General features: G+C 41.9%; 3 long non-coding RNA genes across 4 annotated transcripts; 2 read left to right on the forward strand and 1 right to left on the reverse strand.

Moving 5' to 3' along the window:
• The first annotated feature begins 17,207 nt into the window (after nucleotides 1–17,207).
• LOC119876853 lies at nucleotides 17,208–29,592 on the forward strand. Its single transcript, XR_005367499.1, has 3 exons — nucleotides 17,208–17,356; nucleotides 19,960–20,049; nucleotides 29,368–29,592. It is a non-coding gene; the product is annotated as an uncharacterized LOC119876853 (long non-coding RNA).
• Nucleotides 29,593–39,967: 10,375 nt separating this feature from the next.
• LOC119874317 lies at nucleotides 39,968–59,787 on the forward strand. 2 transcript variants are annotated; one of them, XR_005367501.1, is made up of 4 exons: nucleotides 39,968–40,439; nucleotides 42,555–42,702; nucleotides 47,522–47,742; nucleotides 59,523–59,787. It is a non-coding gene; the product is annotated as an uncharacterized LOC119874317 (long non-coding RNA). The 2 variants fall into 2 exon arrangements; XR_005367500.1 differs by lacking the exon at nucleotides 59,523–59,787 and adding an exon at nucleotides 53,581–53,947.
• LOC119874318 lies at nucleotides 56,448–57,781 on the reverse strand. The gene is made up of 2 exons (XR_005367502.1): nucleotides 57,694–57,781; nucleotides 56,448–56,781 (listed from the first exon to the last, which is right to left on the reverse strand). It is a non-coding gene; the product is annotated as an uncharacterized LOC119874318 (long non-coding RNA).
• Nucleotides 59,788–72,089: the final 12,302 nt, after the last annotated feature.

Below are 72,089 nucleotides of genomic sequence, written 5' to 3' on the forward strand. Positions count from 1 at the left end.
TATCAAATCTACTTTCGTTTTTAACCCTCATTTTCTTTTCTCATACTGGAAAAATAGCAGAATCTATCATTTTAAATAAAGCCGATCCCTCAACACACACTGTAAATTTCATTCCTGGTGTTTTGGACACTGATCTGTAATTAATTCCCCTCTGACATATCAACCTTCTCTCTTTCTTACTCCTTCTCATCAGCACTTAAACAAACTCAAATCTTATGACTGCGAAGGAATGACCTTCCCTTTTCCAACATCCTTTTGATCAAACATCCTACTCTTCTACTTTTCATTGTCAATCTTCTTGAAAAACCTGACTATCCTCATTTTGCACTCTCACTTGCCATTCATACTCCTTCATCCACTGTCATCTAATTTTCTCTGCCGTGATTCTACCAGAATTGCTTTTATCAGGCTCACCAAAGTCGACATATAAATAAATTCAGTGGATATTTTCAGTTGTTGTAACACCTGCCTTTTTTTCAGCATTTAAAACTGTTGATCACTCTTGAAAACATCCTTTGTGGCCTCTATGGCTCCCCACACTAGTGTTTTACTATTTACCTTCTGCTTCTTTGTTTGCAGTCTTCTTTCCAAGTTTCTCTTCTTATCCTTATCCCTTAGAAAGTAAATATTAGCCTTTTTCACTCTTTGCATTTTCTCTGGGCTATCTTATTTATTCCCAAGATTCCAAAATCCTCCTAAATCTTCAAGGTTCATCTCTTCTATGAGCACCCAGTCCATATCTCCAACTCTTTCTTGACTGTCTTTAAGTGAAGACAATGAGCAACTCAGACTCAATGTAGGTCCCAAACTAGGGTCATTCCCTTAATCATCCCTTCCCTTTCAGGGTTTCTGATCTCCAAAATGCTGTAATCACCCAGCCAACTGCTCAAGTCAAGACTCAAGAGTCACGTGTGTGTGTGTGTGTGTGTGTGTGTGTGTGTTTCTCACACACACTCAGCCCACCACCAAGTCCTACTGAGTCTCATACTGTTTACTGCAACCTTCCCATCACCCAGTTCATTTCATCTTTTCAACCATCTCAGTGATTGAAACTATTTAAAGTCATGTCGTCTTCCTAAGTCATCCGTGTAGCTAGAAGGATAATCCGTGCACAAGTTTAAAGTTCTGGTTTCCTTTTTATAGGAGATTGAATAAAAATCTAGGAAAGGTCTTTATGTTCCTTCATCCCATCTTTTTTAATGATAGTGTTGGTAAGATGACATCCTCAATTTTTGCACAAAAATTTTTGGCAGGTACACATCATCAGTGTTTGGTCATGCTAATAAAACTGGAAGGAATGTGTTTTCTTTCTGCAAACATAACATTTCTACAACCTAAGAAAATACAGGCTACTGCTATTTGGCTGGGTACCTCAACTATATATGTGTAACAGGCTGAACTGAAATAAATGAATCCGTGTTACAGGTATCTGTTGGAATTAAGAGCAATTGAGAGAATGTCGCAAGGAAATCTGATTATTCATTGCCCTAGTATCTACAAATGAACAACAGATCACCTAGGTAAGGCAAAGGTCACAGGTAGTGCTAGGCTGGTCTTCCATGGTCACTTGCACCTTTTCCACAGTCTCTGTAGAAAGATGTCCACACAGAGACTTCAGTCTAAAGCTTTCCATCTGTCCTTTAGTTAATATGCCTTTGTGGATAATGTCAACCATTTTCTAATTCAGGAAAGACAGGAAAGGAAAGAAATTAGTAAAAGACTAAGTATGCTTCTAGTAGAAAATACGTGTTTACTCATGGGACAGAAAGTCTTTCTTATTTATTTATTTATTTAGATTTTATTTATTTATTCATGAGAGACACACAGAGAGAGAGAGAGAGAGAGAGAGAGGCAGAGACATAGGCAGAGGGAGAAGCAGGCTCCATGCAGGGAGCCCGACGTGGGACTCGATCCCGGGGCCTCCAGGATCACGCCCTGGGCTGAAGGCAGCACTAAACCGCTGAGCCACCTGGGCTGCCCTGGGACAGAAAGTCTTATTTGAGACATAGTTCATATATTTCAAGGGTTTGGAGTATAATATCATTAGGAAGTGGCCGATTTAGCCAAAAACCCAAGTGTAATCCACGATGATTTTTCTCTTTCCTTTGCCTTCCCCACAGCAGCCTTGACAGTTCACCTCCAATCTACATTCTAAATCTCTCCAATTTCTCCCATCTCTCTGGCTGCCCCTCTCATGCAAGCCACCCTCAGCTCTCACTGGGTTGACAGCAACACGCCCTAACTGTCGCATCCGTTTTGACTAACATTAGAATCTCTTTTCCATACAATTGTCAAATTGTCTTTCTAAAATTCATTCAGATCGTATCATCCCTGGGCATAAAACCTCTCAGGTAATTCTCTTTGCCCATAAAGAAAAATACACACTTGCCTCATCCGAAGGGGCCTTCTGTGACCAGGCTCCAGCCAGATTCTAACGCCCCGTCTGATCTCCCCTCCTGCTACTGCCTCATCCGTCTATGATACAACCTTGCTTCCTTGAAGCTCAGACCCTCCTCTTGCTGTTCTCGCTGACTGGGATTTTCTGTTTCCAGATTCTTCATGGCTGACTACTTGTCATTCAGCTCTCAGACCCACTGCCACAGAGACCTCCTAAACTAACCACCTTCACCCTCTATCACCTTGTTCTGTTACATTTCCTTTGTAATACATTCAAAGACCTGAAATTATCTTGTTTATTTTTTTAAGATTTTATTTATTTATTCGTGGGAGACACAGAGAGAGAGGCAGAGACATAGGCAGAGGGAGAAGCAGGCTCCACGCAGGGAGCCCGATGTGGGGGACTCGATCCCAGAACCCTGGGATCAGGCCCTGAGCCAAAGGCAGACGCTCAACCGCTGAGCCACCCAGGCGTCCCCTTGTTTATTTTTCTTAAGTTCCTGTTAGAATGCAATTTCATAAGTACAGAATTATTTTCCCTATCGTTCTCATTGTTGAATTCCCAGTGTCTACAACAGTGATCAGCAAACATTTTCTGTAAAAGGCCAGATAGTAAATGTTTTAGACTTTGCAGGCCATATAGTATGTGTTGCAACTACCCAGCTCTGGTTTGGAAGCCTGAAGGCAGTCATAGACAACAGGTAATTGGTGCATGTGTATGTTTCATTAAAATTCCATTTCTGAACACTAACATTTGAATTTCATATAATTTTGATGTTTCATAAAATATTATTCTTCTTTTGATTTTTTTTTACCCATTTAAAAATGTTAAAACCATTCTTATCTCATGAGCCATCCAGACTTGGCCTGTAGGTCACTGTTTAACAACCCCTGATCTGGAATGATTATTGCTATCCAAAAGAAGCTTGCAAAAAAATTCTTAACTGAATGAATGAATGAATGAATGAATAAGGAAATGGATTTTCCTTGTAAACTTTCATAGACTTGCCATGGGCCAAGAGTTAATATGATTACCCACTCTACTATTTCAGTCCTCAAGATGGATTTATTCTATCTGCTTGGCTGTTATTTGTTTATGGGAATGCCTGATTATTAGCCTGAATCACCAGGACCAATGTAAGATGGGGGGTTCTTAAAATGTAAGACGACAGTTAAGACCTTGTCAGTACTTTGGGTATAAAGGCCAACTAAATCGTATTGGGTTCTACATTCAAGATTAAAACTTATATATTTGGCTTTCAAAAGCTTAAACACCAAAATGACAAAAATGAATAATATATTGCTCTTAAAAAGTATACCTATGGGACACCAGGGTGGCTCAGCAGTTGAGCGTCTGCCTTTAGCTCAGGGTGTGACCCAGGGTCTTGGGATCGAGTCCCACGTCAGGCTCCCTGCATGGAGCTCTGCCTGTGTCTCTGCCTCTCTCTCTCTGTCTCTCATGAATAAATAAATAAAATCTTTTTTTTTTTAAAGTATATCTATAAGTCATGCATGAAATAAAAAGACTCTTGAAGGTAATTTTAGAAAGATTATTTTTATTTACCTTTTCCTCAACTCCTTACTTCATATAATTAGAGAGGTTTCCTTAAAAAAGTAAAATTTGAAGAGTTTTAAATAAGGGCTTTGATGGGCAATGCTCTCAGGTCCCCTCCCTCTTTGGAAGCTTTGTACTATAGCTCAATAAACTTTTACTATCGCTCAAAAAACTTTGCCTTGCTGCTCACATAAATAAATAAATAAATAAATAAATAAATAAATAAATAAATAAATACTTTGAAATGGTTCAAGTCATATTTATTCTCATTAGGACTGTTTTCCTAATGAGACCGTGTTTCATGAAACTCTTCACTTTTAACCATACCACCCACCCCCAAACGTTCAAATAAATGGAAGAGACTGAACTTCTGTCCCTAAGTTAAGATTAGGACAAGTAGTAAGTTTAAACAATAAAACAGAAATTACAATGAAGGTAAAATCCTTTCATTTAAAAGGCAAGTGAAAATGGCAAAGGATTACTGTTAAGATACTAAAACGTTCTCAAAGAATGATTTCCTCTAATAAATCAGGTTAAATCACTCATCAAGGGGAAAACACACATCATGCCTTGAAGAAAGTTCTAGCAAAATCTTCAACAGCTCCTGGCAGCAGAAACTTGGTAGGAAAGTTTGGAATGACTGCATGAGCTTGCAAGAGTGCTCAACTGATAGCTGTAAAGAGAGCATTGAGGGCTTGTTAGAAATAACTGCTAGACTGGGGACAGTACCCTACTTTAGAGGAGCCTGGAATTGTCTGCTTCTAAATTGTCACTTGTAAAAGTAAATCACAAGGTGGAGAAGTTTTGAGTGATTTCTGTCTCTAAGAAGTATTTCACACTTCATAGTCTCACCCTGATTAATAAAGAAAGTGCTCAATATCGGGGGCAGGGGTTATTCTTCTGGAAATTCCAACAGATTATACTATTTATGGCCTTTATAAGAAAGGAAGGAAAGAAGGGAGGCGGAGAGGGAGGGAGGGAGGAAAAGGGGAAAGGTTTTCTTTTGATCACTTTCAGTTTGGAGACTGATGTGAAGTGTTCTCACTAGACAGGCCTCGTCTGGGGGTCCCTTTCATTACTTTTCGAAGCTCAGGCTTGAAATGCTGAGAGCATCCCCAAGGCTTACTCACCTTTCATTGAGCCTGGAACTTGAGGTATCTGTATGAAAGCCAAGTTCTGAGTAAACCTAAGACTATTTACGGTTTCAAGTGGGAATCAGGTGCTGGTCAAGACTAAACTTGGCAAGTTTTGCCTGGATTATGCATTTAATGGTACTTGAATTATGAGGCATGTGGGAGTGGGGGAAGCCCCATCACTAAGAAACTGAGTTTAAAAAGCATCTCACCTAGCTTTGTACATCTCCCACCTACGACCCAGCCCCCTGACTTAACACACAGCGGACACTCAATAAATATCTGTGGGCCATGTGCAAATATAACTGATCAGACCTGGAGACATACTTTCAGGCTTCTGGAGTTAAGAATTGGCAGTCTCACCTGAAAAGCCACAGCAATCTTGAGAAAGAAAAATGAAGCTAGAGACACATCACACTCCCTGATTTCAAGCTATATCATAAAGCTATAGTAACCAAAATGGGATGGTATTGGCATAAAAACAGACACATAGATCAATGGAACAGAAGAGAGCTCAGAAATAGATTAATGCACATATAGTCAATTAATTTACAACAATCGAATGCACATCTCTCTGTGTCTCTCCTGAATGAATAAATAAAATCTTTAAAAAAAGAAAATGAAAACACAATTTGGAAAGATATATACACCCTCATGTTCGCTGAAGCATTATTTACAATTGCAATATATGGGAACAACCTAAGTGTCCACTGACAGATGAATGAATAAAGAATATGTGAATATTTTTCATCCATAAAAAAGAAAAAATCTTGCCATTTACAGCAACATGGATGGGCTTCAGGGACATTCTGCTAAGAGGAAACTGAAATAAGTCAGGCAGAAAAAGACAAGTTCTGTATGATCTCTCTTGTATGTAGAATGAAAAAATAAAAATAAAACACAAGCTCACAGATACAGAAAACAGATGAGGGCTAGTAAGCAGCCAGGAATAGGGGTGGGAGAAACGGGTAAACTGGTGTGCTTTTTTAGTTTAAATAAACTGAATAAAAATGAAAAAATAAAGACCCTATGTAGTAGAAATAAAGTAAAATAGTCATAAGGATGTAATGCAGAGCTTGACAACTACGGTTAATAAGGTGGTATTGCATATTTGAAAGTTGCTGAGAGAAGAAATCTTAAAAGTTCCCACCACAAGAAGAAAAAAAAATTGTAACTATGATTGTGATGGATGTTAACTAGATTTGTTGTGGTGATCACCTACAGATGTTAAATCACTATGTTTTACACCTGAACCTAATATAATAGGTATATGTGTAATATAATATGTCCATTATACCTCAGCTATATAAAAATTTTTTTTTAAGATTTTATTTATTTACTCATGAGAGACACAGAGAGAGAGGCAGAGACACAGGCAGAGGGAGAAGCAGGCTCCATGCAGGGAGCCCGATGTGGGACTCGATCCCAGGACCCCAGGGTCACGCTCAACCACCGAGCCACCCGGGTGCCCCTATAAAAAAATTTGACAGTCTCCTCCTTGTCCCCTCTTCTTCCAAACGCATCCTAGTATTTTACTCTGCCAGGAGAAACTTCTCGAATTCCGTATGTGTGCGTGTGTGTGTATTTAGGTATGTGTTTCCTTCACTGCACGAAAGCTGTTGCTGGACACAAACTGAGGGAGACAGAGTCAGCTGAGATTTCCTGAGATTAAGACCAGAAGGCCTATGACGGTGCGACCCAGAAGTCAGGCCTGGCCTTGCTCCCCCTCAAGCTAAGTATCTCTCCCTTACAACAGGCTCTCGAGCTCAGGATGTTATGAAAGAGTAGGAAAAATGACTGTACTCCTACTGCCTGGCTTAAAAAAAAAAAAAAAAGTAAGACTTGATCAAACTGGGGTTAGCTCGTCTCAACTATTGGCAGCCTCAGCCGACTGGTGGAGGCAGAGACGTGGCGAAGGATGCAGAGTCGGAAACAGAGAGGGGAGGTCAAGTGGAGGCTCAGAAGGTCTCTGAGTCCTTCTAGAGAAAGGTTATCACAGATTCGCACAGGGAACAATTCCTCGATAAGAAAGTGCTCAAGGGCAATCGTAGCCAATTGGACTGTTTTTCTAAGATTAGAGTCTGACATTTGGATTCTGGTATAATTAAAATGATCTAGGATAGCCTGCGAGTTGAGTACAGGAAAACCCTGAACGCCAAACACGAAAGTAGGTCCTTGGGGGACAGAAGGAGAGGAACCTGGAGAAACAGACCACAGGAAGCTGAGTGTCTCCCACCCCTCAATTTACAACTGAGGAAATCGAGGCTAAAACAGAGAAATTCGCTAAGCAAGTTAGCATCTGGGATCAGACGGATCACAAAGGAAAGGAAGTTCCAACCGAGGTGACGGGAGGTCCAGCAGAGGTATTTTGGGCACGCAGAGCTTCCAGGGTCCCTCGTCGCACACCGTGTTTCTGCACGCGTGGGGTTGTTTTTAGAGATACACGCGGTATGCAACTCTATCTGAAGATCCCCAAGCCCCCCCTGCGCATAACACGGGGAGAGTTGATGCTCCCATTCACAGCACTCCTTACGTTTGCTAAGGTTATTCGTGTTTCGGGGACACGTTGCCTTGGCCAAAATAAGGCAATTGTCTGACAAATACATAAATTGTTTGTACAGTTCAAAAAAAGGTTGACCCAAACTATCTTAATACAGTAATTGCCTCTATTTTCCATTTTATTGCCATATATTCTTTTTTTTTTTAAGATTTTATTCATTTATTCATGAGAGACCCAGAGAGGGGCAGAGGGAGAAGTAGGCTCCCTGTAAGGAGCCTGATACAGGACTCGATCCTAGGACCCCAGGGGTCACGACCTGAGCCGAAGGCAGACCTCAACCTCTGAGCCACCCCAGGGGCCCATTGCCATATATTTTTTAAAAATTCTTCAAACAGGGATCCCTGTTCGAGGCATCGAAATGGAGTGTCTCCATTTCCATCAAGATCTTTGGGTGGCGCAGCGGTTTGGCGCCTGCCTTTGGCCCAGGGTGCAATCCTGGAGACCCGGGATCGAATCCCACATCAGGCTCCCGGTGCATGGAGCCTGCTTCTCCCTCTGCCTGTGTCTCTGCCTCTCTCTCTCTCTCTGTGACTATCATAAATAAATTAAAAAAAAAAAAAAAAAAAAAGATCTTTCTGTTGCTGCTTCCCAGAGCGTCGAGCTTCCAGTCTACCATGTGCTGGCACAAGTCAAGCTGCCCCTCCCACTAAGAGGAAAGTCAACCCGAAGTATGAAGAGGGAACAAGGAGCCAGAGGTGGGGAGGTAGAGTCAGGATGCTGTCGAAGGTACCGTAATTAGTGCTGTGAGCTGAAGCCTGCTTTCCCACGAGTGATGATCAGCTCAATATGGTTTGTTTTGAGACGTAATTAAGATACTATTTACGTAGGCCACTGAAGCTTGTGTGGCTCTCTTGGTCCCTTGAGTATAAAGAAGTTTCTGTGTTTTCTTCCCAATAAAACTCTATTGCCACTAAACAATTTATCATGTCTTGTCTCCCAGCAAAGTCTCTGAATCTAATTCCTGTGATATCTTCCTAAAATATGGTGAACTAACCACAAGGAGGGAAAACCTCAACGATCTCCACGTGCCTGAACTCAGTTTGGGCTGTTACATTATTAATTAATCTAACTAGGAGTATGAAGCAGGGGAATGAGCTAGCTCTTTGATATTTAAACTCTGGATGATTTCTGACTCAGCTGTATTTATACGCATCAACGAGTCAGCTCGGTGAGGTCGTAAGTGCCTCTCTAGGAAAGTGATGCTCTCTCCATTCCCTTCATGGGGGATGGAAAGTATCAGAACCTCCAGTGGGGAATCTGTGCGTATTACTGGCGGTAACCGGTGTGTTGAGGATCTCCTTAGGGGAGGTTAGCTGGGTACTTACATAAGAACCCAAAGAGATATACAGCTATAAAATGCGTTCTCTCCCTCAATTTAATTGGGAGAGCAAGGCATGTCCATAAAAAAGATAAGAACAGTAATAACACAGTGCAAGGTAACAGACCTCAAGGAAAGTGCTACGGACCATAAAAGTTACAGATGTCCACAAGGCAATGAGTCAGAAGTTACCAAGGGCTGAAGAGGTGACTGGTTTTTATTTGCCTTCATCAAGGGAACCCTACGTAAGGTTTCCCAGATCTCTTCCAAACATTTGTTCCAGCTCCCACAACATTCGATTCCCATCACCTAAGTGACTCAATTGATCCAGGCCACGTAGGGGTCCGGGGGGAGGGGGCGGGAGAACGCATAAAGATAGAAAAAAATTACTCTTGGTTTCTGAATATCATCTCAAACGTACATGATAATTTTTTTTTAAAGGATCGGTTGGCCTTGGGTAAGAAAGCAGCCGCCTTGATGTTGCTTCTTTTTCCCCAGGGTAGCTTTCAGCGGATCCTATAGACGGGTCCTCTCTAGGAATGAGTAAAAGTCACACAAGCTGGTGAGTAAGGGGCAGGTGACGCTCGGCAGGGAGAGGCAGGTAGGGGGCTATGTGACCAGGCTCACAGAAATCCCAGATGCCAAGAAGCGCCATAGGTGAGATATCAGCAAGAAAGAAGGGAGCACAGCACATCCGCCTTGTCTTTTTCTAGATACAGATGAGAGAGTCGCCTGATACTTGCAAATCCACCTTGTTTGTTCTAAATATATGTGGGATCGTTTCATGGTATTTACAGATCCACCTTGTTTGTCTCTAATGTCAGAGGCAAGACATAGGACAAGTTCCCTGGTCAGTTTCCTATGAAAGACGGGCCATCAAAACCCTCAGTGGCAACCCATTTGGGGCTCCTCTGACTCTACGCAGATGTTCTTCTTTCCTTTCTGTTCTCACCTTCACTTAATAAGCTTTCACTTCACCCTTTTGTGTCTTCACCCCTTTTGCAAGATTCATTCTCCGACTCCGCAAGACAAGGACCTGGCAACCCCGCAGCACTGGGACCCCACGAGGAGAGCAGATGAGGATCTGTCCCCAGCAGGTCCCCAGCCATGGTGAGACTCTGAAAAGTGAAAGTTTCCTCAAAAAGAAGCCTGTGAAAACATCCCAAACCACCAGGCGCTTGATGTGGTACTGAGAAGCATTCCCCGAACTTTCCTCACCAGAGTCCTGTCTGCACGAAACCGTTTGTCTGTGTGAACAATTTTAAGCATATATTTCAATCATTTGGGGTTTATAGATTCCTAGATGACTAAAGTTTTCAGTTTTCACTGAAATGTGAAGGTTGGAGTTTATATTATCTACCCAACTAGTAAATTTGGACACTTTGGGGGTTTGTCTTCAATTTAATGGTAAAAACTATCCATTAGAAAGAGTATCCAGGCAGGGCATCTGGGTGGCTCAGATGGCTAAGCATCTGTCTCTGGCTCAGGTCATGATCCCAGGGTCCTGGGATCGAGCCCTGCGTCGGGCTCCCTGCTCAGCTGGGAGTCTGCTTCCCCCCTCCCTCTGCCTGCTGCTCCCCCTGCTTGCTCTCTGTCTTTTCTTCTGTCAAATAAATAAATAAAATTAAAAAAAAAAAAAAGAAAAGGATTCCGGTGCTACAAAATCAGATTGAAGACTAAGATACCATTTTTCAAAAAACAAAACAAAAAAAACAATATAATTTATCCAGAACTATAACAGCTTGTATGATTAAGTGGGAAGATCCATTTGTTGAGGTTAAGGAGTAAAATGGATTTTATAGATACTGTGCCTTCCGTCTGGGGTTGCTGAGCAGATCAATTGAAAGTAGTTGTTTCAGGGACACCTGGGAGGCTCAGTCAATTGAACCTCCAATTCTTGATTTCAGCTCAGGTCATGATCTCAGCTGGGGAGATGGAGCCGCCCGTGGGGCTCTGTGCTGGGCGTGGAGCCTGCGCATGATTGTCCCTCCCCTGTCCCTCCGCCCCTCCCTGCCCTCCCCATGGGTGCATGTGCTGTCTCTAGCTCTCCCTGAAATAAATAAATGACTAAAATCTTCAAACTCTTTCAAACTATAAATATCCAGACAAATTTAAGTTCTGAAAGTAAGAATTATTGAATGCCAACCCCAGCCCTTGCTAGCTGAGTCCTTCAACCTTTTTTCCTGTTTCTGATTTGAAGAACATAAAACATGGCCCCACACTTGTTCTGACCACCTTACAATGTTGTTCTGAGGATCAAATTATTAAAAGACTGTAAAAGTCCGTCCAAAAACTTTTAGAGCATTTTGCAAGTGCTAGAGTTAAAATAAAATATAAGGCAATTAGCTATTTAGCTTTAAAATTAAAAAAAAATAAGGGTAGTATCAGTAAAAAAAAAAATGTAGCTTAATTATAATAATATCTTAGTTTACCCCAAATTATTAAGTAGTAAAAAAAAATAAGTAATAAGGATATTGAGTTCTCCACTTAGTACTCATAAAATCTCCATCTACTCGGAGAAGTTAAAAAGGAAAATGCTTTCTTATATTCATGATTGCTACGTATTTTATAATACAGTCACTCTCATACGCTATTTCCTTTCTAATTTCCACATTTCCTTAGAATCTTGAAAATAAAATGACTTCGTGTGTGGAGCTATCTTTTAAGAAAGTAAAACTAAACACAGGCATTGTTCTTTAAAGGCGCTAATCAAAATCGTGAGTGAATTCCATGTGTGAGGTTGGGCATCCCAGGCGTACCTCCTAATAGAGTCTATGTACCTCTTTTTTCTTTTCTGTTCTCAAAGTTGCTTTTTCATGCTCGATGTTATTCTTGAAGCGCCGATAAAATCATAAAGGATGCTGTTAACAGTTCTTGAGTGTTTGCCATGTGCCAGGCCCTGGGCTGAGTCCTCTTATCATTTATCTCACAGTAACCTCATGTGTGTGTCCCACGGTGCAGTGAGTGAGAATAAGAGGCCAGAGAGGTTAAGCGACGAGACCGGCGTCCCACAGCCAGAACCAGAAAGCTGCGGACCCCAAGCGTGCAGTGAACCCGGGGCATCGTAGTGGACCCTCAGTCTCCTTCTCACTCTTACCATCTCACGGCAGGTAGAGCTCTCTTTATTCAGGAAAGGTCATCAATCTTGATGACAAGTAGTTGTACTCCTTCCGTCATCAGCTTGGGTGAGGGGGTCACAGGGTCCACACACTTCCCAAATATGCCCGAAAGTCACTTTTACCATCACAGCTGCTCTGTCCCTGTCAAACAGTGGGGCCAGCCCCAGAAGTGAGACTCCCCGGGAGTGTACCCCATGCTTCTACTTCTCTTTCTCCTGAGACCCCTGCCCTGGAGCCCATAGCAGGTGTCAAGGTTCTACTATGGAGCCAAAGCCTTTTGAGAGGTTTGATGCTCTCCCGGAACTACTACAGAAGGCACCAGCTCAGCGGTTAGATGCGCTTCCTTTTTCTGTGTATCCTGTTTGCAAATCCAAGCACCAGTCCTATATTTAATCTGAAGGGTCACTGCATCAATTGTCAGTTTGTGAAGATCTAATAATAGAAAGAACTTATTGAGGTTCACCTGCCCCAACCCCTGGGTGCACCCCCTCCCCCCAACACACACAGACCCATCACTCAAAAGACACAGGTTGTTTCCAGGTCTTGGGCTGCCGCTTCTCCAGCTTCTCTGTGCTGATGAAAACCAGCTTCAAGTCCCACGTCTAGTTTGCTGTACCAGTTAAACCGAAGCTTGGTGCCTAAGATGGCAAGAGCGTAAAACAGCAGTTCCTCAAGGTGCCCAGCGGTCCCCCTAGTGAACACCGACGGAGATACTTTCGTAAGCTTTCCCTTTGACGGGTACTTTTTCAAAAACTTTGAGGACAAGACAAACGCATTCCCTCTTAGCAAATCTTTGTCCAACTTGTAAAGCTGAAAAGTTCACAAAATGAAATCCTGCAAATCCTACCGACATTGAAAACTGAACCTATATACTCCGGGTTAAACGGTTCTATACGTGTTTTACTTCCGCCTCTTAAGGCCAAGTCTTCGTGGGTAACATGTTCAATTAGTTGAGAACGAAAACGCGCAGACGTTGATGAGTGGATGGACGTCATTCTACCATGCGTGAAGGCAAAGAATGTGCCCTTAGAGAGACCCTGACCATAATCCACAGCAGTCCCCTGGAACCGGAGGAGTTAATTACGAGGAACAAATCAGAAAAGCCAAAAGGAGCATCCAAATGGGGAAACGAGCATCCGTTGTGGGGAGCAGCCCTCCATCCTGCTCTGTGACGGACGGTTCCTCTCTACCCTGGTCATAGCTTCCCCTGGGCTTGTCCCATCTGCACACCTTGGCGTCACCCGGGCATCAATACGCTGCCTTTTACCAAGATTTAAGACAGCATGAAAGTGTGGTGTTTTCACCCTCCAATCCACTTGGGACTAATTTGAGCAACGCAAGGCTCAGTGGCAGGAAGCATGTAAAAATTCCATCCCAAATCTCTGACAAGCTTCAGAAACTGGTGTGTTTGCTTTGGGATGTCCAAAACCATCCTGGAACCTCATAACTGGAGGAGCTCGCCGTAAGGCTTTGACGTATTTTGAAAATCCAAGAAGTCAAACGTTTCCTTTTGCCTGCCTCTTCCAGGTCAGGGCAAAAAGTCTTTATATCAAACTATCAAACTTCGCCTTTAGTGGGATTTCTGCAGGCCGTGCGAGTCCCTCGCATGGACAAAGCTAAGAGCTTCTGACAGCAGGCTCGTCACATGTGTGGGCCTCAGGCCTTCCTGGCCGTACGTCCACGTGCAGAGGGGAGAGCTGCAGGTTCCCAGGAGGCACGGCCACTGGGTAGAGTTTCCAGAGATGGCCAGCAGGCCTTTACCCCTTCTCTGCTCTGCTCTCCCCCAGCCCCAGGGCGAAAACCTAGAGGGGTCCACTCACCAGTCCAACCACACAGACAAACACCAACTGCTCACAGGCAGTGCAGCCCCGACTGCGGAGAACAGCTGGTCCCTTCAAGACCAGAATACCAAGAAACTCTAATTATACAGCCTGCCCTCGGCTACCAAGATGCTCTGTTACAGAAATGTGTTTCAATTTCCACCCGGGGAAGGGACCGTGTCTGTGTACAATCCAGGGATCACCTGCGTCTCAAAACTTTATGCCACGTGGCTCGGCTGTTATGAAAGGCCTACCTGAGTACCTGTGCTTGCTCACCAGGAGAAATTCAAAGACGATTTTCCCTTTTAGGAGAAAGAGATGAAAAGCAGAAACAGTATCTGGGGTTTGTTTTGCGGTGGCTGTTACAGAGGCAGGGCGCCCCGGCAGCGAGAGCGGCCCCCCACGCTCTTCCCCAGAAGCCACACTCAGCATCTCCGCATCAGCTGCCAGAGCTTCGACCCGTGTCTGTTGTGAGCATCTAGGCTTTATCTCTATTTATTTTGTGCATCCAGTAGCCAGATGTGGCGTAAGGTATCAGAAAAGCCTGGGAGAAAGAATTTTTGGAGCCTGGGAACACCCCCAAATTTTTCAAATTAATTAACAAATTAATCTGAAATCAATTTGAAATTAATGTATCAATTTCAAAATCAATAGTAAATTAATAGTAATTGCTTCTTTGCTTTACAGCATGACAGCCTATGGAAGGTTTTGTAGGAATACTCTACTCAGTGGGACAAACCTCTCGTACTAAGAGCTAGCTAATATTTCTTAAGCGTTTTTTATAAGGCCGGCACTCTTCAAAGCACTTTTACAAATTATAATTCATTTCATCTCCATAACAGACCTATGAGGTTAAGTAAGAATTGTTTTGGTTTGTTTCAAGTAGGCTCTGTGCCCAGAGTAGAGCCCAACGCAGGGCTCCATCTCACGCCCCTGAGATCAAGACCCTGAAATCAAGACCAGAGCTGAGTTCAAGAGTCGGACACTTGACCAACTGAGCCACCCAAGCACCCCAAGAATTGTTTTATCTCCATTTAACTCAAGGGGAAACTGAGGCCCAACCTGCCCTGCAGGTCCTTGATACATGATCATCTAGAGATAAATATTTGCTAATTGAATCAAAAATTTAAGAAAGCACCACTCTGCATAAATAATGTCACAAATAGGATGGCCTCCAAGATCGGCCCATAACATGCATTTAACCCATTTGTATCTTTTTATTATTGATCTAACACTATCTCCTTAAAACCTGACAACCAGTACAACATTGTTTTAATAGGGACGCGTGTTCCAAATTCCAGCTCTGGTGCCATTCCACAGTTACCTTATTAAACAGCGACTTTCTGGGACAATATTAGTACAAAGGAAGGTGCAACGTTGAGTGAGGCACGTCCTTACCATTTAGGAACGTCTGTCCTTTCCCCGCCCCAAGGAGCAGTGGAGGACTTTCTGGAGGGCCTTCCTGACTGGGACTGGGATGACAATAAATCCTTCTGGACACGAGGCCCATCCCTCCTCTACCTCAGCCGCTCCTATACCCTCTCAACAGAACCCCCGGGCTCTCCGGGCTGCTCTAGAAATCGAGAGCCCATCATTTCCCAAAGAGCAGCTTTAAGCTAAGCTAATGGAAGGAATTTTCTCAAGTCTTCCTTTTCCTTCAACTTGTGGCACCTGCTATTGCTTGTCTGGTGACAAGTGCTAGCAGATGACAAAATGAGGTAGCGAGCAGTATATTAATAATAACGGGGAAATGGAGGAACGGTCCATCCTGCTTAGCTCCACAACTTGGTGTTATTTTGGGGGGCTTGGGAGTTCACAGTTGTGGTTTTTCAGCTCATCTATAGATTTAAATAGTCATACTTTGTGCTTGAGATTCTAGTTTCTGTGATGAAGTAAAAGGGATCGGCATTCCATAGTGGTCCCCAGGGGCACCCACATGGTCCACCACCTTAAAGATTCCAGATTATTCTTCTCTTAACTGGACCCGCCCCTCTCAAATCACACCCTGTCCCCCCAAATACAGCAGCTTTTCCACCCTCGGCTGTGAGCTCTCTGAGGGCTGGGACCATCTCTTATTTATCTTTGTATCGCCAGTGGCACCAAGAGTCAGGGATTAATAATAATCATAGTAACTGCATGAACTTGGCTGAATTTAAATTAATCCCAGTGTAGGTTAGTGAGCCGAGGTCTCATCGTGGCTTTCCGTCCTGTCCTGCTCACCTGCAGAGGGGGCTGCCCCCAAGTCATCCGGGTTGAGCAGGCCTGTTTGTGAGCCGTTTCTCATTTAATCTCGAATTGGTTAATTTGATTTTAATCTCAACAACAACAAAATGTTAAAACAGAGACCACAGGCTTAAACAACGATTTTTATTTTTTTCCAGCGAGAATGTGATTGCATGTCAAACCCAGAGAGATCTTAACTCAGGATCATTTCCTAAATATTAGTTTTTCCAAACATAGACACACTCTCAGTAGGTGTGCCTGGTACAAACGTCAACCAGGGCCCAACCCCCAAAAGTGTCTGAGTAAACCGATGCTCTTCTCTACCAAACATTTAAGTAAAAAGAAATAAAGCTAGAAGTTTTATTCTGATAAATAACTCTCAGTGTATCCTTTCATGGTCAGCACAGAAGCCACGTCTCTCACTGTCTAGCTGATAGAAATGGGCTACACAGTCTTTAACCAGCAGGGAAGTTTTGATTTATAGTCACTGCCCACTAATTTTAAAAAGTCAATTTTAAGCATTTTAGAAAGATTTTCAACAAAAATTGGAAACAGGAATTTTTCTTTTGCTTAAGGCTTTGTCAACCCAAAAAGAAAAAGAAAGAAAGAAAAGAAAGAAAAAGAAAGAAAGAGAGAGAGAGAGAAAGAAAGAAAGAAAGAAAGAAAGCACTAATAACAAGAGTTTTCCACCTCCTTGAAAATTCTGAGCTTTTATTGCAATACAGAGATTTCTTTTTCATAAGAAATAAATAATGAGATGATTATATTCTTGGCAAAAGAGCTGCCAGGAAATTCCTTTTAAGTGGCAATTTCCCTGCTGAATTTAAAATGTTATTTGGTTTACAAAAGTATGATTTTCAAACGTGGTCAAATCTGTCTGTTGTGTGAAGCACACCCAGCTGGTTTGCTTCCTGTGCAGGGAAACCCTTCCAAAGGTACATTTGCGGCCAAAGAATAGCTTAGATCCTGGGAAAATCTGTCTCAATACCATTTGCTGGAGAAAAAGGTATTTTTTAGTCCTGCCCTTGAATTTAGCGAATATCTCATTTTTAATAGCTTGCTCCCAAAGGAACTAAGGCACAGGAGCGTCCCTAGCAAGCTGAAACGAGGGATGTGGGGTGTCCCGTGTGCCTCCCCTTACGGCAGCGCTCGGCTTGGCTTCCTTCGCTGGGCAGAGCTGACGGCTCAGGCCGAGGGCTGGGAGCCTGGGGAGCCACAGGTGGTGCCGCTGGTAAGTTAATGCATTACCACTTAGCAAACCTGCATCCTTTTTCAAGGTGCAGAGGATCCCCGTAAGGCGTGCAGAAACACCCCCAGCTTTGAGCAGGAATTCCCAGGGAGCCGACTCCCTCATTTCCGTACCTAGTCACCCCTTCAGAGTCTCTCTTCCACACCGTGATTGGCTCCTTGATGATGATTCGATTGTTCAATTTCTTGCCAAAACAAACTCAGAGATCTATTGATCTGGTTTAAGACTGAAGCTCTGGGTTCAACAGTTAAACTCGGAATGAGGTTTTCCTTGTAACCCACTGATTCACAAACTTGAGCATGCGTGAAAGTAACCAGGAAGGCTTGTTACAACGCAGATTGCGGCCTTGCACCCCCAGAGTTTCTGATAGAGCTGGTCAGGTGGGGGGTGAGGGAATCTGCATTTCTACCAAGTTCCCCAGTGAGGCTGATGATTCCGATCTGGAGACCACGTTTGGAGAACGACTGTTCCAAATAAATTGGCTGTTCTGCTGAGAACATGAACTCACCTAGCGTGTGCACAGATAAAGGTGGCCTTAATCCATCAGCCCAGCCATCCTTCGACTCAGAGGGGGAGAAAGAGGTCAGACTATTTCCCCTCCGGGAGACAGTAGAGAATGACATCTCCCACCAGTCCAACCGAGACGGAGGAATTGGGTTGGCCTTGTCTGAGCGATTCTGCTCTCGAGTGACACGTACCTCACAGGCTGGAGTATAGGTCTGATCACTCCCAACCGTATGGAAAAGAGAGCCTTAGAAACCCTTTTTAATGATTTTATGAAAAGTAAGGGGCTGGTTTTCCAAGCACAAGTAATGGGACAAATTTTCTAAATTATATTACTGTAAGTCAGTCATCATCTTGTATTTCAAACGTCTGCACATGAATTCAAATTTCTAGATTAGAACTAAACAGTACCATCTTGCTCATATCTTAAAGCCTATATGTTCTAACTAATTTAGGAGACAGTCTGCTAATCAAAGAAACGAAGTCTGGTTATCAATGACATTTGCAAAATAGATGTAAACCCCAGAAGAGGATTATCCAAGGTGCCTTTTCCAATACTAGAAACAAACAGCATCAGCCCCCGACACTATTACGTGTATAGTTCATACGTGTACGTGCACCTTGTTATTCACATGCAGTCTGATCCGAGACCAGACACTGTTTTCCAGGTCTGACGATGTATTCATTTGCCACCATCCGGAGCCATTGAATTGTGTATTAAGCAAATCTTGGGCTGAGCAACATGAATAGAGCCCTGGCTGCCATTGCAATCCAGGCCCTCGTTATCCCATTATGCCTGGATTAATCCAAAATTTTCTTCATTAATCTTAATTGGTAAAGATTGCCCCTATTTAAAAATCTTTCCATGACTCCTTAACTTCATAATTTGGCCTCTCTCTGTATTTCCAATATCACCTCTCACTACCCACTCATCCACTGCCCAAGAATGCTCATCCCAACAACACGGTAACTTTCTCCTTCCATTTCCCCAGATTAATAGTCCTAAAACAACACTTTTTTTTTTTGTCATGTCAATAATGACCTTACTGAAAAATCTATAGTGATCCCTCATTGCCTATGGGGCTAAGCTGTAATCCCTCTTTTTCTAATGAAAAGGAAGCTTACTGCTTGACCTGATTCCCCCATCTCAGTTGTGCCCTAACCTCTCCCACCCCATCCCCACACACAAAGATGCACATATGCTCTTCCTAGGATGAACCTGGAGTGACAGGGTGCTCCTGTAGGAGTGCCTGCACCCTTTGCTGCAGGGCATGGCTCAAGCTCAGCTTCTCTGGCCAAACAACACATGGGGATTTTCCTGCCTATCCAACTTCCTGGAGCAATTCCAGCTAGAGAGTGGTCTGCAGGAAAGTAGCACAACATAACCTACAACTGGTCTACAGTGAGATAAGTATAGAAATTAAGAGGAAGCACTTAGAAACTTTTATAACAAAGTGACCAAGAAAACGTATGCCTTTGAATCTAATAATAAAAAATGGGGATTTGAGTTTTATGTGCCTGTATGAGTCACAGTTCTCCAATGAAACAGAGCCAACAGGACATGTACATACATATAGAAAGAGATTTATTATAAGGAGCTGGCTCAGGCGATTATGGAGTTTGGCAAGTCTAAACCTGTAGCGTAGGCCGGCAGGCTCCACACCCAGGAGAGCTGATGGATGCCGCTTAGTTCATGGTAGTCTGCTGGAGAATTCCCTCTTGTTCGGAGAGGCCAACCTTTGTTCCTGCCAGGCCTTCAACTGATGGCACAAGGCCCACCCACATTATGGAGAGCAATCTGCTTTATGGAAAGTTCACCAAATTGAACGTTAATATACAAAAATAACCTCCAACTATATAAAATCAAAGCATCACGATTCCTTTGGGGGGTTTTTCCTAGTAATGAATTTTTATTGGCTCCTGTAAAAATATCTGTTGAAGATGGATTGGGAGATAAAGATCGTTCACAAGTGATTAAAGAAGAGAGATATGGAAAAGTCTTGGCATCCTACAGTCTATAAGCCAAAGCTGGGCTGTGACTTGTTTGACCAACAAGCTAAGAACACTTTTCACGTTTTTAGAAGGTTATACAAAAAGAAGAAGGTGAAGAGAAAGAAGAGGAGGAGAAGGAAGAGGAGAAACGGAGACCACATGTGACCTGCAAGCCTAAGGTATATCCAATGTGGCTTTTACTCTTATAGAAAGTTTCCTGACCCTGTTCCCATGTGATGTCTTTATACCAACTTACGTGCTTCATATTAATGTAAAATCATACTATTATTCCATTTTCTTAGTCTTCTTTTTTTTTTTTTTTCTGTCTTACCTTCCTAAATAGACAATGCACTTTTTGTGTGCGTGGAGACCAAAAGACAACTTCACGCACAGCAGAGCATCCCCTACACATAGGCCTTGATAAATGCTGACATAACGGAACCCGCTCAGTTGTCTTTAGTGTTCTCTGAAGCAGATTTCTTCTCACATGTACCTCCCATTGTTTACTTTTGTTCTGCTTAGGAAAAGACAAGCTCTGCTTAGCTCTGCTTTAGAATTACCAACAGCATTATTTTGACCGCACCAACTATTGAATGGAGGGAACCTAAATGTCTATTTGTATTTAGTGATCAAGAATATCCACAGACAGGAAGGTTTCTGCATTGGGCCGGTGGTAGGTGGCCTCTAAGACAGTTCCCAATGATCCTTCCTGTAGTCAGCCCTTGTGCAATTCCTCTCCTTGAATGTAGACTGAACCTAGTAGCCCATATCTTTTTTCTTTTTTTTTTTTTTAATTCCAGTATAGTTAACATATAGTGTTGTATTAGTTTCAGGTGTACAATGTAGGGATTCGACAGTCCATATGTTTCCCGTGCTGATCACAAGTGCCCTCCTTAATCCCCACCACCTATTTAACGCATGCCTCCATCTACCCTCTCTTTGGTAACCATCAGTTCTCTATAGTTAAGAATCTGTTTCTTGGTTTATCTTTCATGCACTCTCTCTCTCTCTTTCCTTTGCTCATTTGATTTGCTTCATGAGTGAAATCATATGGTATTTGTCTTTCTCTGACTGACTTAGCTCCATCCGTGTTGTTGCAAATGGCAAGATTTCATTCTTTTTTTTATGGTTCAGTAATAGTCCGTTGTGTATATACACCACACCTTCCTTATCCATTCATCAATCAGCAGACACTTGAGCTGCTTCCATAATTTGGCTATTTTAAATCATGCTACAATAATATAGGGGTACACGGATCCCTTTGAATTAGTGTTTCTGTAATTTGGGGGTAAATACCCAGTAACAAGATTACTGGATGGTAGAGAAGTTCTATTTTTAACCTTTGAGGAAGTTCCATACTGTTTTCCTCAGTGGCTGCACCAGTTTGCATTCCCTCCACAGTGCACAAGGGTTCCTATTTCTCCACAACCTTGCCAACACTTGTTGTTTCTTGTGTTGCTCATTTTAGCCACTTTGACAGGACCTAATAACTCACGTCTCATGAACAGAGTACAGCAGAAGCAATGGGTGTCATTCCTGAGATCAGGTCATAAGATGTTTGCCCTTCTGTCTTAGAAGCTTTCCCTTCTCCCTTGGATTGCTTGCTCCGAGAAGCCAACTGCCTTTGTCAGGCAGTCCTGATGAGAGGCCCACGCAAGTGAGCTGGGAAGTGGATCTTCTCAGGCCTCCAACAGCCACAGCAGTAAGCTTGGTCAGAGATCCTCCCCCACCCGAGCCTTGGGAGGACTGAGCTCTGGCCAAGCTTTGAACTGCAGCCTGTGAGAGCTGCTGACACAGAATCCCCAGCTAAGCCACTTCTGGACAGAAATTTTGAGATAATAAGTGTTTACTCTCTTAAGCCTCTTAAGTTTTTGAGAGCAATTAGTTATATAGTACTAGATAACTAACACAGGGCTACAATTTGTGCTTCAGACTAAAGATTGTACATTGCCTACTAGAACACATAAAAACTTAATTTTTGCAGGAACCCACTCAAAATAACAGTGGTGGGCATGACACTCCTTTTTGACAGACCGAATAGTTAAATGAGGTCACATTTAGTCTCCTATCTGAATGTAATACCACAAAGGGGGGCTGTTTTTTTTTTTTTTTTTTTTTTTAAGGATGGCCTAGATATGCCTGGAATTTTCTCTTGGTAACTCTAAAATAATTGTGGAGGAAGAACTTTTCTAAGGCTAACCTGGGGTCAGGAGAAACAACAACTGTTTAAATAAAGGTTGTCCGGCTCCTCATGCTGCTGTCTAAAAAATAGTGAGCAACAGAGCGCTCAACTCTGGAGGGAACTAATACCTCCGTGGGGAATAATTTTTCTAAAACTCCATGCTGGTCTCACACACACACACACACACACACACATATTCTGTCTCACATAATCTCAGGCCCAGAGAAATACACTCACACCCACCATTAAACCAGGAATCCACAAACAAAAAGCTGTGCTCTCAGCTTCTAGGGGCTGGGCATATCCAGGAAGCCTTGGTCCATGGAAGTCCTTGTCTGCTCAACATTAGTTTCCCTGGTTAGACGCTACCTTCTGTGGCAGCAGACTAAATTCTTTGTTATAGTCATTGAGAAAAGACTGAACCCAGTCCTGGGGCTCACCACAACTTTACATCCAGAAATGTCACTACCAAATAATACTAACGTTTCCAAAGTGAATATTCTTTGTATTGATGCTCTTCCCTCTCTGGGCCAGTCCTGCTGCACCACTCTCTAGACGTCGCCCCTCTGAATCTTCATATCCTCACTTTGGGGGGGGGGGGCTAGGTTGGTCCACCCAGAAATGAATTAATGAATCCAGACAAAACTGTCCAAGGACTGGTTGAGCTGCAAGAATGTGAGCTCTGGAGTGACCCACAGCTGTGGTGAGAATTAAATGATGTAGTGTGTTAGGTGCCAACCACCAAGGACCAAGCACCCAAGCCAGTGTTGGTTCTGTCACCATTCCCTCATAGAGGTGACCTACCTCCTTCTCTTCCTCACCTTTTCCTCTTTCCTTCTCACCCCCTTCTCCTCCTCTTCTTCTTCCTCTACTCACTGCCACCTTAGTTCTAGCTTCTTGCTCTTTCCTTCTTATGCTCCAGAAAAATTGTTCTCACATCCTTTGGCCAAACTCAAGTGATTGAAAGACAATTTTAAGTACATTTTCTCTAAAAACATTTAACAATAATAGGCATTACTTGCACACTCTCTCCCAGACATTGGGAGCCATGTAGGTGTCCCGGTGTTACCTGCAGCCCGAGGAGTCAGACTGCCTCGACTCAGATTCTACTTCCTCCACTTAATACTCTGAGACATGAGGCAAAGAAATTACCATCTCTAGCTTTGTAACCTCCTCATCTATAAAATAAAGCCATCTTCCCAGCACTGTGATAAAAATAAGAGAAAATCTGGGTGAGTTGCTTAGAGAAACTCTGGACACTGGAATGGAAGCTTTGTGAAGGCAGAGAGTGTCTGCTGGGTCACAGCTGTGCCTATGACCAGGTACAAAACCCAGTATAAAGCAGAGCCTCAAATACTCGTTGAATGAATGAATGGGCACAAGGCTATGCCTGTAGATTCTGTGACAGTTATTTGGCTTTTAAATACAAAGATAGACAAATAAGCAAACAGATTATCTTCTTGCCTTTTTAAAAACAAAATCAACTCATGCATAAAGTTAGAAAGTTCAACTTATTGTGCTTCAGTTTTACCTGTTTATTTTGTAAGTTAAATCTGCAGAACCAACAAAATAAAAAATAAGATCTAACCATCCATTCCATTTTTTTCTAGACCTTTGCCCCAAAGGATACTGTGATAGTAAGTTTCTTATAAATGCTTCATGCATAGATTATAAACAACCATTGAGATGTAAAGACAAATATTGAAGCTCTGATGGAAAATTTGAGGAGTCAGAGAATACAGAGTAGGATTTGGGCAAATACTATAGGGTTTTCCATGGCCCCTGAGGTCAGACAGTGTTAACTACTGGGTGCGAGGAAGTGGCAAGTTGATCCCCTAGGCAGACTTCCTTTTTTTTTTTTTTTTTTCTTTTTTCTTTCTGACCAGAAAGATACTAGAATCAGGATAGGTTCATTTTATATACCACCCTACCTTCTTGGGGTGCATGATGGGGCCCCTTGCAATACTCAGAGCTCACCATATCAATTGATTAGTAATGTCTGTTGTGCGCACAAGAAAAAATGATAGTGCAGATACCTCTCCAGACCCTATTTTCTGAAATGAATAATGAAGTCATTTCATTCACTCTGGGATCCTCGGGATACAATTAGAAAGCCTCTGCGATATATTATCCTTCTACTCATAAAATAAGACTTGACTCAGTTGCAAGTGAGAAAAATGCATTGCAAAGAAACCTAAGAGGAAAAAAACACAGCTTTGGTTCCTATAACTCAGAATTCCAGGGCAAAGTCATGGTTGGATCTACATTCTCAGACAGTTTCATTAGGAATATGTCTCCATCCTCAGTTGTGGTTAACTCTGGACTTTATTTCACAGTGAGGTCACCCCTGTGATGGTAAGATGGATATGGCTAACAGAAGTCAGAAGAGTGGATATTGGGCAGCAAATAAATACACTCTCCTACGTCCTTGTGGTAAGAAGAGAGCAGTAGCAGGACATGCGGGTCAGCCCCAGTTTGTATAGGTGCTTCATGGGATGGGCTGACCCAGCCTAGGGAGCAAAAAGTCAGGGCAATGTGAACTGAGTAGCCCTGGCATGAAAGGGTATTTGGAAAGAAGTCAAATTCTTTGTTTTAAAAGAGGAAGTTGCTGCCATTCAAATGTCCAGAAATAGAACACCGCTATCTCTGGGTATACACTGCACTGTATTTGTTAAAGCTTATTATAAACTGAAAGAGAGAAGCAAAGACACACAAATGTCAATCTTCCATGGAGTAAGAAGATCTGTAGAAATTGATTTTAAAATAAATAATAGTTGTCAAGTTAAAATACTTAAGGGCAATAGGCAATTATTCAAGGTGAATACATTTATTCAGATCTATCCAGTGAAGATAGCTTTGGATGAGACCAGATATTTACTTCTCTGTTGCCTTATTTTCTCTCTACTCCAGTTGTAAAATGTCAAATTCCAAATGGCCCAAGACTTCCCATCTTAAAGAGTCCTTGGATCAGTCTCAGATAGAAACCTCTTCTACAGGGTCTACAGAAGTTTTCACAACCAAGAGGAAACTGTAATCTCCACTCTCACTTGGAACACGGGGGTAAAATTAGAACGGCAGAGCCAATGTCTTAGGTGGCGTCGTGTTTCTTGCACCAGTACATCAGAAAAGTGAGCAGCTAGCAAAGAGGGCCAAGGACAGGCTTCATCTAATGAATATTGGGATGAGAATTTTTTTTAAAGATAGGTAACTTTTTCTAATACTGTTGTGCTTTTAGCTTTGTGTTGGTAGGAGGATGCCTTTGGGTCTGGAGGAAACCACCTCGGTTCTCATGGGCAGGGCCGAGGAAGATGGCAATACCCACCCAAAGTGATCATGGAATAATTTCAGAAAAACTGAATCTTGAAGTCAATAGGCCACTCCCCCAAATTCAGAATCAGCCTTTGTTTAAGAATCACAAATAGAGAACAGACACTGTTTTTAAAATACTACTAAGGCTCCCCTGGATAGCTCAAGTCTGTTGAGTGTCTGACTCTTCATCTCAGCTCAGATCATGAATTCAAGCCCTGCATTGAGCGTGGAGTCTACTTAAAAAACAAAACAAAATAAAACAAAAAACCCACACAAACAAACAAACAACAAAAAAACACCTCGTAAATGAAGAGGTAATTCATGGTTACCATTAGTGTTCTGTTATAGTAGTTAATAACCTTGTTTCTTACAAAAGAAAAGCTGTTTGATGTTTATGTATTTACTCATCCTTTACTTATTCAGACTTCAGACCTAATACCCAGGAATTCCCACTGTGGAAAAGCGGAGACTGTATTCCATAAGTATTTGTGCAAAACAAGAGGTTTTGCAATGATTTCAACCTTCTAACCACGTGCCCCAGCCCACTCCTGCTGCACTGTTACATGCTTTGTGGCCCCTTGTGGCCCTGCAGCAAGGCAGTCTCTCAAGCTGTGGGAGCAGCTGGACCACTGTCAGCTACGACCCTCCCCTCTTTAGAAGGTAACTCCAGTGTCATGGTAATGAAAGCACAGGGAGTTCTTGGAATCTTTTCTAAAGTGTCCTTTGTTTAGTCAATATTTACAAATCACCTTCTTTGTTTTTCCTGAGTAAATAGAACAATAGGGAGACAGTGAAATAATGAGCTGGGTGTGTGGGTAGGAGATTCAGCAACAGCCTTTGTCACACAAACTAGATACTCACTTAACTTGTAATTTAACCTCCAGTGCATTCTGGAATGCAATGTGCCTTTTCCTGTAACAATGTTGAACTCAAGGCCTTTTTTTTTTATTATTCTTGGCAAATATCACTTGACAGATATTGGTTCTATGTATGTTTCTCAATGTTCAACTCTTGCTTTCTCAACCCCGTTGTTGGTGGAGTACTATAGCACAGTCACACCAATTATGGGTATTTCTCTTCTATCTTTCCTAAACTGGGTTCTATTAAGAAGTGTGCACCGTGCTAGATATTCAAGACCAATGATGAATTAACAGCCCAGAGGCTGGACAGAAAAATAAATAAAGAAAATGTACTTAGCTCTGCATGCTGAAAGAAATATTAGTTCTCTCTCTTGGCTACTAAGAAAGCAGCATGGCATGGAGGAAGGCAAAGTAGATCAATCAGCCATGACATCTTGGCTCCAACTCTTAACATGTTGTGTGACCATAAACAGTCACTTAACCTCTCTCTCTCTACCAGTTTTCCATTGCCGCTGTAACAAGTTACCACAAACTTACTAGCTTAAAAGGTACAAATCTATTATCTAACAGCTCTGGTCGCTGGTGAGACTCAGGCTAAAATTAAATTGTTGACAGGGCTGTGTTCTTTCTAGAAGCTCTAAATAAGAATCTGTTTCCCTTTTATTTTCTAGCTTCTAGGATTGCCTGATTTTTTTCCTCCTTGTAGTCTCTTCTTTGATTCCAAAGCCAGCAACTTTCCTCTTCATCACATTTCTCTCTAACCTCACCAAGAAAGGTTTTCTGTATCTAAGGATTTCATGTGATTAGATTGGACTCACCCAGATAACCCTTCAAAAATCTCCCCCCTCTCAAGGTCCAAACCTTAGTTACAGCTGCAAAATCCCTTTTACCATATAAGGTAAAACATGTTTTGTGTTCTGGAGATTAGTGTGGATGTTTTGGGGAGAGGGGCGTTATTTGGTCTACCACTCTATCTTAGCTTCAGTTTCCTATCTGGGAAGCTTGTAAGTTGTTGTAAATCTAGTATAAGCCATATAGATAGGTCCTAAAACCCTGTCTAGAATGAGATCTTGATAAAAAGTGGTTAAGATAATGAGGAGAAGGAGATGAAGAAGACAATAAGGATAGACTTTGGTCAAATGGGCAAGAAAAACCTGAACTTATTGACATGGATGTGAAAATGTATGGAAAGAAGAGCAATCCACAGGTCACTCGGAAAACAGGAATGTGTTGTAAAAACTGAAATTAGAATTTAAGATGATTCCGCTTGATAAGAGACAAGAAAGATTTTAGTTCCCTTAAATTTGTTTTTCTATGAAACTATAGCAAAAAAAATTAAGACAAATACAAAGAATCGTGCTACGGGAAATGTTTATGTTTTAATAACAAACAAGCAAACATTCTTCAGGATCTGGTCAAGGAAAAAACTGTCTTCCCAGACATTTGACATAGGCAGGCAAAAAGAGAGAAGAAAGGAAATAATCTTGGCATGATAAAAATGCCCATGTTTCAATCCTTAGCTAAAAACTTATACGGGAGGTTATTCTAAGAAATAAGTGACTTTTCACATAAGTGACTTGGAAAAGACCAGAAAAGGTAAAGGAAGGCAGGCAAAGAAGAAACAGATAATTTTCAAATAATCGTCAAAGAATATAAAATATCACCATTCTTCTGTTATTATGACTTGTATTAAAATATATTAATTCAGTAGATCTTGATGATTTACAACCTCCCATTTTCTCTCCACCCAATATGTCCTATTTGACTCCAAGTTCAATATCAAAGCATTTCAAGGAATTTTTAAAAGCTAACCCACTCACATAATTTAAACTGCTCACCATAATTTATGTATTTAAGGTATGTGTTACAGGAACAGCTTTCCTATTTCCTGAAAGCTAAAGTCCCCAAAGAGGTCTGTAAGTAGATCCTTATCACTCCCTGGCATCAACATCACTGTGAAAATGAATTCGCACGGGACAGGGATTCAGGAGGAAACAAGCTTGACATTTACCAAAGAATTGTGTCAATTCTAAAACACTGTTCTATACATTATCAAATATTAAAATAAACTGTAGAGATAGCATCGAAGCATAGTTTAAAAGAGATAAATGTAAACAATGGCAAATGATGAGAAAGCATCGCATTAGAATAGATTGAGTCACATTAATTGACCTTTCTGAACCTATAATGAATGAAGTGCTATAGAGAAGTGTCCTCAAACTGGTTGGACCATGAACATTTCAAACTACTTACTGTGACTGTCACTTAGGTCAAGGTAACTAACCTGATGGCTTGAAACCCATAGTATTTGTTTTGCTTCATTTCTACTAAATTCAGTGGAATGTAAATTTAGGTGGGAGTGTCGAAAAAGCCGAGATGTGATTGATCTGTTTAACCATCAAGTCCATGTGTTTAAAACATAGCCGACTTCCTCACTACAGAAAGCAAGAGCAGGTTAAGGTCTACAGCTCGGAGACGCTTGCTTCAAGGTGGTCACCCTGGTGACTCAAACGTCCACCTGCCACAGCACAGGGATATGGAGAGCAGGACGTGATTCCCTGAAAACTGCTAAGAAAAGCACACTTGACCCCAGGGAATAATTTATTTGTGATTTCCGGAAATACAACAATCAAAAGCAAATCCGAACTTGGAGGATAATAGCAAAGTCCCTTCAAGAGCACCTTTGAAAATGAGTTAAAGAGAACCCCTCCGGCTGTAATTCTAACCAAAATCATGTCATCAAAATGGAGTCACTTTATGACTAAACAAATCTTGCTGTTTGGGGAGATTGAAAGTTTAGTTGGTATTTTAGAAAAAAAAAAAATGCAAAAAATAGAAAATGATCCTAAAACGGGAAACAAGCCTTACTAGAAATTTTAAGAAATGTACTGGAGTTAAACAGCCATCTCTGAGTGGAAGAGTCACAATTTTAGGAAACTTTCCGTGTCTGTTGACACAATAAAGTCCAGTTGAACCAATTAAAAGATCAATTCATAATTTAAACAATATAGATTCCAGAAGTAAAGCCGTTGAGGAGTGTATTGTTTCTCAAATCAAACAATAATACAGTTGAAATAACAAAGCAAACCATGAGACAATCCAGTTATTTCAATTACTTAACCATCTGAATCATTCTGGCCACATAGCAGTCTGAATGATGTCATGGCACCTGGCATCCAGCTGGCTTTGAAACCTGTGCCCCAATGAAGATGCCGCTACTGATGGACTCAAACGCTGGATCTGTACCTTTGACAAGACAAGCCAATAATACGAAGCACCTGAATGCAATTGACAGTAAGTGCGTTAGTTGTAAAAACTTATTTTTTTGTTGTTGACAAATGCTGGATGTCATTGAGTAAAAGGCACTGAGTCAGCACAATGTCGTTGCTAATCAAAGACACACAACTACAGGGCTGCCTGGGTGGCTGGGTCAGTTATTTGTCTGCTTCAGCTCAGGGCATAATCCTGGAGTCCTGAGATGGAGCCCCATGTCAGGCTCTGCACTCACAGAGCCTGCATCTCCCTCTGCCCCTTGCCCACTCATTCTCTCTCAGATAAATAAATAAAAATCTTCAAAAAATAAATAAAAAAAGACACACAACCATACATAAAATCATCAACCAATACATATCTGTCAAGCACTTATTAAGCTCTCAAAAACCTTGTCCATACAGAGTCTAAGTCCTGTTTCCTACAAATCATCTAAAATAATTTGAACGACAACGTAAGAAAATGCTCAGTAAATGGACTCATACAAGGGGGACACAGTAATTCAGAGAAGGCTGACGGAGCAGTGACCTGACATCTTCAGGGAAGTCCAGAGACATGGTGAAACCTGAGGCTGTGGCAGATTTCCCACAGGTGGGGAGAGAAAGGCTTTAGAGTGGAAATGGAAAAGAGGGGTACAGGTGAGCAGGCCAGGTATGTAAAGAGATGCCAAAGAAGGAGCAAATCAGTCTGAATGAAGTGCGGCCTTCTTGTAGAAGAGCTAGAGAGGTGAGCTTGAACATGTTAAGAATTGTCTTTCTCTTCTGCTAGTTTGTTCTGTTACAATGACTGTGAAGTAGTCACGCTTCCAGAAACCAAGTTGCCCTGACTCCCAGAGAACCTCTAGCTTGAATTCAAAACAACCCCGGGACCAACAAAAATCCTTATGATTTGCCTTTGCTGGAGGGATGGGAATGAATAAATGTAATGGAAGATTTGTCCTAGAGGAAAGATGGTTTTTTTAACAAAAAGATTTATTTATTTATTTGAGAGAGAGAGAGAGAGCTTGCACAAGGAAGAGAGGAGGCAGGGGTGGGGCGGGGGGAGAATCCCAGGCTGACTCCCTGCTGAGCACAGAGCTCCACCCAGGGATCAGTTTCACAACCTTGAGATCATGACCTGAGTCAAAACCAAGAGTCAGAAGCTCAACCAACTGAGCCACCCAGGTGCCCCCAGGAAGGTTTTTTACGATCAAATTTCTTAAATGTGATGTAGCGTGATTGTGTAGGAAAATGTTCTTATGCCTGAAAGGTGCATGCTGGAGTACTTAAGGGTGAAGGGTTATGATGTCTTTAATTTATTCTCAGATGGTTCAGCAAAAAAGTGGATGTATACAATTGATATTATCAATAATTATTAACAATTGATGAATATGAACAGTTGGTGAACCTAGGAAAAGAGTGCATCAGTGTTTATTGTACTATCTTGACTTTAATGTAGATTTGAAAATTCTCAAATTAAAAAGGTGAAGTGTAGTCCTTCTACCTTAAGAAAGGAGAGGAAATACTGCAAGTAAATTTTGGAAATTAAACTATATGCAAAGGATAAATAGGTAGACAGATAAAAGTTAATACATTTCTCTTACGCTTTACATAATGAGAATATTTTACACCTTCCTTGAGTTCTAGAAATTTTGAGAAGAAAATGCAGAATATATTTACAGAGTGGCTGCCATTATTGAGTTCTTATACACTGTATACTGGGCATTTTCTGTCCCTTAACCTAATTTCTCTTCTCAGTGACCCTTCAAGATACTATCATTAGCCCTCTTCTGCAGATGAAGACACAGAGGATCAAAGAGGTTAAATAACTTGCCCAGAATCACACAGCTCACTCTGGCAGAACTAGAATTCAAACCAAGTTTCAGTGATTCCTAAGTCCACTGTTGGTTTAGGACTTAGGAATCCTAAATTCCTGTTTGTTGGTTCCACTCTGTGCCCCGTCTCACAGGTCCTAAGAATGTAGCAAAGGCATTATTTGGCTTTTTAGGTTGCCATGTGCAATGGATGAATGTCTGTGTCCCCTCCAAATTCATATGTTGAAATCCTAACTCCTACTGTGATGGTATGAGAAGAGGGGCCCTTTGGGGGCTGATTTGGTGCTGAGGGCAAAGCCTTGTCAATGGGATTGGTGCCCTTACATATTTTTTAAAGATTTGTCCATTTCTTTGAGAAAGAGTGAGAAGGGGGAGAGAATCTCAAGCAGACACCCCACTGAGCTCGGATCCCTATCAGGGCTTGATCTGAAGACCCCTGAGATCATGATCTGAGCTGAATCAAGAGTCAGACATTTAACTGACCAAACCACCCAGGTGCCCCTTGATTGCCCTTATAAGAGAGGCTTCAGAGAGCTTCCTCGTCCCCTTCCATCATGTGAGGACACAGTGAGAATTGGAACCGGAAAGTGAGTCCTCACCACACGCGGTATCGGCCAGAGCCTTGATCTTGGCTTCTCAGCCTCCGGAACTGTGAGAAAGAAATGTCTCTGGCTTATAAGCCATCCAATCTACGATATTTCTGTGATAGCAGATCAAACAGACTAAGACACCCTGTTCAACCAATGACTACTCTTTCAGCAAAGCTTGAAGGAGAAAGTGCCTGGAAGGAGTAAGATTCTTCTGAAGGACCTATGTTAGTGAAGATTATAACTGAGGCGTTTGCAAGAAGGCACATAGAAGAGACAACTCTGAGAGTTACCATGAAGAAAGGGCTATTAAGTTTTGCTTTAAAATAATCTTTTAATACCTAAACGTGACAGCAGACTTACAGGATGTACGGTATATAATTTGCTGTCAGTAATTGAAGCAGTAAGTACACTCGGGCTAAAAATACCCAGCATGACGAGTGAACACAGCAAAATGATATTTGGAGTGGAAAAGAAGACAAAAAAAATCAACGATTCAGAGACTGTCCGAGTAACCAGAAGTCAATAGAATAGGGAAAAGATAGCATTGCTAGATAATCTACACAAGTATTAAATAAAGACTGGTGTAGGGGCACCTGGCTGGCTCAGTCCATGGGACGTGCAACTCTCGATCTCACAGTTGTGAGTTCAAGCCCCATGTTGGATATAGGGATTACTTAAAAAAAAGAAAAAAAAATTTAATAAGTAAGTAAATAAAGACTGGTGTCTAGAAGTAACGGAAAAGACAACCTATAAAAGCTGAATCAGCTCACTGGATAGGCAGGCCCCACCTACAAACCCCTAGGGAGCACTGGCTCAGCTGGGGGGCAAGGACACCCTTCCCAGTCCTTCTCAACCCTCACGCAGCAGAACATGAGAGACCTTGCTGCTGCTTGGAGCTGCCTGTCTTGCAGAGCCCGCTGCTTCCTGCTTGCCTCGTGACTCCAAAGCTGACTGAGGATGTTTACCACAGATAGAAGAATTCCTTCATCCAGCTGACGTTTATGAGCACCTCCCACGTCAACTAGTGGTAGTATCCAGACCTGCTATATAAACTGTGGGACCCAATGCAAAATGAAAATGCAGAGGGGTGGGGGAGGGCCTTTGTCCAATAACCTTTAAGAATTTCAAAATGACAACAATAGAGCTTTAAACCAAGCAGAGTGACCTAAGTGCAGGGCTCTATGTGACTGCACAGGCCGCATGCCCATGAAGTTGACCTCCACTGGCTCTCTCCTCCAAGATCATACAGCTTGCTTGTCACAAGTGTGCATGGTCTCATAAGCCCTAGTCCCAGGGGCCCTCACATGCTACTTGCGGATCCACAGCTACGATCCTTGGCTGGATGTGTGATAACTCTTACATTCTACTCCCTGAAATTTCTCAGATTCCTCAGCTTCTCTCCCTCAAAGTTCCCAGCACCCCAATTCCAACCACCATCTTCTCTTCCTGGGTGACTACAACAGCTTCTCTTTAGTCTTCCCTTCTGATCCATTATCCATACTGTGGGCCAGAAGAACCTTTAAAGAACTAACTCTATCTCATCACGCCCCCCCACCCCTGCTTACGTTCCCACAGGAGCTCACCATTGGTCTTATCATGACGTCTAAACTCTAACATTGCTGTCAAGGTCCGTGTGGCCTATCCCAGATGACCTCCAGGGATATTTCTTGCCCCAGTCATCTCTCCCTCCTCCACGGACCAGCCTTACTGTTCATGCACCTTTCATGCCACCTGGCAGTCTTTTTTTTCTAGTTTCTGTTTAGACAGTATTTCCTCTAGAAAGCCTTTTTTATTTTTATTTTTTTTTGAAAGCCTATTGTGACCCTGTCTTCCAGCCCAAATCTTTATAAAGTAACCCTAGTATGTGTTCCGATGGTCTTTATCACAAATGTTGCACTCGCCTGTTTATTTATCTGCTTTGGCAGTTTACAATAAGATCCACAAAGTCTTTCTTCAACATCTTGGACTTTGAATATATAAGTCAATTTATGATAAATAAGAGGACCTTGAATGTTTGTTCAATAAATGAAGACCTATACTTCAAAAATCTCCATTTAATGTACAACTACATTTCTTAAATCTTTGTGAAGATATCATTCACTAGTAAGAAAATGAGAGAGAAAGAGAAAGAGAGAGGGAAATAGTAACTTTTCTGAGCTCATATGGCCCCCAAACAATTCCACCTATAAGCCATTGTACCTTTTGACCTCACCGAGTTTCAGCTGCAGATCTTCTTGGCTTGTCCAACATGTGCCTGAACTCAGACAGCATCCATCAAATTAGCAGTTCATCCATATGTTCTTAACCTGATGATTTGAGTATTTATCTGATGACAGATCAGAGGCATTCAAGTATTTCTTCTTCTTCAGTTAGCCATTAATTTTTCAAAGAAACTGGTAGGGTGCTTAAAATTTTTATTTGGAAAAATCTCTCAAAAATAGGGAGTTTCTTCATCCATTTATTTTATAAATATTGACTAGACACAGGTCATATGCCATGCCCTATGCTAGGAAATAAAATAATGAACAGACGGACACTCTTTTTTTTTTTTTAAGATTTTATGTATTTATTTGAGAGATTGAGAGAGAGAGAGAGCATGAGGAGGGGGAGAGGCAGACTGTCTGCTGAGCAGGAAGCCCGATGTGGGTCTGGATCCTAGGACCTGGGGATCATGACCTGAGCCACTGATGCTTAATCAACTGAGCCACCCAGCACTCCAAGACAGACCCTTTTTGCCAGGAGATAAAAACTTTAAATAAAGTCACTAAAAAAAATTAAACATTATCACCATAGTTTTCAATAGCCAAAGCTCCAATTTTCACAAAGGTGAACCATCAGCTAAGGAGGTGATTTTCATTAGTATCGTAACACTAAAACAACATAGTTATCAGGAGAGAAAATATAGCTTCAACAGAAGTTGAAGTCATGGCAGTTGGAGTGTCTTCATTGAAGATGATGAAAGACATTATATGGGCTTGGAAGTGCCAACTGCTATATCCAGAGCGATTGCAAAATGTCTAGATAAAGAGTTTTTAATGTTTATTTTCCAGTACTCTTTTACATTCCCTCATTTAGTCCTCACAGCCACCCTCACAGCTCTATACCTAGAGCAAACATACCTGTGATACTTATTATAGAGTTTAGGAAATTTAGGCACACAGGAGTCAATTGACTTGCTTTTCTTCATTTTATAAATTAGTGGCAGAATCAGAATTAGAATCCACATCTGTAGGCCATCAGCCTGGACTTTATGCCAACATAGAAACAAAAGTGATTAGATGAGCTGCACAGGGTCAACAGCATGGTGTTCTCATGTGCTATGACCCTGGCTCATAGGTCTTTTACGAAGCTGTAGAAGACATAGCTGGGCAAATGTACCCAGTACGTTTAGCCACCATAAGTGATCTCTCCCAGTTCTTTGTTTGGTTTTATTATAGTTCTAATTACTGTCATTAGATGATATGCTTTTATTCTGGAAACCATTTTATAAATTTTATTGAAGTACGTATGCCAGGACATCTGTGATCTCACTGGGATTATTTATTATTCCCAGCTTTACACATGATTCTTTCACTACAATTATTTGTCTAGATTCCTGTGTCACTAGAGTTTAAAGATCTTCTTTTCCCTGATGTAGTTACAAAAAAAATGGCCAAATACGTATGATGCAGTAGATTACTTTGCTTTCTTCAGAAGCAGAGGACGCTACCAGCATGGCCACCACTTCTTTCTTCTAGAGACAACTTCCTTCCTTCCTTGAGAGACAACTAACTGCTGTACACCAGACACAGTGTCAGAATTGGTGAGAAACATCCAAATAAGTTCAGTGTTGGTCCCAGGAGAGTTCCCAGGTGGGTAAGGAAGCCTTGACATGGACCAAGCACCTGTGACACCTTCAACAAACATTTCTGTGGGCCTACTGTATACTTACTTATTGGTAAGTACTGAGGATAAAAAAAAAATGAGACACTGTCCTACACTTTAGTAGAAAAAAATCTAAAAACTTTATAATTAAAATTTACCAGTAGTTCTGATTTTGTGACATTATCTCATTTAGTCCTTATAATCACTGTGAGGTATTATCATCCAATTTCATGGATGAGAAACCTGAGGTCCAGAGAAGAAAGTCACTTTCCCAAGATCACAGAATTGATCACAAGAGTGGTCAAGTCAAGACTCAAACATGATCTTTAGACCCAGAATCTCTCCATAATTCTCTCCATAACTGTGTTAAGGAGGTTTATTCTAATAATTGTGTCTTCAAATGCCTTAAGCAAATCATTTCAGATGAAAATAGATTGTTGATTATTTCAAAGTTATCTTATGTTAGAAAGACAACAAAAAGCAAAGAGACTATCAGTACTCAGGTATAAATTTGGGAGAGGATAGGAAGCGAGTCAGAGCACAAAAGTAGCCAAAACCTGTTTGCTTAGATAAAAGGTGAGGGGAACACATTTTTAAAATACTGTCCACTTAATTCATTACCGTGTCCTCTGTAGGACTCAATGGGAAACAGTAAATTAAAAGAACCACGCTGAATTTTGAACATAAAATGTTCTCTCACATGAGACCCTTCCTATAAAGACCTCAATGAGCAGGTGGCTCTAGAAATATGAGAGAGAAAGAAGCAAACATTTGTTTCTCAAGAATCAAGAGCATTTCTTACTTATCAATATCCGTTTCCTCTTTCTATATTCAGCCACTGATATTTATAACAGCTTAAAAAAAAAAAACGAATGACTAATGAAAAAGCAGTAGGACATTTTTCTAATGCTGCTTTAGGTACATACATGGCCAATACACACTTATGGTTTACTATCAGTTTTCTCTTGCCATTTTCGGTATGCACCCTGCTGAGCACTAAGTTAACTAAGACAAGCCCTCAGTTAGATTGAAATAAACTAAATTTATTCCCTAACTATATTCCTTAGTAGTTAAATACTATTAAGTAAAATCAGTAGCAGTGAATTTCACATTATCATCTATATAGTGCTAGTCTATGTAATTATGTTCATTTGTTCAAAGTACTCAACTATATTTTCAAACAATGTGTGGTCAATACACTTTGATTAAATATTCATGACTTAAATATCACGGTCATTCCTGAACAGAGAGGAAATTAGAATATACCAACCTGTTTGTTTTCTCCAAAATAGTTTAGGTAAACTAGGGTCACTTGTCCCACCAGGAACGCGGGCACTGCTCTCTAAGGAGAGAGAAGCTATCTACTAGGATAATGATTTCCCTAGATCTCCATAGTTGTCATTCTTCTACCCCAAATTAGAGGCAAGAATTGAGTCTGAGACTGACATCAGCAGCACCCAATCAGAACCAATCCTCTGAGTAGCAGTCCATAACAAATACAAACTCTAAACTCACTGTCACACTTAAGTATAAATGAAGCTTCATCTGATTTTCTATTCTCTGCCTGGATCAGAAGAGGTAACTGGAGACTCTGGAAATGAAAATCTTGCTCAACTTAGCCGTTATGCAGTCCTATACCTCCAACCTACTCTGCAGAGTTAATACATTTCAATAAAAATATTCATCGGGGCTTTAAAATAATTGCATTCAATATACATTGGATAAATGCAAAGAACCCTGATCATTTTTGTTAACATTATATAACAGATCAGCTTCGGATATTATCATCTGATTCAATGGTTACAAATATTGCATCATCTCAGACTAAGGACAGATCTTCATATTTATTCAATATTTACTGAACAAACATTTGAGTGACTATTGTGTGCGGGACTTACCTTGAACTTTGCTCTGAACTTTCGGTTGTGAGTCACTGTTTATCACACCCAAGAAGCTCACACCTAGCAAAGAAGACGGCTGTGCAAAGACATAGCTATAATTCAAGGTGGTGGGTACCTCTGGAGTATACCCAAGGTGTGCTGCTCAGAAAAGGAGCATGGGCCAAACAGAGGGAGTTTCCTAGAGGAGCTAAGGTTTTAAAAATGGAAAGGAGTTCATGAGGAAGAGAGAAGGGTAAGCATGTAGAGATCTCAGCATGACCAAAGGTGTGGATGGGAGAAAGAGGACTGTGTGTTTAGGGACTACAAATCTTCCACTGTGTAGTGTGTTAGCATCCATTATCTAGAACAACAATAAACATGGCAGTGGCTACATGAGGCAAGTATTTCCAACTGCACTGTGTTCTTTGGCTCAAAGCACCGATCTCCATCTGTTTTATTTGTCTAGAGTACACAAAGGACATGAAAGATAAGGTGGGAACTTGTCCGGGTGAAGCCATTAACTACTCAAACAAGGCCTTTGTCTAGAAGCCTCCCTTCAATATGGTAGAAAAAGGGATTTGGAACAAAAGTAGAAGAGAAAGAAAGAAAGAAGAAAGAAAGAAAGAAAGAAAGAAAGAAAGAAAGAAAGAAGGAAGGAAGGAAGGAAGGAAGGAAGGAAGGAAGGAAGGAAGGAAGGAAGGAAGGAAGGAAGGAAGGAAGGAAATGATTTGTCAGTGAAGAACTGCCATCAACTCTGGTGAAAATTTTATCTCAATATATATATTTAGGTCTTCTGTTGTCAATTACAATTCTCAAACACAACTGTCTCAGAAATAATATTATATACTTCACTTATTATTGTGGATATTAATATGAAATGGGCTATAAACCAACAAAATGAGAAAATCTTTGTGATCCACTTCTTTTCTTTCTCCTCACTAATCGTACACAAGAAGGAAGCAAGTGGTTCATATCGGTCTGCCATTGTTAAAGGAAATAATAACGTTAGCCTAAAATATCTAATGACAACTGCATATATCAGCCAAATACCAGAAAATTAGAATATCATTAATTTAGGTTCAGCAGTTACATGAATAAAAATTGAAATGAATACAATGTGATTCTTTATTTTTGGCTCTCAGATGGGGTGTAGAATAGTATGGCTTTTGGAAATTAAATCTTAGTTTTGCCACTGTGCACATCCATAAGCTTGAGCAAGTCGCTTCACCTCTCTAAGCAGATTTCGTCATCCGTAAACAGGCTTAATAACAATATTCAACACACAGTAAATCAGACAAGGCCATGACCCTAGAGCTCCCTGATGAGTCTAGTCTCTGAACTTTAATGAGAAGTGACACTGACATTAATTTCCTTAAATCCTTTGTGAGGAACGTGCTGGCAATCGTTAATGTAAATACGTCTATGGGGGTGCTAAAGGAACTTAAAGTCTGGGCACTTACCTGAGGAAAGGAAGGCAAAAGTTAGACAGTAGAGAAAGGTAGATATAGATATGGAAACCACCTGTGAAAAGAACCGAATGCATTCCAGTGTGCCCAATTCTGAAAACTTCAGGTCATTCATTAATCCATCTATTCATCCATTCATTCATTTACTCAACATTCATTACATGATAAGGAATTACTCAACATTCAATTTATTCAACATATACCTGTTAAGACATAGTATGTATAGGCATATATTATATCCAGGAGATATAACATGTTCCCAGAAGCTTTCAGTCTGGTAGGGAAGCTGGGCAGTTAAATAAATGAGAAAAAATGGTGTAACCCATGCTATGGCCATGATATGCAAATGGTGATGGGAAGCGCAGAGGAGAAAAAGGCAGTTAATCCAGGCTGGCTCCTCAGGACACCTTCCTGGAGGAAGTAATGCCCGAGCTGACTTTGAAGGAAGTCTAAGGGTTAATCAGATGAATCAGAGGAGGAGAATGAGAAGAGACTAAGGAGTGAGAACCATACGTGGGAAGATATAGAAAGTAAGAAACTTTCCAGAAAATCCAAGCGTGATTTGTAGTGGGGAGTAGTAGGAGTTAACTGTGAATAGATAGTGGAGAGCCTGACCAGGAAGCACTCTCCCCACCACATTATGGAGGCAGACCTGACTGTGAACTTGGCAGGGAGCCACTGAAGGATTTAAATTGGGTTCCGTCAAGATTAGTTTTATATTCTGAGAACTCTATTTAGCTGTGAGTGGATCGGGGAAATTGGGATCCAGGCAGTATATGATGGAGCCATGAGCATAGATGGAGGTAATGCTTTTTAGAAAATTTTAGAAGGTTGAATCAATAGCACTTCGTGAATAGCTGTATCAGGGAATTTAATTATATAGAAAAGGGTCTAAGATGACTCCAAGCTTCTAGCTAAGGCAATTAGGAAAAAATGTAGAAAAGCCTTATACTTATTAAATATTTTCTATATGCCAGACGTTGTGCTAGTTGGACATGTCCATGAACTTACTGAATCCTCATAGTAACACTGTGACGTAGATATATTATTACCTCAACCTCAGATGAAAAATAGAGAGTTAGAGATGTAATTTTCACAAGACACACAAAGTGGCAAAGAAGTTTTAGAGGTAGGTGCGTCCAATTGCCTTACCCATCAGACAATATTGTACCCTCCTTACCACCATGGGTGGATGGGTCCTGGGCACCAAGACAGCAAATTCCGAATGAAGAGCAGGTTTGAGAGGCAACCCAACATGGAAGGATGGAGGAAAGACAAATGTGAGGTGACGAAGTAAACAAGCACTGAACGGTAACTCGGGAGCCCGGGGATTGGGTGAGTGATCAACAGCATTGACAACTTGGGGACAGACAAGATACTGATGGACAGTGTTTGTTGGATTTGGTGACAAGAATGTTGGTGGCTTATAATCTTGAAAATAATAGTTTGGATGGAAGTGACAGGAACAAACCCATATGCGATGGTGGGAAAATGGTTATGTAGGAAAAAAAAAAAGTGAAATCCAACTTAAAACCATAAGTGCTGAGGGGGTGAAAAAGAAGGAATTATTTCCAGGGGGCGAGCCTAGTCAGGGAAGGCTGCCTGCTGAACTCTCCGGGGAAGCATAGATGTTCAGCATCTTGACCCCTCAATAAGGTCTTGCTATTAATCTTAAGAGTAATGAGTAATGAGTTGCTGGTTCTACACAACTAAGGAACTCTAAGTATGTCAGACCTAATGAATTTATCCAAAGAACCCATTACCAAATATCAGCCCCAAATTCTTCCTCCCCAACTCTTATATGCTTTATACTCCATGGAATCCCAGGGAATAAATGTGTGATCAAGTCCACAACATGTGTGTAGAGAATGAAAAAGAAATGCTGGTTATAGAAAAAAGAAAGTATATACAATTACATGTGTATGTACGTCTACGTTCATGTACATAAACAACTACCTTTTCCCTTAGGTCACAGGTGACGATTCTGCAAATAAGTATTACTTTAATACTTCACCTCCTGTGCTATTTGGATCTCTGAAGCTTTGAGTTTCCTAAACTCAGCCCAATCTAACACTCGGCACATACGAAGAAAATAAAGTTGCGTGACAAATAGTATCGCTTTGGTTCCTTTATAAACATCTACGAAGGGACTGCTTTATAACAAAATGCAAAAAAGCTTACCTTTTAACCACAAAAATTTCTAATAGGTTTACAAATAAGGATAACAGTCTTATCTACTAAGGCCTCCTTAAATTATGGAGGATAAAATAATATTGAAATACTTGAAAATATCTTGTTCAAAAATCGAACTCTAGAAATTGTGACAGCTTTGTCTTTTTTTATTTTTTAAGATTTTTATTTATTTATTCGTGAGAGACACAGAGAGAGAGAGAGAGAGGCAGAGACACAGGCAGAGGGAGAAGCAGGCTCCATGCAGGGAGCCCGATGTGGGACTCAAACCCGGAACTCCAGGATCATGCCCTGGGCTGAAGGCAGCGCTAAACCGCTGAGCCTCCCGGGGCTGCCCAACAGCTTTGTCTTAAAACTGTTGTTGGTAACACATCTTGAAATATCTCTAATTTTAATCATTTCTATTTGGTCGCCTGAGATCAGTGGCTTTAATCTCAATTTTATGACTGAGATTTTTAAACTACATTTGCTTAGATTTCACTTTAAGAACAAAGAGTAACACAGAGTTTTGCAGCTTGATTTGTAAGAAATGAATTACGTGACAAACAACCATAAAGCTGGCAAGAAAAAATTTTAAGTTGGTAATATTTGATGTTAAGTGGACAAAGCCTGATTATAGTTAGGAAGAACAATTCCATTTGCCTGGTATTCCTGACATTAAGTTGTTAAATATATGCATACTATGAGCTCTGCCATTATATATATAGCCAATATATATATATATCTTTTTAATTTATATATATATATCTTTTTTTAATTTATATATATATATATATATAGTGTGTGTATATATGTGTGTGTGGTGTATATTTATATTTATATATATTACACCATATACACACAGAGTCAGAAACAAAGACAGAACAATCAATACCATGTAATGTTTTCAGAAGATAGATTTTCCAATTAATTCATGAAAAACCTTTTTAGATGATAAGTAGGTTTCATACACAGACAATAAACAGGAAAGATATTAAATTAGGATTTTCCTCATTTTAGTCTTTATTCCAATTTTAATACTAAATCATGTTCATTTTGTCCTCAAAGATATTGAGCTAGTTTTTTGTGTCTTTTTTTTTTTTAATTTATTACTTCAACAAGAACTAGTTTCTTATCCTTTCTTGAACAAACTAAAAAATACAACTGAATACTTTCCCACAGGGTTCTGGGCATTACCTGTGTCTTAGTCCACTGAGGCTGCTATAACAAAAAATACCAGAGACCTGGTGGTTTAAACAACATGTATTTATTTCTTAACAGTTCTTCAGCCTGGGATGTCCAAGGTCAAGGCACCAGAAGATGGGATATCTGGGGAGAGCCCGCTGCGACTTGCAGATGGCTATGTCCACGGATGTAGCCTCCCGTGACAGCTAGCAGAGGAAGGAAGCAAGCTCTCTTCTTATACGGGGTGCTAATTCCACTCAGGGGGTTCTGCTCTCGTGACCTAACCACCTCCCAAAGGCCCCCACCTCCTAACGCTATTCTGTTAGAGATGAGGATTTCAACATGTCAGTTTGGGGGAATACAAACCCTCCATTCATAACACCCTACATTAATTTTACTTTCTTTTAAATGACTTTAAAAAGTGGCCTAAAGCTGCTATGGTTCCAGTAGCACGTAGGTTTGCCAGACTCGCTTGGTGAACCCCATCCAACCCTGTCACCTCAGAAAGCTTGCCAGGAAGGCTGAAAAGTTAGCATTCTTCATTTTGTCACCTTTATGTCCTCTCGTGCCTGTTGGCTCCTCCAGAAGGATGATTCTGAGACCTTGGCAGAGACTGCAAGCTTTCCTATGCTGGAGGTCATGGTGTAGCGTGAGGAGTCGCTAACTCTTCTGCTGCCTGAGTCAACACAGATGACAGCCTTGTCCTCACGGGACCCCGTGCTGCACCCCTTTAATTCCTCCTGGGCACGACAGCTCCAGGAGACACTAAGATTCAGGACCCTGATTCAGCGAAGTGGGATGCCCCTCGCTGTCTTTGCCATAGCATCCCAGCCCCGTGTCTGGACAGCCCCTTATACTCACTCTCTAGGGACAATGGGATGTGACAAAGACCCTCCACTCCACACTACATTCCCAGAGGGTGACAGTGGCAATAGCCACTGTGGCAATAGCAGTAACCAGGGTTCCGTGGGAAGGGCTTTCTTAGTCTTATAAACACAATTAAAAAAAAAAATCCTTAACTCTGTATTATTTTTCCCAATTTTGGAAAATTTCCTATTGATTTATCTTATTTTGTTTTTGAAAAAGAATGGAGAAGGTGGCTCTCAGTATCTATAAATATTGTTTCCCCGGAAACCTAATGGGGATTTTAAAGATAGCTGTTCAGTTGATTTAATAATGCCCATGAGGAAGTGACCAGAAGTGATCTGATGCTAGAGAGGGAGTGTCTCCAATTTTCCGTTTCTATCGTGTCACTGTCCAAGCATCTAGGAGACGTGGCGATTAGAGCTGTAACAAATATAGAAAAAAGAAAAAAGTTCAGTTGGGTCACAGACTAATCAGATCAGTTGCCAAGGGAGACAGTACGTTACCAGCATGCTTTTCAAATATTCATTGATTTTCTGTACCTGAGGAAGAGTTTTTCTTTTCAGATTTCCAGCAAGCCCAGAATGAGTAGTCACAGACTTTTGTATTTTCCTATTTAGCCTATTTGGCACACTTTTTAAAGTACAAGTCTTCTCCTGAGCCTGACAGTCCACCTTTGACTTCTTTTGGGGACAAATAGCCACATTGCAAGAGGTTTGCTTTCCTTTACACTTGTAAAAAATTTATTTCCGACTTTTCCTTTGCTTAATCATTTTACCCACGTCTGGCTCTCTGTGCTGCTGGATCACACCCTAACCTAGCTGTAGAATGTTATCTGCAAGATATACCGTCATTAACAGATCCATAATCTAATTACACCAATTTGTGTATTATGATTACTCAGAGTCTGGTAAGAAGTGTCTAGAACACATTACAAAACACCAAGACACAAGATCACTACCCTGAGGAGCTTACGATTTCGCATCGAGGTTGGACAAGAACTAGAGTGGCTCACAAGCAAAGCAGGGTTACAGAAGATTTGAGAGATTAATATTAGAACGCTGTGAAAAAGAGTCTACGGGACGTGTAAATTATAGCTACCCGTCCCTTGAGTAATAAAAAAAAGCAAAGCTTGGAGAATAAACGAAAAATACTCCCCAAAGCCAACACAAGGGCAGAAACTTATAAATGAAATAAATAAGCTAAAGTTCAGATTGCATAGAGGCTGAGTGAGAACAAAATCACTGAACTCAGTTTAGAAAAAGAAGTGAGTTAAGGAAGCATGTCATGGGAACAGTAACAGGACTTTACTTGCAGAGGAAAAAATGGCACACTTGACTCAGTTTCAGACAGATTTCGATGTAAAAGTTTTGAAGTTGAAAATTCACAGCTGGGATCGATTTAGAACTGCTTTTATCTCATGGTAGCATAATAAAATTTCAGATAATTTTTAATTGTCCAGATTTCATAGGTGTGGCTTATCTGAGATGTGGTAAATAAACAAGGAAACGTTAATGAAATCGAAATCACCATAAAATTTTATGATTATATCCTATCAATGGTACAAAATTCTTTGGTGATTGAAAGCCATTTCCTCACCAGGATTCTTTTAAAAACTCTTTTACAATTGTTTTACATTAGATAGAATCTATTTTATTTTAGAAATTCAGCTGCTTTTTGTCCTTTTGTTCTATCGATGAGACTTGTCGATTTTGGCACTTGGCTTCTTTCTTTTTAATTTCAATTACTCCACACTGAAGTTGGCAGGAAAACCAAGTCCATGGTTTATAAACCCAGATAAAGTGTCGTAGAGTAAATAACACACCATGAGAACACCCAGCAATTTACTGCTAAAATCCAGGGTTAGCATGTGAAGGCCGGTGTGGGCTCCATGATGACGCTCCCCTGAAGAGGCTCTTAGCTGTGTGGGCTCAAGGCGGGGCTGAAGGGCCGTGGCTCAGGTGGGATTCTGGTCCTCTCCTGGGCTGGGACCCTGCTCATTAGCCATCTGCCTCTCCCCCAGCACTAAGAGTCTGAATCGAGCTGTTACTGGATTTGTCACAGGGAAGAAAGTCTCTGCGTTTGCCTTTGGCATCGCTAGCTGCTGTAGTCCTGGCTGCTCTTTGATTTCCCAAAGGAGAAGGCCACCTCTCCCTAGCCTCTTTCCTGGGAGTGAGGCATGAGTCTCCCGAGGCCACCACAGAGAGCTGCCAAGGACAGAGAGAGCGGCTGTCCTCCGGGTGCCTCAGTCACCAGTGCCCAGGCTCTGTCCTCTGGAAGAGTCTCCGAATCTACCGCTACAGGTCTAGGAGAGCTGACCGCTTATCTAATAGCTAAGATCGGAAAGATGGCTGTTATGGGGCTGAATTATGGACCCTCAGCCCTCTCCCAATATCCATCTGTTGAAGTCCTAACACTCAGTACCTTGGAATGTGGCCTTATAGGGAGATAAGGTCTTATAGAGGTAACTGAGTGAGAGTGAGGTCACTGGGGTGAGCCCTACGCCAGCATGACTGGGGTCCTCAGAAAGAGGGAAAGTTTGAGCACAGAGTCATGCATAGAGGGCGGAGGACAGAAGACACACAGGGAGAAGACAGCCATCTGCAAGCCACGGAGAGAGGCCTGGAATGCTCCCTTGCCTGCTGACACCTTGATTGCACACTTCCAACTCCCCAAACTGCGAGGAAATAAATTTCCGTGGCTTAAGGGGCCCGGTGTGTGGCTCGTTGTTGCAGCAGCCCTAGCAAACTAATACAACCACTACGTAAAAGACAGCCTGATAGGGCTCTCTTGACTCCAGCTGAGGAACTGGAGGCAGATGGAGAAAGCGCTGTCACAGAGTCTCAGCATCCCTGATGCTCAATTCCGTGCGTGTGCCTTCACCTCCCCAGGTGAACAACTCCATCATCAGGAGGCCGTTGACGGTCCCTTCTCCTGGAACAGCAGGGGACACACTGAGGGACCACATTTACTCGGCAACAGTGCACCATGATGGGGGTTGAGTGAGGCAGACTGAGGTCTCTTCTACAAGATGGATCCTCTGGGCTCTCAGCGCCCCGTTCACCGTCACGTGGTGAGGCACCAACAGCTGAGCCTCTTTGGTGTGAATCCTGATATGATGGAGCCAAGGGGGAGGCCTTCAAAGTCCACACATGTATGGTTGATGCTCACACTCCTATTTCGGACGCCTCAGCAGCAGGGCCGAGGACAAAGCTTCTACTAGCGTAACGTGAGCAATCTTGTTTCATCCTCCCCAACTCTGTGTGGGAAGCTATAGAGGCTTTAGCTTGTTCCAGGGATCTTGACAATGAACATCAAGAGGAAAAGTGGTCCAGGGTGTCCAAATTTCCCATGTAACACCTGTCTGTAAGGTGGGCAGCAGGTGAGAGGTCTGTAAGAAGCTGAGCACCCAACACAATTCCAAGGCAAATAAAAAACAGCACCTTTTTGTGTCTGCTGCCCTACCATGTGCTGTTGGTAGATTTTTCCCTCTAATTCATTAGGAAGCCCGTCATGCAACGCACGTTCATGGGGAACCTGGTGCTAAAGCATTCGTAGACGACCTGCTTCTGGGTTGGGGTTTTGTATGTAGCAGAGCAGCTCCCTCGCTGCGATCTATTGAAAGGCAGCCCTCAACACAAGGGTTCATAAAAAATAATTAATTAATTAATTAATTAATTAAAAAATAATTCATTACGAAGACATTTCTTAGGAGTGACATATTTTAACGGGGAAGCAAGAGAAGTTTTCCTGTGACTACTTCTACCTCTTTCTAGAAAAGAAATATCTTTTCTTAGCTGGGATTTGAATTCAGCTGTATACAAATTGAGGGTTAGAATTCAGGGAGCTCCTGGGATCAGATAAGGAGAAAAGTCACCCCTTATTTTTGCTGACTTTTAACTGACATTTAGCATTTCCTTCTATTTCGCGTGGAAATAAACCAGTCATAGTAGCAATACCAATACTAGAAACAGAAACCATGAACAGAATCTTAGGCATATTGATTGTCGAAGACATCAAAATTTCATTTACGCTCATCACCGCTTTGGAAGTTTGATCATTACTGCGGCTACCGCTAAGTAGTGTTATTTCGTGTGTTCATTTAAGAGGACAGCTAGGACATTTTTTCTTTGATGACTGCAGGGCAGTGTCATTTATTTTCTCAGTAATCCTATGTGTTTTATTTATTCCTTTATAAGTGTCCTAAAAAAAGGCTCCTTCGACCTACCAGGCTCCCAGTGGGGTGCACGGAACACAGAAGGCTAGGAGTCCCCACTGTGCCAGCTGGGCCAGGGACAGTCCCCGGGGAACCTTGGCTGCCAGGAGCTGTGGTTGCTGCAACACATCCTTTACAATCAGAAAAGACCAGAACGATTTCCATCCAGGGCTGAATGATAGAAAGCTGATTTTTAAAATGCAGGTAAGTGCAGTCTCTTCCCACCAGGCTGACTTCCAGTGGTCTTGGGTGGGATTTGTTTATTTGTTTCTTTGTTTGTTTCTCTGCTTGTTTTGTGAAGAGAGTTTGAAGCCCATGGTCTGAAGACCACATTGCAGAAAACGCTGGTGCTTAGGTCCTGCTGGCCTAAGTTTAACACCTAATATCCATCCTGCATTGATTATTTCTTTTCCATCCCTGGCTTCTAAATCCATGATTGCACAACATCACCCCCACTTGCCCACCTCTCCACCCCCACCCCACAGAAATCACTGTTTTACTTTACTTTTGGCAGCAAAAATCATTTTGAAAGTATTTGTACAAGTAACACAGTTTAGAATAGCATTTATGCTACAGCATCTATGCACTATCTATTTTAAAGATAGAGGCAAACAGTGTCTTTCTAAAAAAGGGCAATTTAGGGGCCCCCGGGTGGCTCAGTGGGGTAAGCGTCTGCCTTCAGCTCAGGTCATGATCTTGGTGGGGGGCCCGCGTTGGGTTTCCTGCTCAGCGGGCCCCCCTCTTCACTGCTTCTGCTGTTCTCTCTCCCTCTCTTTCTCTCTGTCAAATAGTAAATAGAAACTTTAAAAATAAAAAAAATAAAAAAGGACAGTTTAGAACATTGTCCACAGGTTCGGGTGACTAAAAAGGATGTATACGTTCCTTGGTCATCATGTACTTTGCTGACGTGAAGGATGAAGGAAACAGAAGCTGTACTTGCAGCTTTGTTCAAATCCTGGAAGGTTTGCTTTTGCAAATACCTTTCCCTTCCCTGAGTTACACGATTCACCCTGTGTCCATACTGACGGCCCACTGCCATTGTGTCCAGACATTGACGTGGTTTGCAAAGCAACAATTGACATCTCTCCTAGAGAGCCGCACAGCCCTCAAGTGAGGTTGGCCCCTGTTAGCAACCCTGTAGACTCTGCCTCAAGAGTCCAGAGCAAACAGACTCATTACAATAGTGACTGGAGGGCCGTGTGTTTGCTCTGGGGGTGGAGCAAGCACGGTTTTCTCAAACCTACCAAGGAACCCTGAAGGCCTCCTACCTCGGCAGCTACTACAGTGCGAAGTGTCACAGGTGACAAAATAAGCTTTAAAAAAAGATTTTCCTGCTGCCTATCTTTTTACCTTATTTAGCCTGTTTTTAACTGTATTATCAGTCTGTCTGGGACAAAAGTTCAGACAGTTGTCAAGACATTTAAATTGTAAAAAAAAAAAAAAAAAAAAAAGAAAGATATTTAAATAGTAAATAAAGTAAATTGTACTTTATTGGTAGCTGGGTGCTAGGATTTGTTGGCGCCTACCTCGTGCTCCAGTCAGTGAACCACTCTTTCTCCCTGGACCGAAAGCCCCTGGAGGGCAGGACCAACAACATTGCAGGGCCACTTTGGTTCCGACCTTTCCCGATATACCTGTTGATGTTATAGACTTTTCCAGAGCAGGTACTTGGGAGGAGCAACCAGAGGATCTCACTGGGGCTCCTGGCTGCTGACGGGAGTCTCTAAAGACCAGTTAATGATTTGCTGCTCATTTACACAAGAGTCCATTTCAGTGAGTCTTTTCAACTGATTTTTTTATACATATATATTTCGCAGCTTTATTTTATTTTCAGATTCGTATTATGAGCACGAGTTAAGTCACAAAATTCTTCTGTAAAAAATAATAATAATTTTAAAACTCTCTGCTCAGTGTATATTTTAAAGTGGTTAAAATGGCAAATATTATGTCATGTGCAACTGGCCAAAATTTTTAAAAATTAATAATAGGGCATACCAAAACCCAAATATACTTTAAATGGGTACAGTGTATGGACTTATATTTCCATAAAGCTGTTTTTAAGGATCTCTATTCAAAATCAAGAAAATTTCCCCGTCTTTTTTGTAGAAAGATGCCCCAACAAATGTTTGTGTTCTTAGTAGATAGAGCTCCTAAGTATCTTTATGCATGTTTTCAGCCAAAGCAGAGCTTTTGGTCACTTGGGATTCTGGGATTTTCCTTAGAAAATACGGACTTCGGTCCCCCAAGAAGAAGAAGACAAAAGAAAAAAGAGAAACTAAACATAAATATATATTGACAAGGTGTTTCTCTTCTGTCCAGCTCCGCAGTCCTATTTTATCTTTAGGAACTAGCAAAATAACCCGATTTTGCCATTATTGTCCTCCAGTATCCTTTTCCTCTCCATCTCGCTTTCTCTTCCCTGAAATAATAAGGTCCTTTTTGAGATGCCCTTGGGGAGGACAGAGCGTTTGCATCATCTCCCCACTGTGGCTGTCCTTTCCTCAAAACAGTTGGTTCTTGTTGTCTCTTCCAACACAGTCACACGAAGGTGCGAGGGGTTGATAGAGCTACCGCGTGTCAGCACTCCTAGAGACGGTTCTATTTGAAAAGCTTAGCTCATTAAGAAGGATGAATTTCTGGGGGCTGTGTATATCCAAGGTCATTTTGGTCCACTGGGCTTTCCCACCCATCTCAAATGCAGCCACAGTACACCGTGTCTGCCCTGAGGCTGTCCCCGTCTATCTGTCACGTGCAGTGACAATCCTCCGTTCTGAGTAGATGCCAATGAGGTGAATGGTGCAGTTGGTTTTGTCTTCAAACTCAGTCAGCTTCGCCTGAAGACGGTCACTTAGAAAATCCCTTTCACTGAAGAAACAACCAAGCCATCTGTTCATGCCCTTCACTGTTTACAAAGCAGGGATAGGAGATTATAGGTCTTTAAAATTCATTGCAGTCCAAAAAAAGCATTCTAGTATTTTAACAGAGATTTGTCTACAGTCAACGGGTCAACTAATGGCAAACGAAGCTGGAGATGGAAACATCTCCATTACTCAGGGCCTCAAATCACTACCTGAGCTTTAATCTCCTTATCTGTCTAGGGTTGGTTGAGAAGCCAAGAAAGGGATTATCTAACCCTCTCGAGGTCCCTCCTAGTAAACTGCAATTTTACTGCAGGGAAAATCTCATCAGGATGGTGACAAATTAGCCAACACTGCCCCTCCTAAGAGTGACTCAGGCTCATTCTGCTCTTTTATCCAGGATAGTGTGGCCAACCATCACTCTCCTGGGTATAATATTCGATGCACAAATGCACAGGTTAGAATTTATGATCATCATAGGAAAATATCCAACGAATGATTCAAACGTGTAGTACAATCATGTCATTGTACTAGGGCACATTCAGAATGTCTGCAGTAGCAGTGACACAGTCTGGTGGTTGGCCAAGAATGGGGATTATGGCCAGCTCTTCCTTCCCCCAGCCTACCCCAGCAGGCCCCTGGGCGTCCTCCACTTGCATCAGAACAGGACCTACATTCTCTGTTTTTGGCTTGAGCAAGTGTAGGGCTTTGGAATCAGCCCAACCTTGTTCTTCTTTAGGTCAGGAACCCTACTCGAAGAGGCCCAGCTTTCCCCCACCCATCACCTCGTTTACTCATATTTATCTCTTGAGCTTTTCCACTGGTGTCTCCAACTCATCCTATCTTCCTTAGGCTTCCCTCCAGCCCCTGCGCATCTCCTGTTTCAGCCTGTGCCCCCTGTTTCTCCCTTGGGGGGGGGCGGTTACTACCATTATCCTCATTTTACGGAGGAAGAAACGGAGGCACCGAGCCAATCTGGTGATAATGACTTGAAATAGGTGTGGAGATTTAGACGTGGAGGCAAGAATTATGAGACTGTGAACAGTAAGAACTCCTTAAGGAAGCTGACCTGGGGGACGAGGAAGGGGAAGGAAACCTTCTTCTTGCCTTTTCTCCACAACAAGGCCCACTCTGCCCAAAGATCTGGAACTTGGGGTCCTTGAAAAGCTTCAGTCGGTCAGTTTAGAAATCACAGAGAAAATCTCTTCTTTATGGCACGACCCACGTCAAAATGAGGATTACGCAATTTGCTAAATCCATACTTTTTTTGCATCCTCCAGGGCTTTGAGATGCTGCTTTGGGCACAGGTATCGTAGGAGACAGACCCACAAGCTGCTCAGTTCTGAGCCTCCGGCTATCAATATTCCCAGAGATGTGCAAAGCATAGCAGCCCCTGGCTGATGTTCGCCCAAACTCCCTTAAAATGTAGATTGTAAAGGAGGAAAACACCGCACATCAACTGGTATATGTGATCCATGCTCCTTCAGTGTTAAATCAGCACATATCACTTTGATTCACGAAATCCCGAGGATGAGCCAAGTGCAAAATAAATTAGCTTTTTCCTGTCCTATCACCTTTGTTTGAATACCGACTTTGCTTCTCGCCAACTGTGTGATCTGTGCCAGTGAGTTAAACATCCTGAGCCTCAGTTTTCTTACATATATCCTGGGAAAAAATAACAGTTTCTACTCCCGGGATGGGAAAATGAAATGAGTAAATAGATCGAAACTGCGTAGGACAGGGGCTAAGGCCGTGGTAACGGTCAAACGCTGCGAGTGTCACATCACTTCTTAAGTATACATTTATTTAGTATCTGAGTATGATCCTCCAAGGACACTGCTAAGTCAAGCCCTAGGAATACAGAGACGAATTCTTTTCTCATTAAAGCCTCTACCTCGTTTAACATTTTTTTTCAGCTGGGGTTACAAAGTAAATAATGCTGTCAGATAACAGGAATTACAAGTAGATAAGATAAATAACAGCAAGGGAGCGAGAAGAGGGGCAAATGTGAAGGCAGGAAAACTCTTTTGCTGAAGGGTCACATACTTGCTTAGGGTGGGCCACCTTTCTGCCTCTGGACTTCCCTGCCGCCGACAGGAAGCTGCAAAGTTGAACAAGAGAAGATTTCCGACCTCAGGGAGCCCTGAGTCCAGTTGAGGAAACAGATGTGTAAACAAACAATTACAGTGCAATGTGATGAATGCAAAAATGGAAGTTCTCTGGCAGGCTTTGCAGAGGAAGTGATATTTGAGCCCAGTTTTTAAAGGCTGGAAAAGGTCGTAGAGAATAACCAGGAAAAGGAACAGCACGGATCAAGGCTTGGAGCCTTCAAGAGCCTTGGAAAATGTGCTAAGATCTGCTAGAGCCTCAGCAGAGAGGTTGTAGAAGGCGTACAGGTGTGCAATAAACTTCTTTTTTTTTTTCCCCAGCGAAATAATAATAGGGTTCATGATAAGAGTTCCGTGGCAGCAAGAACAATAAACACAGCTTCAAAGAAATCAGGATGGACTCGAGAAATCACACAGAATGCCAAGAAAGACAAAATTAAAAAAAAAAAAAAAAAAAAAAGGAAACGAAAGCTCCACCTCTGTTACTATTTGTCCATTATGATTTGGATTTTTCCTCGGGAACCTTTCGGGGAGAGAACGAACCCTACGCTCAGATATAAATACTGAGTAATTCACGGTCGCCTCAAAATAGCATCTGAAACGGTCACCTCCCAGGATCTTGAAACTGTTTCAGATCATTAGAAATCATCAAATCCCAGGCTCTATTTTAGTTAAAAAAGAAGTATAACTTTTTTTTTTTTTTAAGTGGTATAGTGGTAAAGTAGGGATGAGACCAGGATGTTTCCTCCTTTCATTGTGAGCCTTTTCCTACTTGACCACATGGACCGTCCGTTCCAGCTCGGTGCAGCGTCCTGAGATCTGATAGACCATGTGTCTTCACAAATGAGGGAGTGGCACAGGGCAGAAGACAGTAGCTTAAAATCAGAGAAACTGATTCAAATTCCAGCTGAAAAATATCGGCTGCCATACGTGAGAGGTTATTAAATACACGAATAATTCTAGAAGAGAGGCTGTATATTTGAAAGTACAGGAAACTTTAATTGCGTGCATCATAATTTTTTTTTTTTTCCCCAAAATTCCTCCAGCTTGACCTAAACATATCCTCCTGCCTACAGGTAACCAATCTGACAGTGACGTTTCAGTGAAGAACAAATGACTGAAATTTGATAGAAGTTTTGCTTTTGCACATTGCCAGGCTCACCTGTCTTTCCAGAAGCCCGTTTCTCTTCCTGGCTGCCTGAGGATTCCGGAGCGGGAAATCCTGACCCCGCACTGTGGCCCGCTTCCGCCGGGCTCTCCATCACGTGGCTCACCCTCTCTGAACACATGCGTGAGAGCATCGAGACCCTTCCAGATTCAAAAGAAACTCTTGTGTTGAGATTTTGCAGTAAAGCAAAGATGAATAACTACTGCCCTCGTTGTTGCTCCCTTAGCAGCTCTGTTTACGTATTTTGGACTGCATTGTTTTCTTTGAAAAGGGATCCCCTGTTTCTTTTTCAAAGCGCCCTGGATTTTCCTGATGTGAGTGGTTTGCACATCGTCACTTCGGTGGTGTGGCCAGGGACTTAGATCTCAGGGTGCCCCGCTCCCCACCCCGGCCCCTGCTTCCCAGGGGAGCTCCTCCGCGGCCCTTCCGGCCCCCGCGGCTGATGCCTGCACAGTATCTGGCTGGGGGCGCCCGCAGCCAAAGTCTGGTGAACAAATTGAAACATAAATGGTCAGGGTGACGCAGGTTTTTGTTCTTTCTCCCCTTACTTCCCTGGGATGTCGAGTACACACGGCCCAGTACCTGTGCGAAGCCTCTACTTTGGCTCTCACTCTTACAAAAGTCAACCACTCTACGTTGTTCTTAGCATCATTGACATTCACCACCTCGCAGGTTTAGAAGGGCCTTTCTGGGGGCCCCTGGGGGGCTCAGCGGTTGAGTGTCAGCCTCGGGCTCAGGTCGTGACCCCGGGGTCCTGGGATCAAGTCCTGCATGGGGCTCCCTGCATGGAGCCTGCTTCTCCCTCTGCCTGGGTCTCTGCCTCTCTCTCTCTGTGTCTCTCATGAATAAATAAATAAAATCAGAAAGAAAGAAAGAAGAAGGAAGAAGAAAGAAGAAAAGAAAGAAAGAAAGAAAGAAAGAAAGAAAGAAAGAAAGAAAGAAAGAAAGAAAGAAGAAAGAAAGGAAGAAAGAAGAAAGAAAGAAAGAAAGAAAGAAAGAAAGAAAGAAAGAAAGAAAGAAAGAAAGAAAGAAAGAAAGAAAGAAAGAAAGAAAGAAAGTTGGTCCTTTCTGTGATCCTTGTGAATGCACAAGACAGATGGCCACCGAGACATACACAGGGGGCGGGAGGAGGCTGTGCTGGCACAGGCCTTAGGTGGCATCCCCGCTCCCCCAAGGCCCTTCGCCCGGCCTCACGTTGTCCCGTCACCCCCTTACACAGCAGCTCTCCCCCACAGCCCTCTCCCCGTCGGATGCTGCAGCCCCCTAAGTCGCCAGGAGGCCTCCACCCTGAGGAGCTGCAGCCTAGGCCCCAGCCCAGCTGCCCACCCGCGTCAGCTCGCCGGCCTCCGCGCCTCTCGGTGGTCCCGGGTGCCAGCTTGGTTCGTCCCCCGAGCATGCATCTGGTTTTCATCTGTGCAATTAAAACCTTTTGAAACCAACGTTCGGAAGCGACAGGTCGTGGACTCGGCTCGTCCCAGGCCGCAGGTGGACGGCTCGTCCCAGGCCGCTGACGTCTGCGCCCCCTGCCCGAGCCGCGTGGCCGCCTAATCAGAGGCCCAGACACTTCCCGAGGTCGGTGTAGAGCGACGGCCAGGCCCCGGGAGGACAGGCCCAGGGCATCCCTGTCTGCGGCCCTCTCGCTGGCCTGCGGCCTGGGGCCGCCCTCTCCGGATACCTCCTCACGTTCGGGTTTCCCTCCCCTCTCCCTCCATCCGCTTGCCTAGATCCTGCACTGGAACATTCCCCTCTCAAGCCAAGGGTTACAAGCTTGGTTTTGTGTTTTGGTTTGTTTTTCAAGGCTAACAATTCCATTGTATTCAACTATCCCACGTGCCAAAAAAATCAATTATTCTTGCCCACGAATACTTTCTTACAGCTAATGGTTACAGGGGCAGAGCTTCAAGGCTCGACGTCCTTGGGAAGGCTACGTCCCCGGACACTCCAGGAATGTACAGGCAGCTTTGATTTATCACGGGTGAGCATGGGGGTCTCCCCCCACCCAGGGTGGCAATCGGGGGCTACGCTCTGCTATGTCCCAGCCAGGAATTCACTGATTCTTCCGTGGCATTGTGAGTTCCACTAAACACCAGGGCCGCCCACCAACGCACACGCGTGTAAGTGTGCACGCGCACACATTCACCCCAAAGTAAGACCTCCTCCTTTCTCTAGTTTGAAAGACAGATTCCCAAAAGTAGAAAAGTTGGAGAAGGGAAAGTGTTGTTTCCATTGGGTTGTTTTTCTCAGGGGCGGTCAGTCGAAGCATGCCTTTGACTCACAATACGGTCCTTAAACTTTGTTCGTGTAGATTCCTTCATACACGAGACCCGGGTAGGAGAGCACATGCAGATCCAAGACGGGTTGAATCATTCTTTAAAGTCTCTAAATGTGGAAGAATTGGCCCCAAATCAATGTGCTGTTTAAATCTAAATGCCGTCCAAGATGGCAGCCACTAGCCGTAGGCCACGATTGACCCTCTACCGGAGTTAACATACACTATAAAACACACACTCTAAATATTTTTTTAAAGATGTTATTTATTTATTTATTTATTTATTTATTTATTTATTTATTTAAGACACAGAGAGAGAGAGATCATGGGGGGAGGGCAGAGGGAGGAGCAGACTCCCCACTGAGCAAGGAGCCCTCTGAGGGGCTTGATCCCAGGACCCCGGGATCATGACCTGAGCCAAAGGCAGATGCTTAACCGCCTGAGCCACCCGGGCGCCCACATGTGCTCGAAGTAGTAAATACACAGTGGATTTTGAACACTTGGCATGAAAAATAATATGCAAAGTCATAATTTTATTTTAACTACATGTCAAAGTGGTAATATTTAGGATATGTCTGGTAAAGTAAAATATATTATTAAATTGACTTCCACCTGCTTCTTTTTCCTTCTTAATGCACGTGTGGCTTATACATGTAGGTCACATTATATATCTATTGGACAGCACCGGTGTAGATGTTAATTCAGTTGTGGAAAAGGAATGTTTTCTTATTCTGGAGTATATGGGACGAGCTGAGCAGAGATCTCCAGCGGCCACGTAACCCCTGACACGTCATATATTTACTTGCTCGTTTGTTTATTCTCTCTCTGTCTCTTCTGCCACTGGAAAATAAAGTTCATATAAATAAAAATTTATGGCCTGTTAACCCGCAATGTGTGAAATAACTGAACATTTGAAATGCGTCTGCCCTCCTCTCCTATGAGCTAAGCTCTGCAGGCAGGTGTTCCCTGCTTCGGCTCCTTGAGAACTCCAGGTCTGGGGCATGTGGATGTGGGCCGTGCGGCAGTGGCGTGAAGGGGGCCAGGTGGGGGTCTGACTGCTGACGCTTTTGAGAAAAACTGCCGCCTCTCACAGTATCTGGGGGATTTGGGAACCTGCTTTGGAGATTGGGATGCGGCCCTGATTTATGGCTTCCCTAGCGTTCCCTTCCTTTCCTTCTTCCTTCCTGGCGCTCAAACCGAAAACCACCAAGTTGTTCCTGACTCTTTGTCTCTCACTCTCCACTTCTAATTCATTGCCAAATACTGTCGGATCTTCCTTCAAAATATTCCAACCTCTGCCCACTTCCTCCCCAACCCCCCCCCCCCCCCCCCCCCCCCGCCACTGCCACCTTGGCCCAAGTCATCTGCACCTGCGTAGGCAGAGCTCAGATCCTGGAGCTCGTCTGTTTAAACCACCCAACGGGGATCCCTGGGTGGCGCAGCGGTTTGGCTCCTGCCTTTGGCCCAGGGCACGATCCTGGAGACCCGGGATCGAATCCCACATCAGGCTCCCAGTGCATGGAGCCTGCTTCTCCCTCTGCCTGTGTCCCTGCCTCTCTCTCTCTCTCTCTCTCTCTGTGACTATCATAAATAAATAAAAAAAATTTAAAACCACCCAACGTCGCCGTGGCAGTGAACGTAAAAGCCAAAGTTCTTACAGTGACTTTAAAGGTTTATCCTACTCCCACCCCCCAAATTCTCAAACCTTAATCCCCTAACCCCCTCCCCCGGCTCACTGGAATCAAGCCTTACAGGTCTCCAAGTTGTTCTCACACTCGCACACTCTTGCCTCAAGGCCTTTGCACTTCCTGTTCCTGTTGCTTGGTGTGCTCTCCCTCCAAATCTTTGCATGGTTTGTTTCTTCACTTCCTTCCAGTGTCTGTGTGAATGCCCTGCCTTCTTCTTCTGTCCTCCACCCACCCCCCCACCCCCCATCTTCTTTGGCCACCTGTATAAAATATTACCCTTTTCCCCTTATCTAGTTAATTTTTCTCCATCGATCTTAACAGCATCTGACAGGTCATACATCTCCCTGACCATCTGTTGATCACGTCTTACCCTTAGAACTTTAGCTCCAGGACCAAGTGAGGGTGCTGCTTTGTTCATCATTGAATCTCCATTGCCTAGACATGGCTTAGATCTCAGGGGTTCGATAGATATTTGTCGAAAGAACTCATGAAAGATGAATATTTCAAAGCTTTGTAAATAATTCCCCAACTTCAAACTTCCAAATATTCATACTTACAATTAGCAAAGTACACCAGAAGTTGTCCCAGAAGTCTGGAGAACAACTCATCCCTTTTAACATCTTCCCCTTCCACTGATGAGCTCATAAATTACTTCACCGAGAAACAGTATTTATGATGATGTTTCAGGTTACAGTTCATATATACATATATGTGTGTGCATAAATATATATATATATATGTTAATTGTACCGTTAATGTTACATTTATATGTTAGATCTCCCTGGATTAGTTAGAAAATAGAACACAGCTTGGACTTTCCAGCCTTCACTCATCGTGTTAACTGGACCTGGAGTACATGTTCCATGGGTTGGAAACCTATCCATTCTTCAAGGAAACATGTGAAGTACCACATTCTCCATAAAATCCTCTCTGACCCTCCATCAAATGGTACATTTTCTATGTTACAAAGCCCAAGATACTTTTCATTTTTATTTTTTTAAGATTTATTTATTTATTTATTCATGATTTATTTATTTATTTATGATAGACACACACAGAGAGAGAGAGAGAGAGAGAGAGAGGCAGAGACACAGGCAGAGGGAGAAGCAGGCTCCATGCCGGGAGCTTGATGCAGGACTCGATCCCAGGACTCCAGGATCATGCCCTGGGCCAAAGACAGGTGCCAAACCGCTGAGCCACCCAAGGATCCCCCCAATATACTTTTTAAAATACATGTTAACTGTGGGACTTAACCTTACTTTGCCCTGCAATAGAGGTAGAGGGCATGGGCCTATTCTTTTCTACCTTTATCTTTTTTTTTTTTTTTGAGATTTTTAAAATTTATTTGTTAATGAAAAACACAGAGAGAGGCAGAGACACAGGCCGAGGGAGAAGCAGGCTCCATGCAGGGAGCCCGACGTGGGACTCGATCCCAGGACCCAGGATCATGACCTGAGCTGAAGGCAGACGCTCAACCCCTGAGCCACCCAGGTGTCCCTCTATCTTTGCAGTTAGTTTATAAATACCTCAAGAAGACTATCTCTTACTCATCTTTATTCCCTGCATTTACCAGCACATTTTTTTTTTAACATAGTAGGCTCTCAGTTATATTTGTTGTATAGAATTTAAGTATAACAATATTTTAGAGGAAAAAGAAGCCTCATCAGTTTTTTTAAATATTTCAAAGCAAACTTTTAAGGCAGAAATCATTTCTAAGTTAGAGTCTACACCATATAAGCTGCCTGTGTTTGGTGTTTAAGTTGATCCTGCCAATTGAAAGTTCCCACCGGGGTAAGTACTTTCTTCATCTCTACTATCAACATCTCTTTTGAGGGCCTAGCACCTCCAGCCATAGGGCCCCTTTAATCAGTTTCTTTGTTTTCTTTCTCTCAGAAGATATATTTAGTGAGACTTCGCTGTACACCACCCAGCCTCCACAGTGTCTACGCCTGAACCAAGATGTGTACTTCAACATGGAAGAGTATTTTCAAATTATCTTCCTTCCTTATCCATCCCCACTCTACCCAGGACAACAAAGTGGAATTTTTTCATTGTAAGAAAAAAAAAATGGCTCTAGAGAAGAAACTACTTCTTTATTTTTGTTACTGGAAAGAAGTGGGGGGAAAAAGTGACTGTCATCCCATCAAGGTCTTCATTTGTTAAAATTGTTCTGCAGATAGAAAATTTAAGGATTTTTTTTTTAAAGCACTTTCCCAGAATTGCTTTTGCTTAAGAGGAAGTAAAAATGATTCCCAGCCACCTCTCATTGTCTTACCCATCATTCAGGCTTTCTAATTTCATCTCATCACCACCTTGAAATGAAACAAGCTCATTTGAATGACATGTCACTGGTCTAACAGGAAAAAAACCTTTACAGACAGGATTATTAAAATTTGTCCTCTCATTGGACAAATGCTGGAAGAGTACACCGAGGTCTTTCAGCTTAGCTGGAATCAATTTATTGGGCAAGTAATGAATCTAATTGTTATGCCGGCTTCCATGTCAGCAAAATAACAGATGTACAGTATAATAGAGAAGAAAAAAGTTGCTTGGGGATTGTTAGAGCAGGTGCTACATTAAAAAAAAAAAAAAATCACATGGAACTTTCTCAAGTGCATTAGGAAACAGTTGGAAACCAGCCAGGGGGAACGTTCTCCTTCAATCCCTTGGACATCCAGTTGTGGGCTGGGATTAAGCCCCCGAACAGCTGAGTCAGGAGGACACTGACACCTTGTCACTTCTTCAAGCTCTTTATTCCTCCCTCACCCTCCAACAAAAGGACCAGAGATTACCCTCCCCCAACCAGACACACACACACACACACACACACACACACACACACACACACACAGAAGTCCAGCTGCCAGATATGGCTTTCAGAGAACACTAGACAGCGTTGAGTCCAGGCAAGTTACCATGGTTCTTTGGCTATTATTACGTCCAGCACATCAGGGAATGGAAATAAATGTGCACATGTTCTAAAAGGCCTTTTGGAAAAGATCAGTGGGGCTGCATGGGGGACACAATGGCAGCCTTTGTCACAGAGAAAGGATTTGGTCTGGCAGGCAGCAAGCAGTCCTGCTGGACACAGGGTTTGTCTGCAAGCGCAGTGTGGGAAAACCATGTTCAGGTTTACCGAACATCCTCATTAGGAAAAGTAGGGCATTTAGCATAAGCAAAAATCATCCCGAAGACATCAGGTAAGAGCCTGCTGTTTTTAATTAATTGCTTCCGTGATGCCTCGACTTTAATAGGGGTGCCACTCATAGAGGTTTAGAATTACTCCAGAAACACAAATCATTCAGACGCGGGCACAACAGAGAGGATGTGAAAGTTTGATAAAAGCAAGCGAGGAAAGAGAGAAGGAAAAGTAAGGGAGAGGAAGAAAGAATTGAAAATTGGGGACAGTCACCCATCTATAATTTGCTGAAACAATCCTGTTCTCTTTTCATGCTCTGTGCCTCAACGTCCTCACATCCAGAGTACAGCTTCTCACTGACCTGCATCCTGTCTTGATATATAAATTATTTGGAGAAAAAAATTCTCAGAGTCAAGGTTAACAGAAAACAGCTGGAAAATAAACCAGAGAGCCATATGTCATGGATTTCTCTAAGTACATAGGTTTAAAAAAAAAAAAAAAAGACTCTATTTGAAGAGTCAGCATGTTCAGAACAAACAGGGTGAACCAAGGACTTTACATGGTCTCCATGCTCATAAAAATAAATATAGGGGAGACCCTATAATTGTGTTAGGAAGCAGAGAGGAGAGGACTGAACAACACAGTCAATCCCATCTAAAATATTTTTTCTTTCTCAATTGTAAAATCTCCATCCTAAACTATCTAAGTGATTCTTACCATAGATTCATAGTTTGCCTCTCCGCAGATAGGCAAACGGCTGCATTTTAAAGAATACTTTTATGTAGACTTCGTAAACTGTAGAGTATATTGTATAAAGTCGTATCTGCACATGAAAGAATTTGATTATTCTGAAGATCAGAAAGGAAAAATATCACTGGTTCCCTGCCTCAGTCAAAATGTTTTTTTTTTTAATTGTATATTTTCTCCTTATTTTCTCTACTGTTTCGTGTTGTAAAAGTTTGTATTCAGCTTTTCTCAATAGACCAACTATCCCTCCATGTCACGACGGTTTATTGGACATTCCGTGCAAGATGCCTGAAAATGATGCTTCCCTCTTTTTGGAAGCCACAGTTTTCACCAAGTTCATACCTCTTTGTGTACCCACGTGTGTGTAAGTGTGTGTGTGTGTGTGTGTGTGTGTGTGTGTGAGGAAGGGTAGCCAGGCTCTGTGACATGTGGCCCTGCCACCATCGGCTGATTCAGAACCAGGGCTGACATTGTGCTCTAAGCAGACGTTCTATTCTATTCAAGTTGGTCAGAAGCCCGGGTGACAATCTGGACTTTCAACTGTTGTTTGAGGCTCGGGGGTGGGAGGAGGGTGAGCCTTCTAGGACTGAGCCCTTACCCTGTGGGTTCTGAAGCTCTCTCTAATACCTGAAGGCTCAGACTTGCTTGAGTGTGTCTCTATTTTTGCAATCTGAAAGAGTATCACTATGTATGTATGTGCACAGGTGTAGGTGCCTAAATGGGTGTGTATGCATGTAGGTGTGTGTGTGTGTATAGTAGATTTTATATATTTTATTATATATTTATTTTATAATAAATAAAAATATTTATTATATTTTATATATATATATATATATATATAATCAGTGTCTATACTAGTGTTCACACAATCCATAACCACTCCAGGGAAATAGAAAACAAATAAGTGGTTGCCAGGGATGGACATGAGGAAGAATGAGGAGTGACTACTAATAGGCATGGGATTTCTCTGGCAGGTGATGAATATGTTTTAAATTAATAATGATGATGGTTGCGCAACTCTGTTAATAGACTAAGATCCACTGAATTATATACTTTAAAAGATGTGAGCTTCATGTATCTAAATTATATCTGAATAAATGATTATTTTAAAGAATCATACCATGCAACCATATGTTGTATAAACAACGTTCCCGATCTGTGTGAATTTTAAGTCATGTCGGAGAAAGGAGAACATATTGAGAGGTCATCTACCTGCCTTCGGGCAGTCAGCTGCTCAATTTCTGGGGGAATTTTACAATCCCATCAACTTCTACAATAATGTCAAACAAAATATCTCTTTTATCTTAGTCACTCTTTAGTGAAATGGTCACAAGTATGAACCACATAATTTGAGTGAAAGGAAGAAAATAATTCCTGTCAAGTTAATTCCCCCCCCAAAAAAAAATCTCTCTAGATTGAAAGCATACACATATATATATGCTTTAAGCCAAGCAATGCTAATGAACAAGAATAAATACGCCGAGCCTTTGATTCAACCTACACGTAGGGCTCTAAAGTCAACCTAAAAATTTTATCTCCAAAGAAGAGAAGAGTAACTAATAACTAATGCTCATTTTGTAACCCCCCCCCCATCTGTTCCTCATCAGTTAGGAGTACAGACCCGGGATTGCTGGAAAATTTAAAAGCATCATGTCCAGGGAACTGCTCAAATAGCTTCTCAGTGTGACCCTATTCCAACCACCAGAAACACATCACAGGCCTTTAGTCATGTTACCCTTTGGTGGGTAGTATGTCACCCACTAGCTTGTTACAGGAGTCAGCCATCACTTGCAAAGAATTTCCTATTATATGTTTATGTTAAAAACAATGACAGAGTATCAAATGAAGGGCGTTTTGGTGGCTCAGTCAGTTGAACATCTGACTCTCGGTTTCAGCTCAGGTCATGATCTCAGGGTTACGGGATAGAGCCCCAGGTTGGGCTCCACACTCAGCAGGGAGTCTGCTTGGGATTCTCTCTCCCTCTCTCTTCCTCTCCACCACTCCCCCTCATCTCTCTCTGGAATAAATAAATAAATCTTTAAAAAAAAAAAAAAGAAAAAAGAAGAAGATCAAAGGAAATGTTTTCAAAAGAAAAGTCACCTAAAATTTCACCACCAAATTATTCTCATTTTTTGTTCTATTGTGGTTTTTCTCAATACACATATCTTGCATGGTTGTAACCACAATGAACATGTCCTTTCCTATTTCTCTTTTTTCCTTTTGCTTAGCAAAATATCATGGTTCTTTTTCCACGATTCCATAATTACCTCAATTTTTTTTATTGTATCAAAGCATCATGAACACACTAAGCCAATTTCCCCAATGTTGAATATTTAGGTTATTTGCTTTCAATTGATGGCTACTGCACTATAAATAATACAGCAAGGCACATCCTAGTGCATGGATTCTTTTTTTTTTTTTTTCCTAATGAATTATTTGTTTTAAAATGAATTTCTAGGATTGGAATGACTGGATCAAAGGGAAAAAACATATTTATAGTGATTCTTGTGTACTACCATTGTTATCCTAAATGGTTATACCTACTCAACGTGCCTCTAACAGCTTATGAAAATCTTATCATTTTGCACCACCTTCTCTCAGATGAAGTTCCCATTCTGAATTATATATATTTTTGTGATCAAATATGACCAAAGAAATATGACTGAACTTAATGGACCTTTGTTATAATATTTTGTCTTAGAGCAAGATTAAGGAGTTCTCTCCAGTCAAAAGCAAGTATCCTGGGAAGTTCACCATAAACAAGATCTTAGATTAATAATTGACCAGTCGAGAGCCAGGCATTTTATTAGACTATTCTTGGGAAATTTGACACAAGTAAAGACTAGTGGTTGGACACTTGGCTGGCTCAGTTAGAAGAGTATGCGACTCTTGTTCTCAGGGTTGTGAGTTCAAGTCCCACATTGGGTGTAGAGATTACTTAAAAATAATTAATTTAAAAAAATAAAGACTTCTGCTAAGAAGTTCAAGGAAATGAGAAGGCAAGACTCAGAACCCTAGGCCGACATAGCATTTACTTAGTTGTGCAATCATTCAAGATACATTTAGTGAGAACTTTCTTTTGATTGTTGAAGGCAAATAAGTCTCCCCAGTGAGGCATTTAAAAGCTAGTGGGAACCCAGTGGAGGATGCAAAGAACCACAGGGGACACAGGGAAGATATGACCGAGGCTGCTGCTGTTGACTCCACTGTCACATTCGTACCAGATTGAATCCACCCACCTCTCCAATTACAACAGAATTTCCAAATTTTAGCTGGGCATATGGACAGTCAGAATAGACCAGTCACTTCCCAGCCTTCCTTGTAGATGAGCTACGACTGTGTGACTAGTTCATGGCCAGTGACATGCAAGAGAAATGTTGAGTGGCAACTTCAACAAAATTTATTTTACAACAGCAAATGCACATATTTCTCCCCTTGTATCCTCCAACTACCATTTTGCTACCCGGAATCAGTTGTGAAGGCTGGTGCTCTGACTGACATCCTAGATTCTGAACAAGGGACCCACAGCAATAAGCTAGAAGAAACTGTGTAATATATTCATTATAACAGAATGAAGGGACTACCTCCAGTATTTTACACAAAGGACAACAACTACAACAATGGCTTCTGTTTACATCATTGCTAATTGGGGTTCTTTAGTCCCATATGATCAATCCTAAGTGGTAAAGAGGCTTCTGTAAACTGGGTCTTGAAGTCTTATCAATAAAGCATGTGCCAGATAAGGATTGTGGACAAGGGGGTCCAGGTATATATAGTCATAAATGGGAACAGGAGGAAGATTCAAAGGGGCAAAGCACTTGCTTGGCAAAAAAATGGCATGAGATTGGGGTAGCCTGGGTGGCTCAGCAGTTTAGCACTGCCTTTGGTCCAGGGCCAGATCCTGGAGACCTGGGATCGAGTCCCATGTCAGGCTCCCTGCACGAGGCCTGCTTCTCCCTCTGACTCTCTCTCTCTCTCTCTCTCATGAATAAATAAAATCTTTAAAAAAATAAAAAATAAAAAAATGGCATGAGATTAAGACTAAGAAAGATTTGCTTTATTTTATAAAACGTGTATTTTAGTACAAGATCCTGAGGGATCCTGGTGTTCTATATCAGTAGGTATATTAATTATCTGTTGCTAAATAACAAATTGCCCCAAATTTAGTAGATTAAACTATAGTAAATATTTATTATCTTATACAGTTTGTGAGGGTCAGAAATCTGGCTGCTTCGGGCTCCAGATCTCTCAACCGTTGCAGTTATGATGTCGATGAGCCTGCAGTCATCTGAAGGCTTTGTGGGCTCCGAGTTCACTTCCGAAGTCGCCCATTCACGTGCCTAGCTGGCGGCAGGTAGCCTCTTTCACTCACCATGCAGACCTCTCCTTAGGACGGCTTGAGTGTCCATAGGATACGGGAGCTGCCTTCCCCCAGAGTGGGCGATCCAAGGGAATAAGGTGAAGCCATGGTATCTTTTGTGACTTAGCCTCAGAAACCATCACTTTTTCAACACTCTATTGCTTACACTATATGTTATTGTTGCTACAGTTCTATTCCAGATACGAAGAGAATGCTAGGGTAAGAACGCCAGGAGAGGAGACTTACTGGGGGGGCCCCAACTTAGTACGGTTGACAAACAAGACCAGCCAGAAAAGTCCAGTAGTTGGTCAAGGATGAGTGTCTTTCTTCTGAGCGTGAAAGTATGGTTCTGTAGAATTAAAGATACAGAATCAAGTGAACTAGAATAAATTTCGTAAAATGTTGGCACTACCGTTTTGCCTGCCTGAGATTGACTTTCCTCCTTTTCTGTGACTCTCAGTCCCTGTAGGCTCCATTCGGGTTGAAGTTCCCTGAAGGATCATGTAGTAACTTAAAAAAAAAAAAAAAAAAAAAGGCCTCTTATCCTACCCTTGTACCCTTATTTAATTAAAAGCATCTCTCTGAATGTCTTGGGTGTTCAAATCTTTTTTAACCAACCAGATTGCATTTCCTTTCAAGGCAGATAGAATTCAGTTGAGTTCACAGCAACATCTGTCACGCACCAGCTATGTGCAAGGAATCACAGTCCCCTCGACAATTTTAGAGTCCAAAGTGGAAGTCATATAGATGTAAATAAATATATTCAGCAGAAGGTGCCAAGTACAAGAAGGCAAGGCTGCACTGGATCCCAGGCGGTCTCTGTCATTCCTTCAGGCCTGCGCACAGTAGCCGGCGCATAGGTTTCAAAAATCACTAGTTGAAGGTTTTAATCAACCTGTTGTTGAATAAAACTCAAGGATTTTCAGGGTTGGTTCGTTGGTTTGTTCTTCAAATAGAAACTTAAAGTTGTTAATTGTTTTAAGATTTTACTTATTCATGAGAGACACACAGAGACAGGCAGAGACACAGGCAGGGGGAGAAGCAGGCTCCCTGCAGGGTGCCCGACGCAGGACTCGATCCCAGGACTCTGGGGTCACACCCTGAGCCGAAGGCAGACGCTCAACCACTGAGCCACCAGGCGCCCCTTAAAGTTGTTAAATTAATCAAATAAGGAGGCAATTAAACTGAGGTGGTTCTTATGCCTTAGCAGCCTAGGTAAGCAAACCAAAACTGTAGCCTGTAACTGCTTCAGGGTCAAGAAATCAAAACCTCAGGAAAACCGATGACAAACAGTGAAGTAGGCTTTCCCAAATAAGGCAACAACTTACCCAAATAAATTTCCTTGCTTTGCTTCCCTGTCTTCCCTATAAAACTCATACTCCTGGCTCCTGTGAGTTCAGAGTACTCCCGACCGCTTCTGGTCCAAAGCTGCCCAATTTAAATCCACGTGTGCTCAAATAAGTTCTAAAAATGTGCCTCAAGCTTATATTTTAACATAGTAAAACTCTGCTAGTGCTCTGTGAGATCTTAACAGGTGTTCCACAGAACAAAACAAATCAAATCTTCTCGGCGTTAGCAGTATCTCCTCTCAGAGCACCCTGGAACACGTATGAGAGGAATCGCAAACACGGATATAGCTGTTTTTGTGTGAATGTGTGGGTTGATTTTCCTTCGAAAGCGGGGTGGCAAGAATGTCAAGAAGTCAGTTGCAGGACGATAGACATGTGATGCGAGGTCCCCCATTGCCACACAGGCCCCAGCAGCTGGTGCCACACTCTGTCTACTACTATCCCTCGTCTCCGGGGGTAGCTCACTTTATGATTTCGGCATGTATTTGAATGTTTTTCACTATCAATTGGATATTCGCCCACAGATCAAATGTTGATAGTTTCTAATTGCAATTAACTTTTTCTTGAGACCCTTTTATGACGCCTGTTCATCCAAGTCTATTTCTCACGAGCTCCAGTTGCTGTCCTATCACTATATTCTAGGTTTAAATATTGTATTTGCCCAATGAATTTGGGAAATTAAGACCCAAACATGCGAGAACATTTGTGCTCAGAGAACGCAGCAAGTTTGGGTTCTAATCCAAACTCCATCAGTCACCACCTGGTCAACGAGATAATCTAATGAACTATAACCCGCTCTCCTTGTCATTCGTCATAGCCTAGGCACTCACAGGAACAGAGATAGAATGCAGGGTCCTGCCATTAGGCAGTTGCAGTCCAGAGCAGCATTCCTTTCTTCTGACAACAAACTGAAACAATTGTTTTCCAGAATCATAGAACTCCAGATCAGAAAGGATGATGGAGATCTTATAGGAGGGGACTTAAAGTTCCCCATTAGGTAGCTGACTATCAGATGGTGACTGTGTTGCGTACTCACGAAGCAGTAATAAAGTTAGGATTTTAAAATAGATTAAATCACTGTTCCCAAACCACTTCCTTTTCCTATGAAAGGATTAATGAATTCCACCCACCGCCATATAACATGCTTCGTACAGGAGAGGTGTGTACATCTACCCTATTGACACTGGTCTCGGCCACGTGCTTTGCTTGGCCATTGGCATGTGAGGGGACATCGCACGTGCCAGGGGCAAGCAGAAGCTCTAACAGTTATCACGTGGTTTTCCCAACTCCCTCTTCTTTTCCCTCTGCCACAATGTCCTGGAGGGGACAGCTCCTGGAGGGGACAGCGTGAACAAAAGGATACTTGAGTTAGACATGCATCTGATCCATCTTCTCACATGTCAAGAACACAAAAATCGAACTTGGTTTTACAAATTATCCAGCTTTGTTCTAACAAAGAACACAAAACCAAAAAGGATAGGTGATCTGCTCAGGTTTGTACAATTAGGTCGCAAAATGGCAGAACCAGATTTACATCTCCGTTCTATTGACATCTGGTCCAAACCCACAGCAGTATTGTCTCAGTCCGGTATTCTCTTAATATTTCTTCACTGAAAAATATAAATATCTACACAGAACATTTGCTACAATATTTACAACATCCCCAAAAGCAATTTACGGCCTGGTAACAGCTTTATCCAGTTAATTTTTTCTTATAAGCTGAGGGCAAAATGGACAGGCTCCTAATAATCCATGAAACTCTCACTCATTGTGGCCATCACTGACCGCACTGACCCGGAGCCCTCCCTCCTGGTGTGAACTGGCTGGCGTGGAGCTGGGGATTGAGTAAGACCTGCCCTCTTCCATCTGTTCTTGTTGGCCTGGTCATCTTCAAGGGCCTGTTATCTGGACTGAGATAGAGGATTCCAGCAACAGCTCCGTTGTGTAGTCTTATCTTAGGAACATATGGGCTCTTTCACACTTGGTTTCCACACTTGATGTTATTTGCCTTTAAAAGTGATGGTGAGTTCTGTCATCACTTTACACCTGTTTTGTGTCCTCTGTCCAGGAGTTTCAAGAAGCTCCTTCTACCGTGGGGCTACTTCATGTCACTATTTCACTTACACCTGTAAGCACTTCCTGCCAGAAGTATTGCCAACACTTACATCATCAATAGGCCCTCCCAGCTAAAACTAGAACCTTCCATCTATGGATTATGCTATCCTTATGGATTATGCTATCCTTTGGACCCTTACATCCCATTTAAAGTATATGACATAGATTGTCTATATCCAATTCAATGTCGGTTCCGTATTCACTTTTAGGTGATTCTTGGTCTTGCCACCATTATTAAAACTTGAATGTGGAAATCAAACCAAGAAATTTATTATCTAGTGCTATGGACCTTTAAAAGCGTTCAGTATATGCTGAATTATACTAATGATGATTAATTGGGTTTGCCTCTCAAGGGGTTATTCCTCTTTGTTAATTTAAGGTTGGAATCTTGAGTTTGGGAAAGTTGTAAGATATTCAGCTAATATAAAGTGAAAGGTATTCTTGGTTGAGTAATCATTGTAGACTACCCATCTGAGCCATTCATTTCATAAAAAGATTCAGTTTTTTATCTTGTTTATTTTTTTTTAAGATTTTATTTTATTCTTTTAAGTAATCTCTGCATCCAGCATGGGGCTCGAACTCATGACTCCAAGATGAAGAGTCGCATGCTCCACTGACTGAGCAGCCAGGTGCCCCTAGATGCAGTTTTTATTCCAAACTATAGAAAGGTTTTAGTTTAGTTTTCCTGATTATGTTGAAAGATAATTCACTGATCTACATCTGACACCGTGCACCAACATAAATTCCAAACGGATCAGAGATTTAAATATAAAAACTCAAAACATAGAATATTTAGAAGAAAAAGAGAATCATTTTTAACTTTCAAGTAGTGAAGGCTTTTCTAAATATAAGTCTAAATTTAGAGGCCTTAAAGAAAAAGTTGATAAGTCCAAAACTATTTAAAAGAACTTTGAAACATTCACTTACACACACACACACACACACACATACATACAACAAGCAGGACGTAACAAACTGGCAAAAGTAATTTTTTCAACTTAGACTGCAAAATGCTAATTTTCATAGTATACTAAAAATCAATAATAAATAGAATGACAACCAAAAGTGGGAAAATAATATGACGAGAGTATTCAAAAAGTGGAAAATTAAATGACTTATGGGTCATACATATAAAGAGATCGTGCCTTCACTCATGATAAGAGCAACAAAAATTAAAATTACGCTTGGATATTATTTTTCGTCTAAGAAGACTGGCAAAAGTTAAAAGGTTTAAAAATACACCTATGGAGAAACAGCCATTCTCTGCTGTTAAGAATGTAAATTTGGACAGTCCCTGTAACAATTGGTCAATATTAACAAATTAATAAGTGTACACAGAAATAGTTCTAATAATTCTATTTTTGAGGATTTGACCAATATTCTTACTTATTTGCAAAATGACATTTCTGTAAATACGGCCATTGAATCATTAATTACAATAACGAAATACTATTGGAAATGACCTAAATGTATACCAATATAAGACTGGTTATATGAATTATGGTATGCCCTTACAACCAAATACTCTGAGCTAGAAAAGAGAGTGAGAAAACAATGTACAATGTAAAGGAATATTGTTTAGTGAAAAAAAGATAGCAATGCGGGGCAGGGGGGCAGGTAGGTAAGTAATAAGGATAGGAGAATTATCTCTGAATAATGTTTACACCTTTCAATTCTAGAACCATGAAATAATATTACCTAGTCAAAAAATTTGAGTAGAGAAAAAGAGATGATTTAAAGGGTCAGTGGAGTTACACAGAATAGGCAAATCAAGTTAGTTAAGTTAGTTGTCAAAGCCTATTTGGGATTAGTATAAGTAGAGTGTTAGGTATTTTTATTCTATTTTTCCTTTTTAAAACTCTAGAGAGATGATGTGGGCTACGTTGATACTGCATCTAACAGGGTTGCTAAGCAAAATCCCAATGAAGCGTGTTTTAACACATGTGAACTCTATAGGCAACCCAAGCACTATTTCCTGGCACCTTCTTAGGAGTAAGTACGTGAGAAGAATTTAGTGATACAGCAATTTATATTTTCATATTCTGATACATTTCCTATGGTGTCTGAAGAAATATGGTATGCTGCATTCTTTTGTTTTGGCAAAAGCCATACTGGTTAATTTATTTCCAACTCTATGGTTTCACACTTGTTGGCTGTATAGAAGGAGGGTAGTGCGGTGTTTCTTTGAGAATTATTGCAGATTCATGGCACAATATATTTTAACCACTAGGAGTATGGCTTTTTTTTCTAATCAGTTCACTACCCAGGCACCTCCTAGGAGGAACTATTTAGTGAAAAAGGGGAAACAAACAAAAAGAGGGCCTGGAAATAAATGTTCATTGGCTAAATGGATAGATAAGCTACATGCCTTGATTCTCTACAATGCTCAAGGCAGGATTACAGGCCCAAAGAGAAATGGGGAAATAGAATGACTCCTTCTTAAAAGAGCTTAAATTTAATACAATAAATAGGATATTATATACAGTTTATCAAAATACCAATTGGAGGGGCACCGGGTGGCTCAGTGGTTGAGCGTCTGTCTTCTGCCCAGGGCATGACCCGGGGGTCCTGGGATCGAGTCCTACATCGGGCTGCCCGCATGGAGCCTACTTCTCTCTATGCCTGTGTCTCTGCCTCTCTCTCTCTCTCTCTCTCTCTCTGGGTCTCTCAGGAATTAATAAATAAAATCTTAAGAAAAGAAAAAACCAACTGGAATGTAGTAAGTCATGAAGAAGCAGATTTATGGAGCA

Source organism: Canis lupus, chromosome 12 (assembly GCF_011100685.1).
Source record: "Canis lupus familiaris isolate Mischka breed German Shepherd chromosome 12, alternate assembly UU_Cfam_GSD_1.0, whole genome shotgun sequence".
In the NCBI taxonomy this organism is placed as follows: domain Eukaryota; kingdom Metazoa; phylum Chordata; class Mammalia; order Carnivora; family Canidae; genus Canis; species Canis lupus.